General features: G+C 40.0%; 4 protein-coding genes across 4 annotated transcripts; 3 read left to right on the top strand and 1 right to left on the bottom strand.

Annotated features, from left to right (window-relative positions):
• The first annotated feature begins 7,851 nt into the window (after window positions 1-7,851).
• LOC123642376 (olfactory receptor 2D3-like) lies at window positions 7,852-8,775 on the top strand. The gene has a single exon (XM_045557406.1). The coding sequence runs from the start codon at window positions 7,852-7,854 to the stop codon at window positions 8,773-8,775; it is 924 nt and encodes a 307-aa protein (XP_045413362.1).
• Window positions 8,776-20,925: 12,150 nt separating this feature from the next.
• LOC123642374 (olfactory receptor 2D3-like) lies at window positions 20,926-21,849 on the top strand. Its single transcript, XM_045557405.1, has one exon. It carries the CDS (start codon window positions 20,926-20,928, stop codon window positions 21,847-21,849), a length of 924 nt encoding a protein of 307 aa, XP_045413361.1.
• A 5,997-nt stretch (window positions 21,850-27,846) lies between these two features.
• On the bottom strand, window positions 27,847-28,858 carry LOC123642373 (olfactory receptor 2AG2). The gene has a single exon (XM_045557404.1). It carries the CDS (start codon window positions 28,805-28,807, stop codon window positions 27,857-27,859), a length of 951 nt encoding a protein of 316 aa, XP_045413360.1. The 5' UTR covers window positions 28,808-28,858; the 3' UTR covers window positions 27,847-27,856.
• An 8,920-nt stretch (window positions 28,859-37,778) lies between these two features.
• LOC123642372 (olfactory receptor 2AG1-like) lies at window positions 37,779-38,752 on the top strand. Its single transcript, XM_045557403.1, has one exon. The coding sequence runs from the start codon at window positions 37,789-37,791 to the stop codon at window positions 38,737-38,739; it is 951 nt and encodes a 316-aa protein (XP_045413359.1). The 5' UTR covers window positions 37,779-37,788; the 3' UTR covers window positions 38,740-38,752.
• The last annotated feature ends 15,330 nt before the right edge of the window (window positions 38,753-54,082 follow it).

Genomic DNA, 54,082 nt, shown 5'->3' with positions numbered 1-54,082 from the left:
TTCGTTTAAAAATTCTCTCTCTGTTGGGAGAGGTGCACAAAGAGGTTTTTCTGTAGACAACGTCATGCTATGACCTATTTATTGCTTTCAAGAGGGTTAAGAGATTGGCTCCTTTTATAATCAATTGACCTTGATTATATATCACTTTAATTATTTTTAAAATTTAGGAATATGAGAGATAAACTTCCCACAGGCTGTAACAGAAACACTATAGAGACGTGCATTACTTGATAATGCATGATAAAAGCGAAAATGGCTTTTCTCAAAGAGTCTCAAAACAACAAATGCTGGCATGGATGGGTAGGGGAGGAAGCATCTGAGTGGAAGAAAGCTGGCTCTCTGGCCTCTTGTGACACTCTCCTTGGAGAAGAGCCCCACACAGAATGACCAAGCTCTGGGATCATGCAAGTTCTCCCCACTATTTCTTGTTTGCTGCTGTACCTGGGCTCTTGAGGGTGGAAAAGCTTCCAAGAAATTGGTAGCCTTCTGGTCACCAAAGGCTCATGGAAGGGAGAGAGGGATCACCCTGACCCTTTCACTGGGCTCTAAGCCTCTCTGGGTTTGATCTTTGTCGATCTGTTTTTTCCTTTATCTTCTGTCCTTGCTTCACAATTTTCCTCTCTGAGGTCCCTGGCAGGCTCCAGCACCTCTCTCTATGATCTACACCTGATATGCGTTTCCTCTCCCCTCTCCTTTATCTGAAATCCTATCTTCTTTCTGGGGCGGTGTCAAGCAATATCCCTCTTGGGCCATCTTGTCCTCTCCCTCCTTCAAGGTTTTACTTTTTATGGAGTGAATAGAGTGTGTGGTCATGTATCAAGATGGTATAATTCTGCTTGATCAGTTTCATTTGAGCAGAAGCTTTGAATTCTAACTGTACGCTGTCAGATTAGGTAACTTTACAACTTACCTGCATTTCACCACAGTGAAATTATCTCTCTAATCAGATCCACTGAATGTGGGGAATGTAATGGAGATCTTGAAATCAACCACTTTACTGCAACTGTATTGCATCTGGACTCCTTCAAGCTGCTATTCAATGTCAACAGAACCCCTTCTTATATGCTGAAATTTTATTTTCCTATGTGGCAGTTACCACTTTGATTGATATGTCCTTTGATGATTCACTGATGGCCAGTAGGCTAAATCCCACTCCCCATCACTAATAAAGACACTTCGACAGGCTCTCCCACATGCTCCCAACCAACTTTAATCTGGATTCAGCAGACTTTGAGTGACAACCGTGGGTGTATTTCATCCATTCCTGAGGTAAGATCCATCTGTTTAGAAATCAGTTATTTAAATAGTAATCCTCGGGATATTTGTCATATTCTTTCCAAACATCTATTTTAACCCTATAGAGATGTAGCCATGGGTCTTTCCATGAGACTAGCTTGGTTCTTCCATAATGCCTCTGAGAAAAGAAAATAAGAAAGATACAAATAAATTATTTACAAAGGTTCAAAGATAGTCAAATTTACATTTATTTTTTGAGTTCCTAAATCTTAGTACAGATGTGACTCCAGAGATGTACTATAACTTGGTTGGACTGTGTGGTTAAGAAATCAAGTAATTTCCTCAAATAATTAGTGTAGTTCAGCTACATTATACTTCTATATATATCCATCCTACTTTGTAGAAAAATATAAATTTCTCTCCAGCCATAGAAACTAAAAAACAAAACAAAACACACACACACAAAAAAAAAAAAAACAAAGTAGGATCTAACAGAATCGGGTCTATCACATTCCAGGTCCCAAATGTTCATAAATACAGAAGACAGGAAAAACATTCAGCAAGCTATAACAAAAATATAGTCATGAAATTATAAAATCAGGACCACCTGAACTAATACTATCAGAGTAAATAAAGAGAAAATAATGGATTTCAAAATGATTTAAAAAGTAGACATGATAAAAGTTGGTATCAGTTTTGCTAGAGCTTGAGGAAAAGGATTTAATGCTATCATGATTATTATATTACTGGTATATATGAATTATGAACAGTCAACTAGGGTTGTCCAAATCCTACCACTATTCAGAATGGGAGACAGTGAGCAGTTCCTTCTTTGATGTCTGAGTTCTGTACCAGTAATATGTGAGGAGATGTGGTTGAAGTGCTCTTTCCTTTAGATTTTCTAATCCGTCACGTACTTTTTGTTTCCCCAGAGGATTTGACAGACAAACATGTAGTCAAATAGAAGTAGGTTTCTCCTTTGATGGGGGCAAGAACAGTGTATCAAGCAAATTTGGCTTCTACTTTTATAGGCCACAGACACATTAGCAATCGTTGATTTTTATGTGGTTCTGGAGCCAGTCAGATGGGCAGTGTTGGGGGAGATAGAATATTTCCTTTCTGTCATTGAATTTCTTCCTTGGCCTAAATGGAAAGAAAAAAACTTTTCTACTCCCAGTTTCTGCCCACAAGAGCCCAGAGGCTTCTGCTGCCAGTAAGTTGGGAACTTCTTGTGGACAGGGCACCAGGCTCCCAGCCCCTCTAGGGCACTTCCCACCCCAATTTCCCTGATTTGATCATTACCCATTATACACCTGTATCAAAACATCACATGTATGCCACAAATATATACAACTGTTATGTACCCAAAATAATTAAAAATAAAATTTTAAAAATATTGTATATACAAATGAGATTATATCAAACTAAAAAGCTTCTGCACAGCAAAGGAAACAATTAACAAAGTTAAGAAACAACCTGAATAATGGAAGAAAATATTTGCAAACTATCCATCCAACAAGAGATTAATACCCAGAATATATAAGGAACTCAAACAACTCAATAGTAAGGAAAAAAAAAATCTGATTTAAAAATGGGTAAAAGACCTAAATAAACATTTCTAAAAGAAGACATACAAATGGCCAAGAGGTATATGCAAAGTAGTCAACAAATTTCATATACCATAATGTGATCATTATGTTCATAACGTAATCATCTGGGAAATGCAAGTCAAAGCCATAATGAAACATCATCTCATCCCAGTTATAATGGCTATGATCAAAAAGAAATAATAACAAATGCTGGCAAGGATGCGTTGGAAAGGAAATGCTCATGTACTGATGGTGAAAATGTAAAGAAGTACAACCATATGTGACAGTATGAAGATTTCTCAAAAAACTAAAAACACAACTGCCATGTGATCCAGCTATCTCACTGCTGAGTATATACCCAAAAGAAAGGAAATCAAAATGTTGAAGAGATAATCTGTACTCCCATGTTTATTGCAGCATTATTCACAATATGGAATCAACTTGAGTGTCCATCAATGGATGAATGGATAAAAAAAAATGTTGTATATATACATAATGAAATATTTTTCAGCCATAAAAACCATAAAATTATATCATTTGCAGAAATATGGATGGAACTGGAGTTTATTATGCTAAGTGAAATAAACCTGGCACAGAAAGACAAATATTGCGTGTTCTCACTCCTATGTGGGAGCTAAAAAAGTGGATCTCATGGAGCTAGAGAATAGAATGGTGGTTACCAGTGCCTGGGAAGGGAAGGGAGCAAGGAGAAATTAAGACAATTTGATTAATGAATACAAAAATACAGTTAGATAGAAGGAATAAGTTCTAGTATTAAATAGTACAGTAGGGAAATTACAGTTAACAATAATTTATTGCACATTTCAAAACAGCTAGAAAAGAAGAATTGTAATTTCCCAACACAAAGAAAAGATAAATGTTTAAGGTGATGGATATCCCAATTACCTTGACTTGATCATTACACATTGTATACATATATCAAAATATCACATGTACCCCAAATATATGTATAACCATTAATATATTATGTCAATAAAAATACAGAAAATATAAAGTAAATAATGCAAACATGGCTGTCTGCTTACACTTTACAATCTTGACTTGGCTGCCAAGCACAGACAAGGGACAGGTATGAGCAGCTTCTTGGCTACTTTTGAGGCTTAGAGGATACAAATTTTTTTATGTTTAATTAAGAAATTGATATTAGAAGAGATTCACAGAATTGAATCTATGATTACTAAAAAATCCCAAGGTATCTCATTGTGTGAAAAGGTAATAAAGCAAGATTTTCCCAAGGAAAACCCTAGGGAATAGCTTATTTGCATCACCTCTCAGGACCTCAATCTTTTAAGAATTCCTCATAGAAAAAGACTCAGTTCAGTGTTGGTGCTTGAAAAATAATTGTTTACTTCAGCCAAGAATACAGCAGAAATCTGAAATGAAATCTACTGCAAAGCCCAATTTGTGCTCAGCTGTCAGGGGAGATGGTTGACAGTCACTGGGACTGAACACCTGACTCCAAATCTACAGCTTAGATCTCTGGATCTCTACTGTACTTAGTACGAGTCCCCTCACCTCTAGTTCCACATCTGGAGAACAAATTCATCCTACACCTCCAGGTAGAAAGGAAGACGCTAAAGTGACCAAGGAGGAAAATCTTGAAGAGAACAAAACCTTCCAAAACCAGAAATCTTGAGTCTGTGCTAGGAGAAACCAAAATCTTTACTTTTATAACCCATAGTCTATTTCAGAGAGGATATTTTTCTTTTCCTCTTCTGTAAAATTCTCAGCCTTAGGAAACTTGCTGTCAGACTCTTTGTGAGGGGGTGAGTTTAGTTGCTGAGAGTCCCAAGAACCTGAAAGTATCATTATCACTCAAACTAGCTATCCCTTTTCAGCTACAGAATCTCCTTGTCTTCTGATCATTGGCTCTTTTCACCATTTGTGTTTTCTTCCTCTTTTACTTTTCTTATATTCTCTTGCTAGTGATATCCACTGGACTCACAGGGCACTGTCTAAGATGCAAGACAGAGCATCCTGCAACTGGCAACCCATTATCTGGGAAGTAGGAGGAAGCCAGAGCTCGGTGAGTACTAATGTTGAGTGTGTGTGTGCTATAAGCACCAGAATTATAGTCTTCAGAGGTATTGATACACTCTCTCCAGGGGTAATAATGAGAAAGACAAGGACTGCAAATTGAGGTTCTGTTCCTACTTCTACTAGAAGAAGAACAGCTACTAATGATGCCCTCTCTTCTATACAAGTAGCCCAGGTAATCATACCTTGTGTTTCTCCTTGTCACAGGATGTCCCCATTCCAAAGAGATCACCTAGCATGGCCAGCATCAGCTGTGCCTTCCAAATTTATACTGTGCTTTAGATAGAATGAGTAGTGCAAGTGTGTGACAGTGCCTGTGTATGGGGAGGAGTCCATTCATTCCTGAATGCCTTCAGCTATTTATTTATTAACTCATTCAGTGAAAATTTCTTGAAAATGTACTACATGCCTGGAGACTCAGACATATAGAGTGAAATAAGGTTACCACTCTGAAGAAACTTAGAACCATGGCAGGGAGACACGCTTGTAAACAAATAATCATGTATACTTTAATGAGTACCTTTAAAAAGCATTTTCTTATACACATATATCAAAACTTATCAGATTCTACACATGAAATATGCACATTTCATTGCATAAAAATTTACCATAATAAAACAGTAAAAAAATGCACTTATCAAAACTTATTGGAAATCAGGTCAGTAATGGATTATTTTATTGATGTCCTTAAGAACATTTGACTTATAGTAGTAGTATTAATATTTTTAAAGCTCATGGTAATAACCTTTGATAAGGAACACAGTTTATGTTGTAACCCAGTACACACTTACACACACAAATAAAATTGAAACCAATATTTTCTTATAACTATGCTTATATTATCACAAGAGATAGTATTTTCTTTTCTTCTTCAATTTTAATAAATACCAGTGGTAACCCACTAATTCTATCTCATTGCTCATGAATGTGTTATAAATGAGTTTCCAAAGCACTAACTTAAGCAAGAAATTATTATGGTTGTGGATGTCACAGACTTTATCCCTGATACTCTTGTGTCATCTCTTTATACTAAAGCTAAAAGAAAGATTTTTCACATTTGATTTTGCCAGTCCCTCAATGTGTTTCCTGACTATGTCATCCTGGTCCCTGAAAGCCAGTGGAGCCTCCTGTAGATTTAGGCTAGACCCAATTCAGATCCAATCTGGGTAGATATTCATGAATAGAAACTTCACTGTCACCCATCGGTCTTGAAATCAAGTTATACGTGGCAGCTTATGAGGCAGGGATCAGCCACAATGGTTCTGTTTACATTTCTCCTATACTGACACCTAGACATGGGGACTTATGTGTGAAAACAAACTCTTACTTGTTTGCAGTCTTTGACTTTTCCCTATCTCAAGATGATCCTGCCTATTCTAGCTTGCTTTTGATTAAAGAGAAAAGAAGAAAAGATAATCCTGCCACAGGGACTGAATTTCTGCTGTGACACCTCCTTTATTCTAAGGGGTAGTTCTGTGCCTAGTACTTCAATCCTTCCCAGGGTTATCAGACTCCAGCTGTGAGTCCCAGCCATTTGCCCATGACCCTTCCCATGCTACCTTCCCTAACTCTTTCGGATTTATTTACCCATTATATTGGGTCCAGCCGTCTTATTCCTTGTTTGTTGCTGATGTATAGCAAAGTATAGACTTTTTTTTTTCAGAGTATTACAGGAGTACAAACGCTTTGGTTACATAAATCGCCTTTGCACTGCCCGAGTCAGAGCTACAAGCATGCCCACCCCACAGATAGTGAACGTCGCATCCGTTAGGTGTGAATTTACCTATTCCCTCCTAACCTCTCCACCCGCCCGATAGCCTATGAATGTTACTTCCCATGTGTGCACATTAGAGTTGATCAGTTAGTACCAATTTAATGGTGAGTACATGTGGTTGTTTGTTTTTCCATTCTTGTGATACTTCACTTAGAAGAATGAGCTCCAGCTCCAACCAGGATAATACAGTAAGTAGTTCACCATTTTTTATGGCTGAGTAGTACTCCACGGTATACATATGTCACATTTTATTAATCCACTCATTTGAATAGTGTTTCCTGGCTGGCTTCAGAGCGTGGGAACAATGCCCGTTTTCCTACTGATGCACTCATTTAACTGATTGGATATTCTAAATCAAATTGCAGCATGAATGAGGTCAAACGCTGTTATGCCAGATTAGACATTGCAACTATGCAGACAGCTGTTGAGCCTGCATTTGGTCTCCATGAAGAGCCATGCCTACCACAGTGTGTTGTGCTGCCTGTCTGGCCATCTCTTCACTGTCTTGGATCCATGACAACGAGGTCCCTTTATGCCTTACTCTTGAGCACTGCCATCACCATCAAGATTTGTTTCTCTGCCCTATAAAGAATTTAGGGAAGTACCAGGACCATAGATTATAACATGATCGAAAATTGCCTCTTAAAAATTCCCTTTATGGCATGGAAGACTGATAGAAAATCCACTGGAAACAAAATAGAAAAGTTGACTATTGGCCTCTGCTGTTTGGTGAAATTAAAGTGAAAATTGGCTGTGTGGTAAGTAAACTAGAAAATAAAAGACAACCTGGACTTTCTAGTAAAGGGAGAATTCTTTATATTTTTTCAAATACATATGATATATTTATATCCTTTTTCTTTAGTTCAGACAAATAACTTGTAATGTTCTATGAAGACTTTTTGACATTATCCACACAATTTTTGAACAATGGCTCTTTGGTTGATAGCACTCTGCCAGCAAGAATCACCATGAAGTCATATTCCTGATTTTTCTGTACCTACCAACCAAACTGCTTCAGTGGGAATATAGGGATGGAAAAATTATAAAATCAAGTGTCTTAGATGTTTACAAAAATTTTTTAAATCAAATACATTTGTTCTTCCAATGAGACCTTCATTTTCTTATTTGGTGCTTCAACAGAGTCAACATTTGATTGCTCTATTTATGCCAATCTGTAGGCAGTAGTAAACATCAATGGGCAGAGAAAACCAAACATATGTGACTGAATTTATCTTGCTGGGCCTTTCTTCAGATCATCAGACCCAGATCCTACTGTTTGTGATATTTCTCATCATCTATCTGCTGACTGTGCTTGGGAATCTGCTCATCATACTCCTAATTCATGTTGACACTCAACTTCATACACCAATGTACTTCTTACTTAAAAATCTGTCATTTACTGATCTCTGCTTCTCAACAACTATTGTTCCCCAATTGCTATTCCATTTGCTGGTCATGAGAAAGACCATTTCTTTTACTAGGTGCTTTATTCAGATGGTTTTTTTCCTAATAATGGGGTGTACAGAGAGCTCACTTCTAGCAGCGATGTCCTATGACCGCTATGTGGCTGTCTGCAAGCCCCTGCACTATTCCACCCTCATGACCCAGAGCATTTGTATTCAGCTAGTCATAGGGTCCTGGGCCAGTGGAGCATTTGTGTCTTTAGTAGATACCACATTCACTTTATTTCTTCCTTACCAGGGACAGAATATAATTAATCATTATTTTTGTGAGCCTCCTGCCCTCCTGAAGCTGGCTTCTGCAGACACCTACAGCACAGAAATGGCCATCTTTGCAATGGGTGTGGTAATCCTCCTGGGTCCTGTCTCTCTTATCCTTTTCTCTTACTGGAATATCATCTCCACTGTGATTCAAATACAGTCAGGGAAGGGGAGACTCAAGGTCATCTCTACCTGTGGTTCCCATTTCATTGTTGTTTTCTTCTTCTATGGGTCAACAATATTTACCTACATGCAACCTAATTCAAAGAAAATGAATGAAGGGGACAAGGTGATCTCAGTGTTCTACTCAGTCATAACATCCATGATGAACCCTTTCATTTATAGCCTAAGAAACAAGGATGTGAAGGAGGCATTTAGAAAAGCATTTGGAAGATAGAGCCTCTCAGAAGCAGAAATACTTATGTTGGTATGTAATCAGGGGGATGGAGATATTCCAAAGTGGTTTAAATCTTTAACGGCATTTTTCCCAAGCCATCTCTAGTGTGAGACATCAGCAAGGTCATACAGGTACCCTTGCACCTCCAGGAATGTTTTCAGGTTTGTCTAACACAGTCTTGCTCAAGCTTATTCTCTGTGGTTGCAGCCTGCTTGACTTATAACAGCTTAATAGTAGTATACTAAAGAATATTTTTAATAATAAGCAGCGTCTTTATTTATACTGCCATTAGTGCACCAATCCACTTTCAACCAGGGACATGATATTTCCTTTTGGTTCTAAAGTCCACAGCAGCTTGCTAGACTTACCTCATGCCAATATCATCCATAACTATCCGCGGATCTTGAAATCCTAGCAGATGTTAATGCAGCAGATTCCCCAATTTCCAGTGAGAAGATGTCAATAATTTTTTTCCCCATGAACCTCTGATACCACAAACATTTCTTGTAGTTCCAATTTTACCACACATGGGGAAACCCTTGGCCTAAACAGCAAGATGTAGGCTCTCACACTCCAGCAAACATCTTTGGTATCTCACACACTGCCTCCTTCCAAGGATAATTACTGGCATGAGGAAACTGGACTTGAGAAGCAAACTTCTTACTTCAGGACTGTCATGTCATTAGCCAGGCGTGGTGGGGCACACTGGTACTCTCAGCTACTAAGGAGGCAAAGGTGGAAAGATTGCTTGACGCCAGGAGTTTGAGGCTGCTGTGAGCTATGATCACACCACTGCACTCTTGCCCGTGCAACAGAAGATGGTCCCATCTCTTTAAGAAAAAATAAAATAAAATAAAAAGAACGATCATGTCAGAAACCCCTGTGACACCAATACTCCACAGCTGCTCCCCTCAGACATGCTCTCCTCTCCTCTGCAGGTCTGATTTTGCCAGTATCCATTAAGTTCTCCTCTGTGGGAAGTGGAAAAAAAATGACTGACAGTTGAGAAGCAGTCCTCGAGTTTTCTCTGTGGGCTGAGTTGGCCCCTTTAGTCTTTTCTATCTACTGCCATAAACTTCTGTTAAGGCAGAAGCACCATCAGTGACATATCTGTAGCTTTTCACTGATGTTCAGCATGTGCACTGCCCCTCCATGAGAAGAAAACCCACTATTGTCCTGCTCCCCACCCTTAACTAAAAGTCTAACTCTAGGTATTGGGTGGAATGGACCCAACATTTCATTGGTATGTAGGAATACTACCAGTTACCACCCCTGATTGCCCAAGGACTGCATTCTTTGTGGCCCAACTGTTTTACAAATTTATTCCAGGCCCCTTTTTGTCAGCCACTGGTGGGGCTAGTCAGAACTCAGGTTTCAGGGTAGAGGATTTCCTTCTGGCTATGCTAGTCTAAATATTCCCTCCATGGATGCAGCAGAATTCTGTCCTGTGCTGTGTTCCGCTGTGACAGGATGGCACTGAGTTTCAATGCTAAGTTCAGCAGTCACTTCACCGTCCCTCCGCCAGACACAGATTCTCTCTCCACTCAGCGTGCTGACATGGCACTGCCAGGGAATGGAGAAGAGTGGCATAGGCAATGCAACACTATCCTTTCTGCCCTCATCAGTGCCTTTCTTTGATGTAATTTTAAAACCAAGTACCGTGATCACGCACCTGATTTTCAGTTTTTCTGAGGGTGCTTGCTTGCATGTATAGTTGTTGAATTTGGTGTTCATGCCAAGGGATGATTTCTGTAGGTTTCCATTTGGCCATCTTGCTTCATCACCTCTCTTTCCTCTATTCTTATAAAAACACCAGACATTGGCTGTAGGGCCCTCCCTGATCCATAATGCTCTCATCTCAAGATATTACTTAATTACACTTACAAAGATCTTTATTCCAAAGATGATCACATTCAGAGTTTCAAGGTGGACGTATTTTTTACAGGTGACATAATTTAAACCATTGCAGACTTGAAAGTCTTGCAAAAGTGATTGATTTTATTTCATGTTCAATAGAAAGCCAACCTGATATTATTGTAAGGTTTCTTTGAAGTAGCCGGCGCCAGAGAAAGAAAGACGAGCAGAGTTGAAAGGGATAAGTAAAGAGGCTTTATTGGAGTGCTCCCGGGTGGGGGTAACGAGTCCTGAGAGAGGGACCCGGGCGGGCCTCACGGGACCCACGGAGTGGTACCAGAGAGGCCGCCCCACCCAGCAGTCTGAGTGGGTTTACGTAGGTTCTTAGGACTGGGGGATGGGAGTTTCTTTGGCCAGGAGATGTCAGTGCCAGGAGTGAGGAATTTCTTTGTTTCAGCTTTGGGGCAGGTATTGAGGGATAGGAAGGACTTCTTCTTTTTTCCATTAGGGAAGGGAGGGGTACTTGTCACCAGCCTTACAATGATGTTTTGAAAGGTTGCTTTGAGTGTTGCAATGGATTGTAAAGGACAAGCATCAAAGTGAGAAAAGCAATCAGTAAGATTGATCTCTATGGCAGGAAGGCATACAAGAGGTGACGGGCTGAAACTAGGATTGTAGCAATGGAGAGGCAGAGGAGATGGTAAGATGTGAAGAGATAGAATGTGCAAGTTGAGAAAAGAGGGGAAAGAAATATCCTTGCTGAGCCTTTGGCCTGAGCAGTGCTGTGGATGCTGGGCAAGACTCAAAAGGGGGGAGTTTGGGGGGAAATCAGGAATTCTCCTTTGGACTTAATTATGTGGCCCTGTGTTATATACTGACAGTTCTAACACCTTTCTTCTGTATTTCAATAACTACAATAAAGCTTTCATTTAAATAGTCATGACATCTCGGACTGCACCATGTACCCCTAGTGTGTTTCTCACCTATTAGTGTTAAGACAATTAGAGCATTTTGAGTACAAGTGTTCTGATATTCCCTGGTAGTTCTTAGTTTGGTGGGCATCATCCTGATGATTCAGAATACACCTGTGTCAGCTGCCTTTTACATTATCATCGTTATGAAGATCTTTCTTTTTCAATTATGACAAAGAACTTTGAGACCCCAGAGGTCCATAGAGTGGTTTGAGAAACATTAGCGTAGTACCCAATGTCAGATGAGATTCAGGTATTTCAGTTTAAGATTACAATAAAAAAGGCCTCTGGGTATCTCTTATTGTAGAAAGGTTAAAAAAGTTAACAGCACTTATTGCTCCAGGGAATACCCTGATTATAACAGCTCTTAGGACCTGAGATTTGAAGACTTCCTTTAGGAAAACCCTCCAGGGTTATTCCTAGGTGAATTTGGCATTGTGTCCTTTAATACAATGGTGCTCCTTAGTTGGGATAGAATAAGATACACAGCCCAGATGTTGTCCCAACCTCAGCATCTTTGGTAAACTGCAGAGGAGCTTGCCTACTAGGATATGGATTAGCAGGCTGCAGAAACCACACCTTTCTTCATTCGTTACTTATTTCTTCATCACTGCACTGTGTCCTGTTCTTATCTCCTGCCAGCGCTCCAGGTGAGAGTGGGTAGGACGCTGATGAGAAATTAATCCTTTCAAGTATGAAATCTTGATTCTGTTCATGGCGGGGGAGAAGGGTAGGGCTTTGCCTTTCACTCTCTTCATCCTCTCTCTTTTCTATCTGGCTTCTAGAAAGAATATGTGTTCCTCTTTTTTGTAGCTTCCCCTGAGTAATATCCTCATGAATCCTCTTCTGAAGCTCATCTGGGGAGGGTTAAGCTTTTGACCAAAGATTCCATGGTGACTGCAAAGGCTGTGGATACCCACTGCTGCTCCTTTTGCACTAAAAGCAAATCTGCCACATTCTCCTCTCCCTCTTGCTATCTCAGTGCACCCCCTTCAGGGCTTCTGTCCTCATCTTAGCCAACAGGTGTGGGCATTGGGAGCAGGCAGGACCAGGATAGAACCTGAGCCTCCTGCCATAGAGACACAGACAGAAGCTCCTTGTGGTCAGACACCCCTGGATGGCCACACAAGGTTGTGTGAATATGCTAGTTTACGTGTGTAGGCATAGAGCCCTCTTCCCTGTCCTTAGTTCCCTGTCACACTAAACCCACCCGTCTTCATGTCAATATGGCTGACAGTGAGTTCATAACCTGGTGATCAATGCTCAGAGTTTCTAAGTCAAGATCTTCCCACTCCCAGGTCATAGCTCAAGGTCTCGACAGCCAACATAGCCCCCTCTGCTCACTCACGCTTCTCTTAAGGGAGCGAATGTGTTGGTGTGGGAGTCTAGGCATGAGTCTATTTATTCATTCATTCAACTAACTTTTATTAAACCCCTGCTATGTGTCAAGTCATATTGAAATACAGATGATAGAAATAAATGATGTATGTTACACTATCTTGAAGCAGCAACTCTGCCCAGAGAGACAAATATGTAAACAAATAATTAAAAGACAATGCAACAACTGCATGAAAGGAAGTATGTACAAATATTTTTCTGGATATTGTTGAAGATAAAGTTCAGCTCTGCCTTGAAGACTGAGTAAAGAACTTTAGAAAGTAGTTACATTAAAGCTGACTCTAGACAATCAAAGAGTAAAGTCAAAGAAACCAGAATGTTCCCATGGAAACAATATGAAGCTTAGGGGAACTATAAAGTATTTTTGGTGAAAGATCTGGATAAAAGGTGAGGGAAAAGGTAAAAATTTACACTGTGTATATTGGCAGAAGGTGTACCCCTCAGAGAATTGGAAGAGAATTAAAAGAATGTTATAAAGTGGGGGAAGGGGGAAATGGAGAGATACTGATCAAAGGGTACAAAATTTCAGTTATGAAATATGAGTGAGTTCTTGAGATCTCATGTACATCCTGGTGACAACAGTTAATTATAATGTGTTATATACTTGGAATCTGCTAAAAGGGTAGATCTTAAATCAAGCATTTTCATCACAGAGGTTGAAAAGGAAATGGTTACTCTGTGAAAGTGATGAATATGTTAATTGGCTTGATTGTGGTGATCATTTACAATGTATACATATCAAAACATCAAGTTATACACCTTAAACATATGCAATGTTTATATGTCAATTATACCTCAATAAAGGTGTTTAAAATAAAAAGAAACTGAGATAAGGATTCACAATTTTCTAGCAGTGTCATTTGATTTTTTTTGTTGTTGTTATTTGTTGTTCCACATGAGATGTAGACAATCATAAGAAATAACAGAATTATCAACTTGGGGTGGAGTTTAGAGAAAATGATTAAGTTGTAGTAGAGTACTAGAAGAAAAGCAGTAAGATACAGTGTCCTACAATCACAGAAAGGTGAGGTTTTGAGGACTGTTTATGGTCAAATTATACCAAATATTGTAAAGACTGATGAGGATATGGAATGAGAAAAGACCATTGCTTTGATGAAATCACGGTCACAATGGAATCATGGAAATAAAAATGAGATTGAAAGGATTTGAAGGGTCAAGATTATGATACAAAGTAGAAGCAGCAAGTGCTAAACATGTATTTGATAACTTAAGTACAAAAACGTAAACAAATTAGATAATAGAAACGAGGAATAATAAGATCAAGGGAGATTGTGCTTTTTCTCTTTTTTCCAAAGGAAAAAAACATTTAAAAAAAATTGTGGTAAAAAGACAAAACGTATCATCTTTACTCATTCTAAGTATACCCAGTTATGCACCTATATTCCCATTGTTGTGTAACAGATCTCTAGAACTTTTTAATCTTGCAAAACTGAAACTGTATACCCATTGAACAACTCTCCAATTTCCCCTGCCACTAGCTGCTGCAAACTGCCATTTTACTTTCTGTTTCTATGAGTTTAACTACTCTAAATACCTCATAGAAGTGGAATCATACAGTATTTTATGTTTTACAATAAGTTTATTTCACTTAGCATATTGTCCTCAAGATTCATCCTTGTTGTAGTATACTACTGGATTTCCTTCTTTTTAAAAGGCAAATAATATTCCATTGTATGTACGTCCAAATTTGGCTTATCTATTTAGTCATTCATGAACATTTAAGTTGCTTCCACCTCTTGGCTCTTCTGACTTGTGCTGTTTTCTTCTCTTTAAGTAAAAGATATTGAGAATGTTTAATAATGGAATTTAAAAAAACAAAAGGAAAATCAAGAAAAACAAAGACAACAAAAAAGAATGTTTTAAAAAGGCAACTGGTATTGATGTTAACGTACAGTAACATGAGAGTGGGTTGATTTCACCGTTGCTCTGCTTTACCTTACTAGTATTTCTTTCTTTATCTTTAATTTTTATTTTGAATTATTATAGCTACATTATAGTTGTACATATTTGTGGAGTACATGTGCATGTGATATTTTGATATAAGCATACAACGTATATTAATCAAATCAGGGTAATTGGGGTGTCCATCTCCTCAAGCATTTATCATTTATGTTAGGAACACTCTAATTCCACTCTTTTAGTTATTTTGAAATATATAATAAATTATTGGGCCAGGCACAGTGGCTCAAGCCTGTAATCCTAGCACTCTGGGAGGCCGAGGCGGGTGGATTGCTCGAGGTCAGGAGTTCGAGACCAGTCTGAGCAAGAGCGAGACCCCGTCTCTACTAAAAATAGAAAGAAATTATATGGCCAACTAAAAATCTATACAGAAAAAATTAGCCGGGCGTGGTGGCACATGCCTGTAGTCCCAGCTACTCGGGAGGCTGAGGCAGTAGGATCGCTTAAGCCGAGGGGTCTGAGGTTGCTGTGAGCTAGGCTGACGCCATGGCACTCACTCTAGCCTGGGCAACAAAGCGAGACTCTGTCTCAAAAAAAAAAAAAAAAAAATTATTGTTAACTATAGTCTCCCTATTGTCTAACCAAACACTAGATCTTATTCCTTCTAACTGTACTTTTGTACCTATTAACTGTACCACCTTTCTCTCCCCACCCCACCACTATCCTTCTCAGCTTCTGGTAACCACCATTCTATTATACTCTCTATGTCTATGAGTTCAATTAACTCCCACGTATTAGTAAGAACATGTGATATTTGTTTTTCTGTCTGGTTTGTTTCACTTAACATAATGTCCTCCAGTTCTATCCATGTTGTTGCAAATCACAGGGTTTTGATTCCTTTTATGGTTACAAAATATTCCACTGTGTATATGTTACATGTTTTCTTTATCCATTCATGAATTTATGGACACTTAGATTGAGTCCATGTCTTGGCTATTGTGAATAGTGCTGCAGTAAACACGAGAGTGCAGATATCTCTTTGATATACTGATATCCTTTCTTTTGGGTATATACCCAGCAGTGGGATTGTGGGGTCATAAGGTAGTTCTATTTTTAGTTTTTGGAGGAACATCCATTCTGTTCTCCAGAGTGGCTGTACTAATTTACATTCCCGCCAACAGTGTATGAGTGTTCCCCTTTCTCCACATCCTCGCCAGTAACTGTTATTGCCTGTCTTTTTGACAAAAGCTATTTTAACTGAGGTGAGATGATATCTTATTGTAGTTTTAATTTGCATTTCAACATGATTAGGTTTTCGAAAAGAGGTAGTAAGTGTAGTAATTAAGAGCATGGGACTTGGATTTGGGGATCTGGGGTCCAATCCAGCTATTAAACCCTAAAAATTTTACTTTATCTCCTTAAGGTTCAGTTTCATTATCTACATAAAATGGACACAAAATAAGATCATTCTGAAGATTAAGTAAGATAATGCCTACAAAGGGCCTAATGCAGAGACTCTGTAAATAGTAGCTTTAGGAAAGTATCTTTATAAATTCTAGTATATAAAGATGGAGGCTAGAAAGAGGGAAGATGTGTGGGTGAAGAAGTAATGAGGGTTCAGATTATAAAGGATCTAGTGAAAAATTAATTATTTTCTGATTACAAACAATATGTTTTTGTGTAGAGCATTTGGAGAGTATAAAATTACAAAAAGATGAAAAGAGAAAATCACTTGTAGTCCCATCGCTAAAGAAAACACCCACATGCACACCTTGAAGAGACATTTAAAATGAGAATTATAGCATAAAATATTTTTATAACCCACTTTTTTATGTTGAATATTTTGCAAATATTTTTGATGTCATAAAATATTTGACTTTCTAAGTGGCTGTGTAGTATTTCATTGCTTATTTAATGGAATAATTTTGTATTTATAAGGAAAATTTATAAGGATATTTGTCTTTTTTCAAAGCATTATAATTATAGTTAATATAGTAAATATCTTCACAGATTCATTTTGCCCATAGTTTTTGACAAAATATTTTTATTACAAAATATTATGATTGTGTTTACTTTACCAAAGTATATTGCTCATTTTAGTACATTTTCTATATGTTGACAATTTACCCTCATGTAAATTTTAATAATATTTATTACCAGTAAGACAAGAACATCACTACCACTGAATATTATAAATTTTAAAATATCCCGTCAATCTGATGAGCACAAAAAGCATCTAATTTTAATTTGCATTTGTTTAAATTGTACTGAAATTGAAATTTATTATGAAATTGTCAATTTGTGTTTATACTTTTTCTCATAGTATTTATCATTTGTTTCCTTATTACTTTATCATTTTACTTTCTTTTTTCACATTTAAAACAATGAGATATCACTAACTCCATTGGGAGTGGCTTTTATCAAAAAGTCTCGAAACAACAAATGGTGTGAGTACAGAGAGATAGGAACACTTATATACTGCTGGTGGGACTGCAAACTAGTACAACCTCTATGGAAAGTAGTATGGAGATACCTCAAAGAACTCAAAGTAGAACTACTATTTGATCCAGGAATCCTACTACCAGGTATTTACTCAAAGGAAAAAAAGACATTCTATAATAAAGACACCTGCACTCGAATGTTTATAGCAGCACAAGTCACAATTGCAAAGATGTGGAAACAACCCAAGTGCCCATCAATACATGAGTGGATTAATAAAATGTGGTACATGTATACCATGGAGTACTATTCAGCCACAAAAAAACAATGGTGAACTAACACCTCTTGTATTATCCTGGATGGAGCTTAGAGCCCAATCCTCATAGTGAAGTATCACAAGAATGGAAAAACAAGCACCACATGTAATCACCATTAAATTGGCACTAACTGATCAACATTTATACGCACATATGGAAGTAATATTCACTGAGTGTCGGGCAGGTGGGAGGGGGAAGAGGGAAAGAGTAAAATCACACTTAACGGGTGCAGTGCATACATTCTGGGGGATGAGCACACTTGTAGCTCTGACTCGAGCAGTGCAAAGGCAATATATGTAACCGAAGTGTCTTTACCCCAGCAATCTGAAATTGAAAATTAAAAAACAAAAAAACATGATGCAATATAGCTTAACACACGTAAAGGTGACCATAATCAAAATGGCAGACAATAACAAGTGCTGGCAAGGATGTAGAGAAATTAGGACCCTCATACAATGCTAACGGGAAAGTAAAATGGTGCAGTTACTTTATAAAACACTCTCTAGCAGTTCCTCAAAAGGTTAAACACATAGAATTATCATATGGCCCAGCAATTCCATTCCTATGTATCTACCCAAGAGCAATAGAAACATATGTCCACAAAAAAACTTATACACTAATGTTTATAGCAGCATTATTCATAACAGCCAAAAAGTAGAAGAAACCCAAATGCTCATCAACTAATGAATGGTTAAATTAGATATTGTATATCCATAAAATGAAATATTAATATTATTAGGCAATAAAAAGGAACAAAGTACTGATATATGCTACAACATGGAGGAACCTTGAAAGCCTTAAGCTAAGTGAAAGAAGCCAGTCACATAGGACCACATATTGTATGATTTCATTTATATGAAATTTCCAGAATAGGTAAAGATGTAGAAACAAAAATTAGATTGGTAGTTGTCTAGGGCTGGGTGGGTGAGAGTTGGGGAGAAATGAGAAATGACTGCTAAAGAGTATGGGGTTTTGCTTTGGAGTAATAAAAATTTTCTAAATTGATTGTGATAATGGTTGCATAATTGTGAATGTACTAAAAACTATTGACTTGTATACTTTAAGTGAGTGAACTGTTTAATATGTGAATTTTATCTCAAGAAAGCTCTCACTATAAAAAAAAAGAGAGAGAGTAGCTTTTCCTCTGGTTTTAAGCCAGCAGAATAAAAACCTGAAACTGAAAAAAAAATTATTTGTAAACTATCTCAAGCTTTCAGAAAAGCTACAAGTACCATACAAACCTTTTTCCTGAACCATTTGAAAATGAGTTGCTGATGTTGTGCTCCATTACCCAGACTATTTTACTGTTTATTTTCTTAAACAGGGATGGTCTCCTACATAACCATAAGATTATCAAAATCAGGAAATTAACATTGTTCTCATCTACTCCTCAGATCCCATTCAAGTTTTGTCAGTTGTCCCAAGATTGTGTACTTTATAGCAAAAGGATTCAGTTTAGAATCATGCATTGCATCGGTTGTCATGTCTCATTTTCAACCTGGAAGAGTTACTCAGTTCTTTTTTAACTTTCATGACCTGGACAATTTTGAGGATGAACAGTTAAGATGGTGAATTTTATGTTATATGTATTATACCACACTTAAAAATTAAAAATATTTCAATGTGATCATGAAATAAACTTTCTAAATAATAAATAATAATAATAAAGGAGTTTTAAAATTGTTTTAAATGTATTTTTATTATAATCAAACCCTAATCAACTAAATAATCAAAATTGATCAACACATTTGAATCTTATTGTTAGGTACTTGAGATTTTATTTTACTTTTCTTTCTACTTTTATATATGTTTGGAAATTTCAATAATAGAAATAGTTTCCCCAAAAGAGAATAACCTGATTAAATCTAACCAATGCCTATTTTTGCCCTTTATTCTATAGGCTTAGAAGCCTCTCATTCTGCCTTCTCACATTTGGTCTTGACTTTGAATTTTGCTAGAAATACAGTTTAAATCTGAAAGGATAAACAAAGAAAGAAAATGCTAAGGGTAAAAATTATTGACAATACTCATCTTCGTCAATCAAAGACAACAACCATTGTTACTATGCTTTGTCCTTAATGACTATTTTCCTAATCTTTTAGCTACTTCTGGATCACAATCCCATTATTATAATGGAATAGTAAATAATATTATGAGCTAGACTTATTTACTGTCCTAAATTCTTTTTTGTTTGTTTGTTTTTATTTCAAAATATTAAGGGGGTACAAATGTTTTTGTTACATGAATACCTTATATAATGCTTCAGTCAGGGCTTTTAGTGTGCCCGTCACCAGAATAGTGTTCATTATACCCAATAAGTAAGTTTTTTATCCCTCAACCCCTCCCATGCTCCTCCCTTCTTGGTTTCCAATGTCCTTTATATCTCTGTGCCTATATGTGCCCATCCTTTAGCTCCCACTTAGTAAGAAAATGTGGTGTTTGGTTTTCCTTTCCTGAAAAACTTCACTTAGGATAATGGTCTTTACATGGTTTATATTTTATTTAATCTTTACATAAAACAGTATTAGGTATGTATTATTATACCACCATTTTATAGATGAGGAAAGCAAAGTACAGGAAAGCTAAGTAATTTACTGTTGGTCACACATCAACTAGAGCAGCCAGGATTCAAACCCAGCAGCATAGCATCAGAGCCCCAGTGCTACTCAGGGAGCTATGCTGCCTCCTTACAGCTGACAGCAGCCTGTGAGCTGTGGACTCTCTCTGCAGGAGAAATGACTATGGAGATATAAAGGTACCATAAATACAAATATATACACATTCCCTGCACAGAATGTCTAAACTCTGGGATCACGCAGGTCCTCCTACTATTCTGCTTGCTGCAGTGTTTGGGCTCATGGGGGTGGAAAAGCTTTCAAAAAACTTGGTAGCCTTCCAGTCACCAAAGGAGTGTGGAAGAGAGAAAGGGACCCACCACTTACCTCTACACTGGGCTCTGAACCTCTCTGGGTTTGATCCTCGCCAGTATCTTTTTTTCCTTTTTTGCTCTTCCTTCTCTGCTTCGCACTTTTCCTCTGTGAGATCCCCGGCAGGCTCCCCTACTTCCTCTGACCTACACCTGGGCTGTGTCCTTCCTCCCCTCTCCTTTACCTGAAACCCTCTCTTCCGTCGGGGACAGTCCAATGAGTGATGTCTCTAGTCAGCCATGTCCTATCTTGTCAGAATGTTTTATAACTGATCAGTATGTGCTTCTTTTCTTGTTGCCAACCTATAAACAGGAGTAAACATTCATGGGAGAAGAGAACCAAACCTATGTGAATGAATTTATCTTCCTGGGGCTTTCACGGGACCCACAGATGCAAGTCCTGCTCTTCTTCCTTTTCCTGATCATCTACCTGCTGACTGTGCTGGGAAACCTGCTGATCATTGTACTCATTCACATTGACTCCAGACTCCACACACCCATGTACTTTTTCCTTAGAAACTTGTCTTTTGCTGATCTCTGTTTTTCTACTACCACAGTCCCCCAGGTGCTAGTCCACTTCCTGGTGAAGAGGAAAACCATTTCCTTTGCTGGATGCTCAACACAGATAGTAGTTTTACTTCTGGTTGGATGTACAGAGTGTGCGATTCTGGCGGTGATGTCCTATGACCGGTATGTGGCTGTTTGCAAGCCCCTGCACTACTCCACCATCATGACACATTGGGCATGTGTCCGGCTGGCCATAGGGTCCTGGGCCAGTGGAGCATTTGTGTCTCTGGTGGACACCACATTCACATTGCATCTGCCTTACCGAGGAAACAATATCATTAACCATTTTTTTTGTGAACCTCCTGCCCTCCTGAAGCTGGCTTCAGCGGACACATACAGCACAGAAATGGCCATCTTTGCAATGGGTGTGGTAATCCTCCTGGGTCCTGTCTCCCTCATCCTTGTCTCCTACTGGAATATTATCTACACTGTGATCCAGATGCAGTCTGGGGAGGGGAGGCTCAAGGTCTTCTCCACCTGTGGTTCCCACCTCCTTGTCGTCGTTCTCTTCTATGGCTCAGCAATATTTGCCTACATGAGGCCAAACTCCAAGATAATGAATGAAAAGGATAAAACGATCTCTGTATTCTACTCAGCAGTGACACCCATGCTGAACCCCATCATTTATAGTCTGAGGAACAAGGATGTCAAAGGGGCTCTCAGGAGAGTAACTGCAAAATAGTGTTTTTGGAAGTAGTGATCTCTCATCATGATGACCATTTTAGGGAAGCAGGGAGAAGAGATTTTCCTATAAAATTTTCTTCATTTTCATCTCATTCCTCTACTTATTCTTCTCTTTTCTTATATCTCTTCTCAGATGAGGTCAATAAATTTCTATTCAAAGCAAGGCACCCTGGTGGACACAGGAAAGAAAGTAAATTAAAAGAAAGAAAAGGAAACAGAAAGGAAAGAACAAAAAGAGAAGAGGAGAGGGAGCAAGGAAAGAAGGAAGAAAGGAAGGAAGGAAGGAAGGAAGATAGGGGAGCAAACAATCAATTATTTCCTAGCCCATACAAGCTAATAAGGAAATTAAAACAAGTAGGCATATAACTATATGTCAAAAAATAAAGAACCAAGAAATGACAAAAATAACTATCACAAATATGAGAATATGTTTCTGGCAAATGGAGTCATTTCCTCTATTCTTGCATGAATTTACTAAACATCTTTTGAACTCATATTATATATCCTAGGCAAAATTATGGAGCTGGGTATATACATATAAAAAATAAAGTCTTCATGATATCATATATCTAGCATGGCCTTCAGTTCTAAATTTAACAATTTCTGAAATTGAAAAGGGAGCACACTTAGGGAATAAGTAGATGGTAGAATTTTTCTAAGGGTATGTGCAAAGTTAGGAAAATAGTGAAATTCAAGGTTGAAACGTAAGACAAATGGCCCAGATTGAGAAATGCCTTGATTTCAATACTAAAGAATTTGCCCACCATGTAATTCTGAAAAAGACAAAGATTGGAGAATTTATCAATGATGGAAAATGATGATAAAGGTAAGAAAAAGAGGTCTGAGACGCTGTTTTAGGCCTTACTGAGGCATTTGAACTTCATAATGTAATCCATAGTGTTGCATAACATGACCTGAAATGGTTCCTGGGTTGCTTGTTAAAAGTAATGTTTCTCAGTACAGGGTGGGGTTTGGCAGTTGACCTCAGGAATTTCCATTTATAACAAACCCCAGGTGATTCTTAACACACTTAAAAAAAAAGCTATGTGCTTTTTAGGTAATAGGATAGCTTTTGACATAACTGAGGTGTGTAATTATTTGCTTAAGTTTGACTCCTCCATTAGATTGTAAGCTCCATGGCAGTAAAGAACGTGACTGTTTTGTTGATCTCTGTCATACCACTGCAGCGAAGTACCCAGCCACTGTTGTTGCTCAAAGAACAAGCTTTTGAAGTAATGAATAAAGCTCGAGTTCAGAAAAGAGATGTGGACTAGAGAAATAAATTTAGATGTTAACACAAATAAATGCAAGTGGAATTTGACACACCTAAGGATGTATGACAAATTTTAACCAGAAAACCAAGTGCATGAGTGGTTTCATTAAAATGCAGGTGCCTGGCCCTACAGCAGATCATAAGAGTAATGAAGATGGTCTCTCTTTCTCTGTGTGTGTATACACACACACACACACACACACACACACACACACAGATATATACATACATAATATATATACACAACATATATACACAATATATATGTTGTGTATATATGCACACAATATATATATATATATATTTTTATATATAATGTAATTCTGTAATTAAACCCTGGTTGAGACTTGATGTTACAGAAAGATAGTAAAAAATAATCCAGGACAGAACCCTGGAGTTGCCAACATTTCACGGTGGATGACAAGTAGCCAATCAAGGCTGGAGCACCAAGAGTCAGAGACTCAGAAGAAAAACTCAAATAAAGATGTGCCAGAAGCAACAAGAGGAGACGCCTTTTAGAAAAGATTTCTAAATGTCTCAGAGCTTTATGTACTGATAAAAGGCTACCAAATTTGTCAATTATGTCATTATTGACCTTGCAAAACAATATTGTAACAGAATAGTGGAATCACAAAGTTTTAGACGTTCAGAAAGGGTACAGAATGCATTTCTGAAAAGGCAACTTTTAAGTTGAAAACTCGATGATGGAAGAGTAAACCAGGTAAAAGTGTGGTGTAGGGGTGAAAGACAAAGAATAAATTTTTTTACACAATTTTATTGATTATTCATACCTTTCTACTTTTCAGCTTGTCGACACCCGTTTTTTAAAATGCCATGAGAATTTTGATGGTTATTACATTGAATTTATAAGTTAATTATCAAAAATATTAATAACAAAAACAGGAAATCTTTTTACCTAGGAACATGGCATATTCCTCTATTTCTTCAGTGAAGACACACACACTCTCATATAATTTTCACATTGTTATTGAAGAGATTATGTTATAGTTTAGAGACTTTTTGACCAACTGTAGTAGAAACCTGACAGCATTAAAATTGTCCAGGCAATGGCATCAGACTCTCCATTTATGTATAATAAGACTTAAAAAAAAAAAAAAAAAAAAGCTTTCCATTAAACCAAAGCATTTGGTTTAGATTATCAATTTAAAAAAAGTTATAGACCCTGACCTCCAAATTAAAGAAGATCTCAGTTATAAGAAGAGTTAGGATTATTTAAATTTAAGCAACAGGGAAGGATTTTTTTTTAATTACTTATTTTCATGGTTAATTCAAATACTATCTGTTAATATTAAAATGATGTATGGTTAACATGTTGTATAGGCTTATATTTTAACTTTGTTTTGTAACATGTTTGTAAATTTTTTGTATTGTAATTACATTAAATATTTAGCTTCATAGTTTAAAAATTCTTATTCATATTTTGCACTGTAACAAAATAAACCAGTATTTTTATTGCATTCTGTTTTGTGCAAAATAAAAAAAACTATTACTATAAAAGTGTTAATTTTGGAAAAATTGTTGAAAACCTCACTATTTTCCACACAAGATAAATTAGAAATTTATTAGAAAACATAAAAGACCCCTGTAATATTCTGAAATTTAAAAAAAGGAAGAAGTAAGCTGTAAAGGATATGTAAATTGTGATGCCACTTATAAAAACTTTCAACACACATGGAGCAATATATTTTGTTTATAGATATAATTATATGTAATAGTAAAAATATGCACAGGAAGGATGTACACCAAGGTTATCTCTGGGCAAGGAGGGCTTTGAGTATGTATGTACTGTTTTATTTCTTCATAAAAATATTAGAGTCAAATATTAACAAAAATTAACATATAAGTATCTCATTTTTTTTCATTTTTCTGTATATTAAAATATCAAGAAAAAAGACAAGTAGTTATGCAGGATGCATAAATTCTGGAATTCTAATGTAAATGTGGAGAATATAGTTAATGATAATGTATTGTATATTTGAAATTTACTAAGAGAGTAGATCTTAAATGTATGTTCATTAGCTTGAGTGTGATAATTTCAGAATGTATATGGGATCAAAACATCACATTGTACACCTTAAGCATATACAATTTTTATTGTCAACATACATCAGTAAAGCTGGGGGGAAAGATGAAGAAAATGGAAGAAAAAAGATATCTTTCACTATACAAATATTTTTAAGATTTCTCTGTCTAAAAATCCCTGCCATGGAGATATTAGAAGTCAAATAACAAATTGAGAAGAAGTTATTGCCATGATCATATAGTGGTTAGTATTCGGCATTGTGAAAAACAGTTATTATTACAAACGTAACACTCAAAGTATTTGTGTCCTTAATCTGTAAAGAACTTCAACAAATCAATAAGAAAAATGTGAATGAATTATTTAAGAAAATTAAAATAATAGACAAATATTATACATTATCAGTTAGTAAAGACTGTAAAATTTAACATGGAAAAAGATGTGGTGGGTTAAGTACACTTATATTGCTGGTAAGAATACAAAATGTTTGAAATTTTTTAAAAATCAATTTGTCTTTTCATATGAAGAATATTAAATAAACTTTAACCTTGGTTTCAGTAATTTCACTCATAAGCATTTTTCTAAGAAAAAAAATAGTCACACACCCAAGAGATTGACATTACTGATTTAGTACATACAAACACATACACGTACTAACACAACAGTGTTAAATATGTAACAATGATAAAATAGTTAATAATATTACAAAACATTCATATGATGTATATTACGCCCCCACTTAGTATTTTCAAGGCCACTAATTCTGAAAGAGTTAAAATTTATTAAATTCTCATTATATACCAGACGCTGCCCTACATGTCTTATATTTGTATTTGCTAATTTATTTAATCTCCACAATACTATGAAGTAGGTCTTATTGCTAATGTCCATTAACACTTTGCAGACCTGACGACTTAGTTACAACAGATTATGTAACATGTCAAAGTTATATAAATAAGTGGTGTGTATTGAATTCTAACCTCTGTACTCTGATAACTGACCCCAGACTCAATGCAGTGCTCTATATTGCCACTATATAACACAGGAGAAAAACATCATTATATGCTAATACGGGAAAAAAAATCTCTTGTTTTACATGCACAGATCAACTCAGTAAAATGCATGCCTGTATTCAAATGAAAGGAAATTCATCTAAATACATGTAAGAATGATCTCTGGATAAGGAGATTTTAGGTGGTTTTTGCCAATTTCTAGTGTTCTGAATTTCGTTAATTTTTTTTTTTTTTTTTTTGAGACAGAGTCTCGCTGTGTTGCCCAGGCTAGAGTGAGTGCCGTGGCGTCAGCCTTGCTCACAGCAACCTCAAACTCCTGGGCTTAAGCGATCCTACTGCCTCAGCCTCCCGAGTAGCTGGGACTACAGGCATGCGCCACCATGCCCGGCTAATTTTTTCTATATATATATTTTAGTTGGCCAGATAATTTGTTTCTATTTTTAGTAGAGACGGGGTCTCGCTCTTGCTGAGGCTGGTCTGGAACTCCTGACCTCGAGCAATCCACCCGCCTCGGCCTCCCAGAGTGCTAGGATTACAGGCGTGAGCCACTGCGCCCGGCCTGAATTTCGTTAATTTTAAAAGGGAACTTCTCTCAGGGGTATATATGAAACCCTATTGTATATTATTTAAAAAAAAAAAGAAAAAGAAAGAGTTAGCCAATTTTTACAAACTGCAATATCACCCAAAATAATGTCAACCAACCATATTATTTCATATTATATTTAAGTTTCAAAAACTCAAGCATACGTTCACATCTTTTATTCTAAATATTCTCAGATTTAAACTGATAGTACAGTGTAATTAAGCTAGTAGGAAAATGTGTTATGGTGTCCTCGCCTTCTTCAGAACAAACACACGGACACACTGACTCACGTATACACATTGACAAAGGATATGAACCTTTTGCAATTGTTGGGATGTTTCAAGAAAGCCTTGGGTAATGGAAAACCACTGTTTTGTTTTGCTTGTTTCCTTGTTATTAGCAAGAAATAAGCATAGCTGTTTATCATGGATCTTGCTTATGGAATGCCTTCACCTTCTATTTTATTCATTTCATTAATAATTGGATTTTAGGCACTATAAAATATTTCCATGTCAAAAACCAACAAACAAAAATAAAAACAAGCGAGCAAAGATATCTGTTAGAGTCTCCATATTGCTGATGTTTGGGAGGAGGAAAAAGAGTGAGTATAATGGAAATACATACAAATTACTACCAGTTGGGGCATTAGATAAGACATTATAAGATTTTTGATAAGGTCAATTGGTCTAAAATTTGTGCAAATCGCAAGACATCTCCCCCTTTGACATCTGGGTCTTCTCGGGCCACCCACTTGAAACTTTCATTTCTCTGTCTCTTATGTTGGTCCAATATCAGCTCCCCAGCTGTCTCAAGTTGCTGATAACCTCTAGACCCGTTTAACTAAGTAGCTACTTGGGAAATTAGAGAGTAAATTTTAAGTAGAGTGAAGAGTAATTTTAAATAGTGTAAATCATATCCTATAAATTATTTCCTGAAGAGAAGATTTAAGGAGCATTTGACAAGGCCAGTTTTATTCCTTCACTTTTGTATTAAAAGACACACTCTGCATCATATTTGTTTTGCACTATGTATTTGATTCATAGCAGAAATATTCTGGCTTTGAGGAGAATGAATTTTGGAAACCATGAGTCCTCCCTAGAGGGTGGATCGTGTTGGTGATATGTGCTTTCCCAGGACTCTTCTCAAGGCCCCCATGACCTCCTTATTCCTCAGGCTGTAGATGAGGGGATTCAGGGCTGGAGTGACAATTGTGTAGAAAACAGAGATGATGTTGTCTTGTTTGGGGCTGTGGAAGGAACTGGGCAGGACATACATGAATGTGGCTGCTCCATAGAACATCCCCACCACAGTTAGGTGGGAAGAGCAGGTGATAAGGGCTTTCTTCCTCCCCTCATTGGAGGGCATATGGAGCACAGTGACTAGGATTAGTGTGTAGGAGGAAACAATGGCAGAAAGGGGGAGCAAGAGGAAAGTCACACCTGTCACATACACCATGAGCTCATATCTGGAGGTATCAGCACAGGCCAACTTCAGCACGGATGGGATCTCACACAGCAGGTGCCTGATTTCCCAGGACATGCAGAAAGGGAAGTGCATGGTGTACATGGTATGTCCTAGAGCACTCAGAGATGCCAGGATCCAAGATGTGGCCACCATGAGCCAGCAGACCCTTGGCCTCATGAGGAACATGTAGTTCAGAGGATGACAAATGGCCACATATCTGTCATAGGCCATGAAGGCCAGTAGGAGGTCCTCTGCACCACCCAGTGTCAGTGCCAGGAACATCTGAAGGGCACAGCCTTCAAAGCTGATGATGTTTTCTCTGCACAGAAAATCAGTGAGAGTCTTGGGAGTGACAACAGATGTGAAGAGGAGGTCCATGAGAGAGAGCTGCCCAAGCAGGAGGTACATGGGCACATGGAGCCGGGTGTCCATTGTGATGACCAGGAGCAGCAGGCCATTGCTGGTCAGGGCCAACGTGTACAGGACTGCAAGTGCAGCACAGAGCAGTTCAGGAGAACCGCTGTCATTCAGAATCCCCACCAAGATGAAGCCCCTTCCCAAGGTGGAGTTCCAGAGCTCCATTCTGTGTGGTTTCTTTAGTTGCCTAGAACCAGAGGGATTCTTAGTAAATTTTGCTAAGATGAACCCTAGTTTTGTAACATCAGAAGCCCCTTAGGATACACAACTTGGATCCAATGAAGTGACACTTTTTCCACTGGTAACATATTTTGCCTCTTGATTTTTAATCTAAATTTATGACTCTTTAAATTCTATCTTGATTAAAAATGCATCTAAATAGAGAACAGACATTGCAGTAATAGCTAAACATTAAGAAATCTCTACATGAAACTATTATTCAAGACATTAAACCTGAACATGTGTCTATCCAGAAAGATTAAATTGTCTCTCTCTTAAGATTAAAGAAATATTGCTCCACATGCTCTTGATTATCCTTGTACCTATGCGTTAGTATAATGTTTGAGTAATGACTTAAATATCCAGTTAGTTTTCTGCATAAACCTGTTTTGATAAGAAATTCCAAACAGGTACACAGACTGGATTTCAATAAATCATTTCCATTTCTTTTTCCATAGAACTTATATCCACATTTGTTTGCAGCACTCATGGCTGTAGACACAAGCCTCATTGAAAGACTAAAACTTGTGCACCTTAGTTATCTCTCTCACATTCTCCAGGAGTTTGAGAGAGAGGGGATTCTGGCCTGTCAGAGACTAGGGAATGTTGTGTTTATTTGAAAAGGTGTTGCATTTAGAACTAAATCTTTAGGATCAATGCAAACATATGTGTGTTTTGTAAAAACAGATTATGACATAATGTGAGCCTGGGAGGACTCAGAAATATAATAGATGAGGTCCTTCCCAGGAATAACAGAGTGTTCGTATTTGGGGAAAAGAGTGAAAGACGATAAAAGAGCATCTGTTGTATGTTGTAATTGGGCTCAATAACATTATCCCCTCCCCTGCCTTTGACCCAGATGTCCACTCTCTCTTCTGCAAGGTCAGAGCATCTATGCATCTACACTGGATGGAAGGGCCACAGAGATAGGGAGGAAGAATTCCCTTTCTGAAAAGCTGGTGTTAGCATGTGGTACCCAATCCCATAGAGAAGCCGACAGAGACAGAGGCCCAAGATTGGCAGAAGTCGGTGTGTGCATGATGCAATGGGCCAGATAAAGCCAAATCTAAATGTGCAGTTAAAGATTTGGAAGTGAAACATCCTTTTGTAAATCATTTCTCCATATAACGGCATATATATTTAAACATTTCATTGCCTTCTTATGGGTCCATTAATACCGTATGGTTAACAAGTATGAGAGCATGCATCAGTCATATCATCAGTTATTAGATAGTCCTTTGAGGATGTTCATCATCTGATGGGTGCAAAAATGCATTACCAGAGGCCAGCACATCCCACAGGATCTTAAGATAGGTGCCAAGATTTCCACCAGGTAGCAGATACCCAGACCTGGGCTGTAGCATGGAGTCTTTATCAGTCCTAATTGGTTCTCTCTGCATGTTCAGAAAATCAACAATAAAGGGATTGAGATGTGCCATGGAACCCAAAGCACTAAGCAGTCGGTCAGGGAGAGTAGTTTAAGTTCTTAGGATCTGCTTTGGACTCTATTTTTCCTACTCAATATGCCTAGAGGCTACACATTTCCCTGAAAGAGAGACAAAGTCCTTACCTCAGGTGGTGAGAAGCCTAGCTGCCCAGCACCCAGACTTCCCTGGGGGTTGTTTCAAGGTCCAGTGTTTTCCAGTAGAAGTGGAGATGGAGGATGTAGCTTTATTCAGGAGTATTCACTTGGTTTAATTTTTGCTAAACTGGGTTAAATGTCTGAGGAGTCCAAACGAGGTCGGCTGACAAGACCCCTCTGTTCCTTCCACTTATCTGCCAGTCTTCTCTGGAGATGGCAGTGGATACAGACAGACAGCTAATACAGGATGTGAGCAGCTTCCTATGGGGAGAGAAGATGACTTCCCTGCAGATTCCAAGGGAGGGAGCTCCTCTAGCCCTGGAGCAGTTGTCAGACTGAGTTCTTGGGTCCAGATACTCAGACTTTTGTTTGTTCCTGCTAGGGTCTGGGAGCAAAGATGAAAGCTGCAGAATTCTGGAGGAAGATATTAAAGAGCTGCCCAAAGGAGATGCAGCCACTCACTGTCCCAGGGGCCAACAGTGGGCCAGGGCCTTGTCCTGGGGGAGGCTTCCCTGTTTTCTCATTCCATGGTTTCTTCCCTCTACTCTATTCTACCCTTATCTTCAGAGGGACTTGTCCTCTCAGCTGAAATGGCCTTCCCTGGAAATGCTGAGCCAGGATCAGGATGGTAATGAATCCTCTTGGGTGTGTTTCCTGGCCTGGTATCCTCATACTCCTTTCTTGCTAAATGAGCTGTGAGGCCTTATGTTTTTATTCACCACAAGGGAAGCACTGATGCCCATTTCTAAATTAACTGAATAGACCAGGAAGCAAGGGCTTCTTGTGTGCTAGCCTTCTGCCCCAGAGCATAAGGTGGGTTTCCTGGCTTCTGTGGGCTGCTGCTTCCTTCTTTATGGTGTTTTAGCCTGTATTGTTTCTTATTCAATAGGAAGTCTATAAATGTGAGAGTCTGTAAATGTGAGATCTTTTCTTCACTGACTTTTTGCAAGCCAATGCAGCTTTCATGCGTTCACGTGTCTTGTTACTGTTGTCTGCCACCAATGATGCTTGAAGAGAGAGTGGACAATTTTTTAAGTATTATGCAGGAAAATAAAAAGAAATCCACACACAAAGCAATACTGAGGTACCACAACACAGTACAGAAATTATGTAATGTCAATATTAATGCCCCCAGAGATAAAAGACAGGTTCCCCACTAAGTAAAGACAATTAGATGACAGTAGACTCTCAATGGCAGTAATGGGGCAAGGGAGAGATAGCTTCATAAGTGCTGAGGGAATATAACTGCAAACCTGGAAGTCTATGCACAGCTGAACCGTCATTAACAAATGAGGACAAATCAAAAACAAAAAGGAAAAGAATTTACCCTCAAAGGCTCCCAATAAAATAATTTCAGCAAGAAGGAAAGTGACTCCAAGGGAATATATACAATACAGGAGTCAATAGTGAGCTCATAAATTGAGTCTATAAATGAATTGGTAAGCTTAATTCTTGAAAAATAATGAATACATTTATATTTTTAAGAGTAAAACTAAAATTCTTCACAAAAATGACAACATGGAAGTGGGATTTTCCTGTAGGTTACTTAAAAAAGGATGTAGAAGTAGAATATTAAAAGCCTCATATTCATATTTTAAAAATATCATTTCCTTTTTTTGTTTTCATATTCTATTAAAGTACAATTTACATACAGTAAGAAACACCTTTTTTGGTATACGGTTCTGCAAGTTTTGATAAACGTATATAGTCATGTAACCACCAACAGAATCAAGATATAGAAATTTCAGCAACCCTCAACAGTTCTCTGGTACCGTTTGTAATCATCCCCTCCCCACACCAAAACTCCTGCCAACAGTCTGATCTGTTTACCGTCACTATTATTATATTTTGCCTTTTCCAGAATGTCACATAAATGGCATCATACGTTTTGAGTCCAGCTTTTTCGCTTAGCCTGATATGTTTGAGATTCATCCATTTTCTTGTGTCTATTAGTAGTCCGTTCCCATTTATTGCTGAATAGCATCCAACTGTATGGATCTATCATAGTTTGTTTATCTATTCACCAGTTGCAGGACATTTGTGTTGCTTCCCATTTTGTTGATTACTGAAAAAGCCATTATAAACACTCATGTACAGGGGAATGTGATTTCAAGGGAAGGATTCCCTAAGATGGGAGATACTAGAGCATGTGTGTAATCTGTAGTAATGTTCTAGGAGAGAAAGAGGGGGTAGAGAAAGAGATGTAGAGGAGAATCAGGTAATTACAAGATCATTTCATTTGAGTATTAAGAGAACTATGTATGAAGAGCATTAGTGGAAGGTTTGGCCTGTGATAGACACTTTCAAAAGACCAAAAGCTCTTTGAAGATGTTTGGTAAATTGGTAGTGGAAGATGACAAAATCCCTTCTAGTTTCTCAGTGATGCATGATAAACATCCATAAACTGAGAGTAAAGGTCTAAAGTAGTATTTTCAGAGAATAAGACAGTGATTGTATTAGCATCATGTAGTAAGAGACCATGTTCCTGATACAGAAGACTGAATATTGCAAAAAGCCAAAATTTCCAAATTAATTTATGAGTTAAATATAACCACAGTGAATATAACAATGGGATTTTTTGACAACTGGTAGATGACTTAAAAGTTCATCAGAAAGAATAAATACATGACAAAATTTAAGAAAAGGTTAGCAATAAAAAATGAAAAAGGGGAGTCTTGATAGACCATGGCAACTAGCGAGCTAGCCCAGAAAAACTCTATATTAAAAGTCAGTCTATGGTCAAGAAATTGTAAAAATAAAAATAAATTTTTTAAATGATTATTAAAAATGCTAACAGGAAAATCACCTAGTTGAAAAGACAATAACTTAAGGACGTATATCATATACCTAAATAATTTATGGATTAATTTTAAAATTAAATGTGATTCACCACATAAACAGAATTAAAAACAAAAACCATATGATCAATATTAACTGACTTCAAAGTATATTAATACTACAAGGTTATAGTAACCAAAATAGCATGGTATTGTTATAAGAGTAGAGATATAGACCAATGGAACAGAATAGAGAGCCCAGAAATAAAGACACCTGCCTACAATCAATTGATCTTTGACAAAGCAGAGAAAAGCATACACTGGGGAAAGACTCCCTATGCAATAAATGCTGCTGGAAAAATTGAGTAGCCTCATGCAGAAGAATGAAACTTGATCCTTATCTCTCACCATATACAAAAATTAACTCAAGGTAGTAAAAGACTTAAATGTATTAAAAATTCTAGAAGAAAAGAGGAAAAACTAACCTCAACATTGGCCTAAGTAAAGAATTTATGACTAAGGCCCCAAAAGCAAATAAAACGAAAATAAAAATAAATACATGAAACTTAATTAAACTGAAAAAGATTCTGCACAGCAAAAGAAATAACAGAGTAAACAGACAACGTACAGAGTGGGAGAAAACATTTTCAAGCTATACATATGGAAAACCAAGAGATTATTTTTTTGAACAGAGAAGTCTTGATCATAGTTGGAAGCTAATTAGAGGCTTGAGAGAGGGCTTAAGATACAAGAAGAATGTGTAAATAAAGGAGTAAAGAGAGAGAGCAGGTAGTGAAGATGAGAAAGGATTTCAGTAGTATTTGCAGAAGTCAACCTAAAGTGGAAAAGGAGCATTTATTCTTCTGATATAAAAGCTCAAGGAGTAAAACTAGTTCCTAAATAAGACAATAAAGAAGTGAAAGAAAGTATACATCTGAGAAACTTAATCATCTGTCATCTTTATTTCACCTACAAAATATAAAGAAAAGTTGAAAGTCAGGTATGTAGGGACTAAATTATTACCATAAACTCACTACCCAAAATACAAGTAGGACCTTGACAATATCCTCATCTCCCGACAAAGTCATCAGCAATCCATCTCCCTGTCTCTTTTCATTGTAATATCCCAAATCCTGTGTCCATCATTCTTTCTTCATTTTTATATAGTTTCATTAAATGTACATGTATTTATAAAAAGTTTATTTTCATTTAAGTTCTTAACTCTCTAAAAGGAGTACTATGATGTATATAATCCTTGGGACTCTCTTTTTCCCCTTAATATTAGTTTGTTGAGTTATTCCTTTTGTTGTGTGTCATCCTGGTCCTTTTGTTTTGATCCCTGTATAGTAATTCTTTGTGTAAATATTTATCTATTCCATAGATAAATGGTGGGCATAAACGCTGCTTCCAAATTTTGTTCTACTGTGAACAGTGCTGCTCTTACATTTTACATATGCAAAACCTTCTTTTCAGTACATTCCTTTTATAAGGAGGCAAATAAAAAACATTTTATATTATTCTTTTCTACTTCTGCAATAATTTCCTCAGGTATTTTTTTTTATAATCAGAAAATGTTATTTTTAATTTTCTTTTATTTTTTTTTCTTTTTTTTTTTTTTGAGACAGAGTCTCACTCTGTTGCCTGGGCTAGAGTGCCATGGCATCAGCCTAGCTCACAGCAACCTCAAACTCCTGGGCTCAAGCAATCCTCCTGCCTCAGCCTCCCGAGTAGCTGGGACTACAGGCATGCGCCACCATGCCCGGCTAATTTTTTCTATATATATTTTTAGTTGGCCAGATCATTTCTTTCTATTTTTAGTTGAGATGGGGTCTCACTCTTGCTCAGGCTGGTCTCAAACTCCTGACCTTGAGCGATCCACCTGCCTCTGCCTCCCAGAAAGCTAGGATTACAGGTGTGAGCCACTGCGCCTGGCCTATTTTTAATTTTCTTACATTTGAAAAACAAAAGATATAATGCCAGTAGCAATTTTCAGCTTTTACGGGTAAAATGAGTGATTACAGAGAGATTGATGGATGAAGAAGATATGGCAAAGAATTGGATGAGAGACCAGAAAGGTCTGAATTAAATCAGTGATGGGAGGAGGCAGGTGCTGTGTCACCACCCCAGAGCTCTGAGCAGCTGAACCCACTGGTCACAGAATACATAGGCACATGCGCATGCATGAGAGGGAGTAGAAAAGGAGAAACAAAGAACTGATAAAGCACAGAAAGGTCCAATAAATCAGGGCAGGATGCTAATTAAATGTCAATGAAGGAAGATCTGATATTAACAGAAGCACCGTATAGGTAACTCCCTCTAGCTGGGAATAGCCCAGGCAGCATTTCAGAACCCATGAGATATACTTTATAATTTCGACAGAGGGCTGGACGGGAGCCCCTTGCTTCTGGGTCAGTCACTGACACTATTTGGCCAGAAATAGCCTCAACAGGTCCATATGGGGCAGAACAAATCTTCAGGCTTCCAAGCTCATTTGGTGGATAAAGTTTGCAGAAAGGTCAATCCAGGAGACACACCCAGGGGATTCATTAAAATCACATTTCCAGGAGCTACACTTTCAAGGGAGGTCATGTCAGCTGGGAGGATGAGACCGCAAAGCCTCCCCCAGGACAGGGCCCTGGCTCACTGTTTCACCAGGGACAGTGAGGCAGGAAACTGGTGGGTCTCCTTTGAAAAACTCCTCCCATACCTCTCTCTGCAAATTCCTGCTGTGCTCATCTTTTATCATGGACCCTAGCAGGAGAGAAATAGATGAAAACATATGAGGACTTAGACTCAAGAACTGATCCAAAATCACTCCAAGGCTGTGAGCCTTTCTCACAAGGACAGTGGATGAGAGAAGTTTGGGGAGATCCAGCTACTTGCTTTCCCAGGATTCCGCCCTAGGTTCTCAGCTGCCTGTCTGCATCCATCTCTATCCCCAGAGAGGACTTGAAACTCCAGTGACTGGAGGAGTTTTGACCTCTGATCCCAGGTACCGCCATACACATACCTATATCCAACCCCACCAGAAGAACCACCTAGTTCCTCTTTCTTTAGCTTCTTGAACATCTTCATCCCTCAAATGAATTCCAAGGCAGTTGGTGTGGTTTGGCAGCCATGCCCCTCCCCATCTGAGGTACGGGCTCTGTCTCTGTTTCAAGATAATGTGTGGGATCCAGAAGTCCCGAGAAATGGGGTCAAGACCTTACACTGTTCTGCTTCTCAGATTCTCTAGTTCCTTGGGCTTTTAGCTCACTCACACCTATCTATACGCTAGCCACCTTGTACATGTGGGGACACCCGTAATCATTCTGTACCGCTCACTGGCCAGACCTGAGTTCCTAGAATTCCTGATGCTGGCCTTTTGGTAAAAATACTTACATTTGGTACACCTACATTTTCCTGGCCTGCAGCAGTCTGATTTGGGCACCCAAATGAATAGTACCTCAAAAGGGAACTATTTAAAATCAGTTGAAGTGCCTCTCCCCTACATGCCTGCTTGACACTAAGTCCAGTGCTACAGAAAAAGCCAATTGAAGTGAATAAAAAATTGTAAATAAAGTGAGCAATGACACTGGGTAAAAATTCATTTGAAAAAAAAGGAGCTTCCAAAATTTTAGCTCCATCTTGTTAACAGACTCTGACCATTCACGAATTACAACAATGCCTCACTGTTAGTCTTAGCCTCTGCTGACTTCTGTTGGTTTGACGTCTCTACACACCACCAGCAGTTTTCCAAAAAGAGGTGCTTTCTCTGTAGGTCCAGTGTATATTCTCTGGCCTTTCTCCTTAGAGGAGAGGCTTGAGTCTGAGGGATGAGGAAGGTAGGTAGGATTCCTGAGTCCTGGTTACATCAACTTAGCCAAGCCCTGATTTTTCTCCTCTTTGAAATCCCATTCTGCGCTCCTAGTGCAGAAATCTGGGGGAATGTGCCCAGATAATTATTTTCTTCCCTTTATTCCCCTGTACATTCATCTTTTTATTCAACAAAACAAAAGCATTTCAAGTCTAAAATCTACCTTTTTACCTATTGACAACAAAAAGACAAGTTCAAAAAAATTCTGAGTACTGTTCTTGGTAGATATTTATGGAAATGTAGTCTCTATACCTGTTTGGAATTTCATATCAAAACAGGTTTATGCAGAAAACTAACTGGATATTTAAGTCATTACTCAAACATTATACTAACGCATAGGTACAAGGATAATCAAGAATATGTTGGAAGACTATTTTGTTAGTCTTAAGAGAGAGACAAATTAATCTTTCTGGAAAGATACATGTTCAGGTTTAATGTCTTGAATAATAGTTTCCTGTAGAGATTTCTTAATGTTTAGCTATTACTGCAATGTCTGTTCTCTATTTAGATGCATCTTTTATCAAGATACAATGAAAAGAGGCATAAATTTAGAAACCAAGAAGCAAAGTCTGTTACCAGTGGAAAAAGTGTCACCTCATTGGATTCATGTTGGGTATTGAAAAGGGCTTCTGATGTTACAAAACTAGGGTTCATCTTAGCAAAAATTCACTAAGAATCCCCTGGTTCTAGGCAACTAAAGAAACCACACAGAATGGAGCTCTGGAACTCCACCTTGGGAAGGGGCTTCATCTTGGTGGGGATTCTGAATGACAGCGGTTCTCCTGAACTGCTCTGTGCTACACTTGCAGTCCTGTACACGTTGGCCCTGACCAGCAATGGCCTGCTGCTCCTGGTCATCACAATGGACACCCGGCTCCATGTGCCCATGTACCTCCTGCTTGGGCAGCTCTCTCTCATGGACCTCCTCTTCACATCTGTTGTCACTCCCAAGACTCTCATTGATTTTCTGTGTGGAAAAAACATCATCAGCTTTGAAGGCTGTGCCCTTCAGATGTTCCTGGCACTGACACTGGGTGGTGCAGAGGACCTCCTACTGGCCTTCATGGCCTATGACAGATATGTGGCCATTTGTCATCCTCTGAACTACATGTTCCTCATGAGGCCAAGGGTCTGCTGGCTCATGGTGGCCACATCTTGGATCCTGGCATCCCTGAGTGCTCTAGGATATACCATATATACTATGCACTATCCCTTCTGCAAAGCCCAGAAGATCAGGCACCTGCTCTGTGAGATCCTGCCTTTGTTGAGGTTGGCCTGTGCAGATACCTTTAGATATGAGCTCATGGTATATGTGATGGGTGTGACCTTCCTGATCCCCCCTCTTGCTGCTCTACTGGCCTCCTACATGCTAATCCTGTTCACTGTGCTCCATATGCCCTCCAATGAGGGGAGGAAGAAAGCCCTTATCACCTGCTCTTCCCACCTAACTGTGGTGGGGATGTTCTATGGAGCGGCCACATTCATGTATGTCCTGCCCAGTTCCTTCCACAGCCCCAAACAGGACAACATCGTCTCTGTGTTCTACACAATTGTCACTCCAGTCCTGAATCCCCTCATCTACAGCCTGAGAAATAGGGAGGTCATGGGGGCCTTGAGAAGGGTCCTGAGAAAGCACATATCACCAACACGATCCACCCCCTAGGGAGGGCTCTTGAGCTGCCTCTCACCATTCCTCCTGCAAATCAAACTTCTACATTCATCCATTCTTTAACATTACACTCCGAGATGACACATACACTTTTCAAAATTTTCCTTTATTTTCTCCTGTGCAGCTAGTGTGTATATTGATCTTAAGCTGAACCCACCTGGCACATGTCACACTGACCTTGGAAACCCATGTTATAAAAGGGATTAGAAGGGGAAAAAAATACTTAAATGGGTGCCTTAGAACAGCGGTCCCCAGCCTTTTTGGCACCAGGGACTGGTTTCATGGAAGACAACTTTTCCACAGATCATGGGGCTGTGGGGGGTGAGAGGGGAGTGTGCTGGGTGGGAGGAAGGTTTCAGGATGATCCGAGCACATTACATTTGTTGCGCACTTTATTTCTATTATTATTATATTGTAATATATAATGAAATAAGTATACAATTCACCATAATGCAGAATCAGTGGGAGCCTTGAGCTTGTTTTCCTGCAACTAAGGCCACAGCTAATCTGACAAAAGGCGGAGCTCAGGTGATGATGCAAGCGATGGAGTGCAGCTGTAAATACAGGTGAAGCTTGGCTTGCTGCCGCTCACCTCCTGCTATGTGGCCCGGTTCCCAACACCCAAGGAACCTGTACTGGTCCTCGGCCCAGGGCTCAGAACACCCACTCTTTGGTAGGGCATTGTCCTGACACATTCTGAAGTAGACATGGTAGGAAATTAGCTTTCCGTTTTAACATCACGTAGCGGTGAGGAACAGCAGTAGTTTTGGACTGACCAAACTAAACAGATTCTTAAACTATAAGAAGGGAGAAGAAATTCCAGAAGATATATTAGACTTCCTGTTTATTAAGTAGATGGTTGTTTCAGCAATAGCAGAAATGAATAATAGGTATCTGACTGCATTTGTATTCGAGATGTGAAGAGAAGTTCATACTGATTACATGAATAATGATAAATATCTATGTCAAAATAGTGGAAGAGGACGAAGAAAGGGAGCCTAGCATTTCTACTTGGAAACTTTGACAGAGTCTTTATGAAAAGGGGCATTTTTTACATTGCCTAAAACTAAAATTAAAACAAACAAATGAATAAAACAGAATTGTAAATACCCAGGCTTAAAGTGAGCAGTAAAGATACAATAACAGAGATACTTTGTGCAAGTTGTTTGAATTTTTAAAATATGCGGCCTTACAGATATTCAGATGTGTTTTGACATCAAAACAATTGTGAGGAGCTTATATTCTTGAAGTTACCATATGTATATGTCTGTGTCCACAAGAAAGGAAGTATAAAATACATGATTCACTTTCTAGGTAGCCTAAATATGCTTTATTTTATCATTTCATTTATCAGTGGGGAAAGATTTATAACAAAAGCTGGGAACTTAAAATTCATTGAGTGCAGAAGCTCCAAAATACCTTGATTTATGTAGGTGTCATTATTGTTGAGAATGGTGCCTTGTGAAAACACAGAAATTCCTTTTATTCTTTACAGAAATAACCTTTAATTGTTTAATCTATAAAGCTAAGCTACAATATAAAAGCTAAAGCAAATCTATAAAGTTAAACCAAGCTTATTATAAAAGCTGAGAAAGTTCAGAAATTCAGAAAGAAGCAACAATCACCTATAAAGTTTTTCCTTCATTTTTTCTTACACATTCATGTATTTTACTGAATTTATATATATATGATGATTAAGGTCCTGGTTTTTGTCATTTAAAATTTGGTGAATATTTTTCCTTGTTATGAGGGTATATTTTAGAGTAGTAGTGTGGAGCAAGGGGGCCAGAGGGTCTGACTTTGAATCCCTCTCTCCCCTTTAATCATCTGTGCATCTTTGAATGCTACATTAAACACTTTGTACCTCAGTCTGCTCATGTTAAAAGTGATGATAATTACAGGCCTGATTTGATGGTGGTGTTGAGTGGAAGTAAGATAATAAATACCAGGCACTCAGACCACAGCCTGGTAAATTGTGCTTACCATAGATTGTTAATTATATGGATTAATAGTAAAAAGCCTTGAAAAATGTAATATTATTTTATTGTTTTATTTTATAAATAAAAACATCTGTTTATTTTACTTATTTTTTTGAAAAATAGTGTATCTATTAATGGGGTACAAAATGATGTTTTGATATATGTGTACATTATGGAATTGCTAAATTAAGCTAATTAACATATGCTTTACCTCACATATTTATCATTTTTTTGTGGTGAGAACAGTTAAAATTTACTTTCTTAGCAATTTTCAAGTATACAATATAGTCTTATTAATTATAATCATCATGATGTACAATAGGTCTCCTGCATTAATTTGTCCCTTCTAACTGAAATTTTGTGTCCTTTGACCAAAATCTTCCAAACCCTCCGACCCCCAAATCTAGTAACCACCATACTCTCTATTTCTGGAGTCAGATGCGCTACCATTGCACCACGAGGTCACGATACTCTCTATTTCTGTGAATTTGACTTATTTATATTGTACATATAAGTGAGATCATGTAGTATTTTTTGCTATGCCTAGTTTATTTCTCTTAATATAATGTCCCCAGGTTCATCCATGTTGTTATAAATGACAGGATTTCCTTCTTTTTTTAGCCTGAAGAGTTTTCATTGTGTATATTAAATTCCATTGGTCTATTTGTCTGTTTTTATGCCAGTACCATGTTGTTTTGATTACTATAGATTTGTAAGCATATTTTGAAATCAGGTAGTATGATGACTCCAGCTTTGTCCTTTTTGTTCAAGATTGCTTTGGCTATCTAAAGTTTTCTGTGGTTCTATACAAATGTTAGGATTTTTTTATTTCTGTAAAAAATGTCACTGGAATCTTGATAAGGATTGTAGTGAATCTATATATTGCATTGGGTAGTATGAATATTTAAATGACATTAATTCTTCCAATCAGTGAACACAGGATATCTTTTCAATTTTTGTGTCTTCAATATCTTTCTTCGATGCTTTATAATTTCAGCATGTAGATTTTTCACATATACAACCTACAGAATGGGAGAAAATATTTACATGTTATACATCCGACAAAGAGCTAATAACTAGAATCTATATAGAACTCAGGAAAATCAGCAAGAAAAAATCAAACGACCCCATAAAAAGTGGGCAAAGGACATGAACAGAAAGTTTTATAAAGAAGATAGACTTATGGCCAAGAAACATATTTAAAAAATGCTTAACATCTCTAATCATCAGGGAAATGCAAATCAAAACCACAATGAGATATCACTTAAGTCCAGTGAGAATGGCTTTTACCAAAAAGTCTCAAAAAAAACAAATATTGGCATGGATGCAGAGAGATAGAAACAATTATACACAGCTAGTTCCACAGCAAACTAGAACAATCTCTATGGAAAGTAACATAGAAATACCTCAAAGAACTAAAGTAGAACTACAATTTGATCCAGCAATCCCCCTAATGGGTATCTACCCAAAGGAAAAAAAGACATTCTATAATAAAGACATCTACATTCTAATGTTTATAGCAGCACAACTCACAATTGCAAAGATGGGGAAACAACCCAAGTGCCCATCAATACATAAGTGGACTAACAAAATGTGGTATGTGTATCCATGGAGTTCTACTCAGCCACAAAAAACAATGGTGAACTAGCACCTTTTGTATTATCCTGGATGGAACTGGAGCCCATTCTACTAAGTGACGTATCACAAGAATGGAAAAACAAGCACCACATGTAAATATCATCAAATTGATACAAACTGATCAACACTTATATGCACATATGGAAGTAACATTCATCAGGTGTCTAGCAAGTGGGAGATGTGAGGAGGGAATGGATATATTCACACCCAATGGATGAGGTGCACACCATCTGGGGGATGGGCACACTTGTAGCTCTGACTTGGTTGGTGCAAAGGCAATATATGTAGTCTAAACATTTGTACCCCCCATAATATTCTGAAATAAAAATAAATAAATATATAAACACAATTTGTTGTAGTTTTGTCTTTTGACAAATCCGGTGATTAATTAAGGGACATGAAGGAGACTGTGGATGCTCTTGAGATCCCTTGAGTGAGAAACACAGGAAAAGCACAGTAACTTCCTTTTGGTGGGGGGCGGGGGGCGGTCTTCTGTCTTCCTCCCAGAGCCTCAAGAGTCTTATGTCCCTCTCAGGTCTGACCTCTGCTATTTTTTGCATTTGAGCTCCACAATCTCTTTGGCTTTTGGGGATACCAAGGATTAGTTTGTGCTTTGAGAGAGTCATTAATTGTGAGGCATGGGTTAGTTTGTGATGTGGCACAGTACATGACCTTGGAAAAACAAACACCACGTGTGGGGAGTTAGCTAATCTCCCAGCAAAGAATAGGGTCCCTCAGGCAGGGGTCGTTGCAAAGGATGAAAAAATAGTAGAAAATAAAAATAAAACAATCCACATAGGCAAAAATATAGTTTATAAAGAATAGATTTATGAATATAGAAAAAACGAGGTGCTTGGGGGTCCCCACAATATCCCCGTAAATTGTGGAGCTAAGACTGAAGTTTCACATTATTATTTATAGGTACAGTGATTGATTGCCAAAGGTAACAGATTTACATAATAACAGGTAGTTCCTTTTAGGTTCAAAGTCTCCCAAAAGGTTTTTATACATCCCTTAATTAACTCTATCTATGTGAACAAATGGTTACAAAATCTTTTTAGGACAAACTTCTATGTTTTAAGATGAAACTATCACTTCAGCAAAACAGAGACATAGTTTCTTCATATTTTATCTAGTTGTTGTGTATTGGGACAGATTCTTTAGAAGTCAAGCAAGAGCTGTCCCTTAGTCTAATTACCTTAGCCATATGTGTCTGTCTCAGGCAGCACGTCTTTTTTGATCAGCTCCCCATCCTGTGGCTCCATGCAAACCTGCTTTGTCGTTCTAAGCAGGCCAGAACCACAGGCTTGAGACTGCAGCATCATCTTGGAATGCAGCTGCTACTGACCACTGAGAGGCTCTCCTGAGGCAAGACAGCTTTTGATGTGCGAACCAACACATTCACATAGTCCTTCAGGGCAAAGCCTTGCAAAACTACTGAAATCATTTCTGTCTCTAATATCGTAGGGGGCATTTCCATAAATCAGTATTTCCACTTGTACTCAATACTAAATTGGAACTATTTGATCAATGCTTATGTGCATATATGGATGTTAAATTTAAGGGAAATCTAGTAGGTGGGAGGCGGAGGAGAGGATGGATAAATTCACATCAAATGGGTATAATGCACACTAACTAGCTGAACGGCACACTTATAACTTTTATTCCTACTATACAAAAGCAAATTATGTAACCAAAATGTATGTACCCTGTAATATTCTGAAATACAAATAATAATAAAACTATAAATCTAACTGAATAGTAAGAAATTAATAAACTCCTATTTTCTTTTCCTCAAATCACTTGTCCTTGTTATTCTTTTATTATTATTATTATTTCAGCATATTGTGGGGGTACAAAAGTTTAGGTTACGTATATTCCCTCTGCCCCTTCACCGCCCCCCCCCCGTCATAGCTTCTAACGTGTCCATCTCCTAGACAGTGTGCATCGCACTCATTATGTACGTATACACCCATCCCCTCCCCCCACATCTGTCCTTCTTATTCTGATGCAGCCTCATGGAGAATTGCAGAGCTTTCAGTAACATAATGAGCAATTCAAGCATGATTGTTCAGAATGAGTAAATTAGGTGAATGTAAATGGCATAAAAGTTTATAAGTGAACTTTTCATTGTTTCAAAAATCTTTTTCAGTAACATAGTCTTAAAACTGTATTTGTGAAATGTTTCAGTCATTTCTAAGATATAATGATGAAACATTAATTGTGGAACATAAGTTAAATTTTATTTCTGAATTCTTAAATTTTACAGAAAGACAAAATAAACTGTGAATTATTTGATTCTGAACAGTTAATTTTGTGGAGATTGCTGTTAAGGAGTGTACTTCAGTTTCTTGGTAATTTTTAAATCCAGGCATCATGATAAAACATAAACATGATAGGGTGGAAAAGCCTAGTGGGTTCTCATGGCATGGGTGGAGAAAGATTTCTCGCACAGAGTTTAAGATATGAAAGGAAAAATGTTTGCTTTATCTAATTAGAAGGACAGAGAGCCATGGGGGTGGGGTGGGAAGAGAGCAGGGAGAGGGCGTGGCATCCCAAAGAAAGACAAGGGAGATGCTAGCTGCTAGGCCAAATGGCTTGATTCTTTTATGAGGACAAAAAAAATTGTTGCCTTTCTTGTTTCTTCTGTTCCTGGAGACTTAGTTATCTCTGAAACTTATAGCAGGGAATGTGTTTTGCCCCTGAGATATGCTTTGGGCAGCAAACAAAGGCCTAGAGTATAACCCCCCTGCTGTCTGTCCAGGAGCTTCTCAGAAATACCTGGGAAGCTATAGAAACAAATGCTAAAGGCTGTGAGCTGGCAAATGTAAAGAGAAAGATTTACATTTTCTTTAGGCTCTTCTGTGAAAACAGAGTGCCAGCAGGTTGCCTGCTGGCAGAGAGAGCAGAGAGCTCATAGGATTGATCTTTACTATTATTTGTAATTATGGGATTAGATAATTTCTTGTTATGTCAGCAAGGCTGTCCTTACAAAACAGGCTTCCTTTTTGTAAAGTTTTTTGGATTGGCCAGCGCCAGAGAAAGAAAGACGAGCAGAGTTGAAAGGAGTAAGCAACGAGGCTTTATTAGGGGTCTCCTGGGCAAGGTTCATGGGCAGAGAGAGAGAGAGAGAGAGGAGGGAGAGGGAGGGAGAGAGAGAGAGAGAGAGAGAGAAGCCTGGGAAGTCGCATTGCCCAGAAGTTTTGAGTGGGCTTATATATGTTTTTAGGGCTGGGGGATGGGGGTTTCTTTGGCAGGAAGTTTTTAGCACGAAGAGTGAGGAATTTCTTTGTTGCAGTTTTAGGGTGGGTATTGAGAAATAGGAGGGGCTGGTGGTATGTGTGGACTCCAGGAACTGTTGACTCTTATCAGGGTAACCATCCAGGTGTGGTCATCCTTTAACTTAGCTGTGTCTTGCAGGCATTGTTCTCGGCAGGTCTTGTGGGCTTCTTCTCTTTCCACTAGGGAGGGGAGGGGTGCCTGCCACCAGCTTTACATTCCAGCCTTTTAGTGATAATGGGGCACCGTGATCTTTCTGGCTACTTCCTGCTTTTGAGGGGCATAGTGGGGGCTATGGGCCGGAGTCGGCTGATGGAGGGGTGACTGGAAGGGGAGAGTAGGGATGAAGAAGCATCTGATTTACTGCCACTCTGGATAATTCCTGCAGGTGGCGTTGGAGAAACTGTAAAAGACAGGGGGCAAAGAGAAAGATTAGGCAAATGATGACAATGGGTCCTATTAAGGGTAACAGCCAGGTGGCTAGTGGGGACTGTATCCATCCAAGAGGGAATGTATTCTGCCAGTGGCAGTTGTGCAGTTCTTTGCTGAGGGTGTCGAGTTTGTCTATGTTTTGCTCTATAAGGCCCACTCGTTGACGTAGTAGCAGCATTCCTCGAGGAGAAAAATGTGGGTTCCTCCTTTTTCAGCCATTAATAGGTCCAAGGCCCTCTGGTTTTGGAGAGCTACCTGAGCCAGAGAAGTCAATTGTCTCTGCAGGGAAGCTAGTGACGCGGACATGGTTTCCAGGGATAGCTATAGGCGATCTGCAAAGTCTTGGGCAGAAATGACACTGTGGCCCAGGGCGCCTCCCGCAGGCCCTGAGGCTGTGATGGAGGAGACCAAGTTGAGACCCACCATGACTGGAAGAAGATGGCTCGTTTTGAGCGGGTCCCGGGAAAAGCCACTCGAATTCAGACTCACCATATAGAGTTAATTGAGGGACCACCATGACAGGGAAACAAGGACCCAGGGTGGATGTATTGATGCAGCAGGTAAGTGTTCCATTGCACCAGAAGAACTGTCCCGGAGCAGAAGAGGTGGTCGTGGCCACAGTATGGTTACTAAGGCAGCATCGATGAAGTTGTAGGTTGGGGTCAGTGTGGGAGTAAGGTTGGCCTGTGGGCTCAGATTCCCAAAGGGGAACGTGAGTGAGCGGAGTGGAGCATGAGGGAGCCAATGAGGGAGTTGTCTGGGGGTTAGAAAAGTTTAGGGGGACAGTGGCCAGTAGAGGTCGCTGAAGGGAGGTGCAGAGGAAACAGTGGGAGACATTAGAGATTATTTCAGAGGAGTTTAGGAAGGCGAGGGTATGTTGAATAATATTTAGCCAGGAGGTAAGAAGGGGATGTTTAGGGCGGGAGGAAAGTTGTCCTGCTAGAGTTTGTTCTGCCTCCAGAATATCGATAGATATTTGAACCTGTGTCTGGTGGGCCAGGATATAGTCACAGCTGATGTGAATAGTCACTGAAGGGTAATAGTCGTGCATTTTCCAGTATACTTTGCCTGTGACTCCAATTTCCCAGCAATAGTCCCAAGGGTCAAGGATATCTAGTTGAAGTTTATTTTTGTCTGAGAAATAGAATGTGTTAGGCCCCCATCCGTATGTCTTATAATTATAACACTGCCATCCCTTTGGATTTTTAGTATCATGGAAGTGGCATGACAATTTAGGGCACCCCCCCAAATACGTCCGCCTGCTCCTGACAATAGTCAAAAGTTTGGTCATATAGGTAGCGAAGAACTGGGAGTGAGGCACCATCAACGGATGTCAGGGACAGGGGAGGATGTCAGGGACAGGGGAATGGTGAGGGCTGATTGACAGCCTTTTGGAGAGCAGTCAGCAGAGCTGGCCACATGGGTGTCTCCTGAGGGAAGGGTTTCACGTACCTTAAATCTCCAGACATATATTGAATCAGGAGGAGCTTTTGGAAGTGCCAGGAGATGTAGATGCCTGTGTAAAATGGAGTTTAGTGGGACCCACCTGGTGTCAGGAGTAGGACGGGGAAGCATCTTGAAGGGAGGACCTATTGATGCGTGAGATGTGACGCCAACAACCAGTAGGGTCGTTTAGGAGTTTTACAGCTGTAGGTGTCAAAACTGTGTGGGGCCCCATCCACCAGGGCTCAAGGGGCTTAGGGTGAAGAGTTTTAAGAAGTATCGAGTCGCCGGGCTGTATACCCGTGTGAGAGATATCAGAGTTGGTTTCCAGAGGCTGAAGCAGATATCTGTCTGCGTGAGCATGGAGAAGTTGCCTGAGGAGAGAGAGACATGGGGGATAGGAGGCCAAAGGTGGGGGCTCGGCTGGGAGATGGTGGTTAATGAGAAAAGGCCGGCCATACATGAGTTCAAAAGGACTAAGGTAGGTAGGATACTGAGGGGCTGCCCTGATCTGGGTGAGGTAAGGGCAAAAGGTCAAGCCATGATTGTCAGGTCTTAATAATGAGTTTGGTGAGGTGATCTTTGATTAATCTGTTAGCCCTTTCAACCTTTCCTGAGGACTGGGGCCTGTAGGGAACATGAAGTTTCCACTCTATATTGAGCGCCTCACAGACATGGTGAACAACTTCAGAAATGAAAGCAGGGCCATTATCAGACTGAATGGAGGAAGGAAGGCCAAAGCGAGGAATAATTTCCTTGATGAGAGTGGAGGCCACAACTCCAGCAGTTTCGTTGGCAGTGGGGAAAGCTTCAACCCAACCCGTGAGTGTATCTACCAGTGTTAAAAGATATTTAAAGCATTTGTGAGGTGGCATGTGAGTGAAATCGACCTGCCAGTCTTGTCCGGGAAGGTGACCACGCATCTGGGGGTGGACACAGGGGGTTTGAGGCCCCCTTGAGGGTTAACAGAGGGACAAATGTCACAGTCCAAGCAAACAGTTTTGATGAGAGAATATAGGGTAGGGTGTGAAAATAGAGGCTGTAAGAAGTGGGAGAGGCCCTTAGTACTGATATGAGTGAGAAGTGGTCCTGGCCAACGAGTTCCAGGGCCTGTGCCTTAGGGAGAGCCAGCTTGCCATCCTTAAGAAGGACCCACCCTTTCGTGGTGGTTGATCCCCCTTAGGCGAGAAGGCTGTCACACTCCTCTGGAGTGTAGCGAGGTTGGAGGGAAGGAATGGAAAGAAAAAGAAGAGGAGCTGGACTAGGGTGTTTTGGGGATGTTAGGTTGTAGGAGACAGTATTAGCATAGTTGTTTCCCTTAGTGACAGGGGACCTGTCCATCTGGTGTCCCTTGCAGTGTATGACAGCTAATTGGGTAGGTAAATGAACGGCCACAAGGAGACGGGAGATAGGGGTGGCGTTAATAACAGGGGAGCCCTTGGGGGAAAGAAGGCCCCGTTCTCTCCATATGGCAGCATGGCAATGAGCTATCATAAACACATACTTGGAGTCCATGTAAATATTTACAATCCTGCCTTTGGCTAGGTGTAAGGCTCGGGTGAGAGCAATGAGTTCTGCCTTTTGGGAGGTGGTGCCCTCTGGAAGATGGGAGGCTTCTATTACCTGAGAGGCAGCAACAATGGCATAGGCTGCCCGGCATTTGCCGTCCTCACCTGTGACTGAGCTGCCATCAACAAAGAAAGTTAAGTCTGCTATAGGAAGTGGCTTGTCTGACAGATTGGGTCTAGGAGTAGTGGAGGCTTCAACCATTTCTGAGCAGGAGTGTGAGGACAGGGTTAGGCAGGGAATGGGGAGCAGAGTGGCAGGGTTTAGAGTTGGGGATTGAGATAAAGTAATGGTGGGATTTTCTATAAACAAGAGATGGAATTCCTGTAGTCTAGACGGAGTGACGAGGGACAAAGAGCAGTAAGTTAGAAGGTCCTGTAAACGGAGGGTGGAGAAGTCATGTAAGTCCTGTCCCAGGGAGAGTTTAAGGGCCTCCCTGGTGAGAGTAGTGGCCACGGCTAAGGCGCAGAGATAGGGTGGCCAGCCACGGACCGTGGTGTCTGGCTGTTTGGATAAGCAGGCCACTGGGGTGGAAATGGGAGTAGGTCCAAGAGGTTGGGTGAGGACGTTGAGGGCCAGGCCCTGGTGCTCATCCGTGTAGAGATAAAAGGGTTTTTCAGGATGAGGGAGTCTTAGAGGGGGTGCTTGTAAAAGAGAGTCGCAAAGTTTTAGGAACGCGTGGCAGACAGCCTGAGGGTTTAACAGAGGGCCAGAGGAGGCATCACATGCTGCCTCATAGAAGGGTTTGGCAAGGAGAGAAAAACTGGGGATCCAGTGTCGGAAGAAACCAATGAACCCGAGGAAGGATAGAATTTGTTTAGCAGTGGTGGGAGGCTGGAGGTCGTGAAGGGCCTGCTGGTGGTCAACAGTAAGATGATGGGAAGTGGGGGTGAGACTAAGTCCAAGGTAAGTGACAGTAGGCTTAGACAGTTGAACTTTGGAGGGGGCTTGTCATTGACATAGTAGCAGCATTCCTCCTGAAGGAAGATGCAGGTCCCTCCTTTTTCGGCTGTCAGTAGATCTAGAATCAAAACACTTTTGCGGTCTTGTAAAGAGCAAACCAGGATTTTAAGATTACCTTGTGATTTTAACCAAACCTTTTCTCCTTTAATTATAGCTGACTCAACCATATACAAAATTTTTTTGTGAATTCCCTCCACGAATTCCATCACAACCTACACAGACCATCTACAACATACTTGGGCTTTCTTTTTGTCCTAAATTTCCTCTTTTCCAAATAACCAACCATTCTGTTCTAGGGCAAGGAGTCACTACACAAGATCCTTGTCCACCCAAATCATTCCCTCGCTGATCTTTCTTCACAAAAATACATTTCCATGTTCATAGTCTTTCTACATCTTTTTCTCCATCTTACCAGTTACCTTCTATCTTGGTTTTATTTTTCCTCCAAATCCATGCTTTGAATCAATTTTTAAACAACTTCTGAATTAGACAAAATTACACACATAATTTCTTTAATGTGAACTCGAGGGTCTACCAGTTCAGATGGGAGAGGGTACGTAGGGCTTGGCAAGGCAGGAGAGGCTGTGGGTGGAGCTGAGGAATCTGGAGAGAGAGACAGAGGAAGAAGGGCAGAAGCCCCAGAGGAGAAGTGGAGGGTGGTGTCCAGTTTGGTTAATGGGTCCTTTCCCAATAGCGGAGCAGGACAGGAGGGCATGATAAGGAAGGAGTGGGTGATGGGACGGTCATGTATCAGGCAGGTTAGGGGACTGGTGGGGGGGCCTAAGAGGGATTGCCGTCAACACCCATGACCGACACCTGGGAAGGATAAGCAGGGCCTGAAAAGGAAGGCAGGACAGAGTAGGTAGCCCCCGTGTTAACCAGAAAGGACACTGCCTTACCCGCTACCTTGATTGTTACCCTGGGCTCGGCGAGGGTGATCGGGGTCGCCGAGTCGGGGCCTCTTCAGTCTTCAGCAGCCAGACCCAAAACTGCCATCGGCAGGTCCAGGGATGAAAGGACTGACTCTCTGGACTTCTGTCCTGAGGGGCAGTCACTTTTCCCGTGTCCCTCTTGACCACATGCGGGGCAAGGCATGGTGGGTGGATGTGGCTGTGGGCACCGGTTGGCCCAGTGGCCTTCCTTACTGCACTTGAAGCAGGTGCCTGGTGGAGTGCGGCTGGTCGCCTTAGATGAGGTCTATGGCTTTGCGGGTCCCACCGGCCACAGGGCTGCAAACAAGGCTTGGGCCTGCAAGTGTGCCTTTTGGTGGACACAGGCCTCCTCCTGGGCCTCTGCCTGCTCATCTCAGGAATTGAAGACTTTAAATGCCATATTCACCAGGTCTCGGATAGGGGTCTGAGGGCCCTCCTCTGCCTTTTTGAGTTTCTTTCTGATGTCATGGGAGGACTGAGTAATAAAGTGTGTTGCAAGGACAGCAGTCCCTGCGGAGGACGTAGGATCTAGGCGGGTACATTGGATAAGGGCGTCTGTAAGGCAGCTAAGAAAGGCCGCAGGGTTTTCTTCTGCCCTTTGAGTGATTTCCCTGAGTTTATCATAATTTACAGTGTGATGCGCCGCAGCCTGGAGGCCGGCAAGGGCACACTGCAACATGCAGCCCCGCCGTTTCCTGCCCTCCTGGCCAGCCGGGGTGTTGAGTTGGTATTCCCACTCTGGCTCTTTGCGAGGGACAGCCTCAGCCCCCACTGGCGTAGAGCGGTCCGTAAGATGGACTTGGTCAGCATGGCCCTGAGCCGCTGCCCAGATGCGCTCTTTTTCATCAGTAGTAAAGGTAGAGGATAGTATAACAAAAATATCATGCCAGGTAAGATCCTATGCCTGTGTTAGGTAGCGGAACTCCTTGGTGTATGCAGAAGGATCATTAGAAAAGGAGCCCAGGCGCTTTTTAATCTGGGAGAGGTCGGAAAGGGAGAAGGGAACATACTGGTACGATCCCCTCAGTGCCTGCCACCCCCCATAATGGACAGAGGAGAGACTGATCTGAGGGGTTTACGCAAGAGTGAGTGTAATGGCTGACAGGAGACGTCGGCGGCAAGCGGCTGGGTGGCACGGAAGGGTGAGGGGGTGCATCCAGGTATGGTGGAGGTTGAGTGGGAGAAGAGCTGAGAGAGTCAGGTGGATTGGAGAAAGCAGAAGGGGCATCTGAGGAGATGCCTGGTGGAGAGTTAGAGGGAGAAGAGGCAGAGGGCGGTGGGGGACCCCACACAAGGAGGACCTGTGCGGGGTGGCAGGTCAGACAGAGAGAAGGACGAGAGTGCAAACAGAAAAAGTCTTGGACATATGGGATTTCCGACCATTTGCCATTCCTGTGACAAAAATTATCAAGGTCTTGTACAATATTGAAATCGAAAGTCCCATTCTCAGGCCATTGGGACCCATTGTCCAATTTATACATCCACCAGGCCATATTGCAGTAGAGGCACTTGGGCTGGATGTCTAAATCCAGGGTTTTCAGATTGGCCAGCAGATACCCTAGGGGTGTCTCACCGGGAATTTAGAAGATTGGCTACCTATGTCGCCCCAACCCAGATGGGGAAACAGCCAGGAACAGTTTCCTGGCTATGGAGGCAGCAAAAGTCTGGGGGGTACATCTCCGCCCAAGACTAGTCTGCCGGTATGGAAACGAGTGAGAGGAATTCAGGCGTTCCCCAAATAGCCTCAGCCCCTGGAATAGGAGAGCCTCCGACGTGGAATGGACAGGGAACAGCTTCCTGGAAGGAACAGAGGCTCTTGGGGAATCTGGGCTGGGACGACACGGAGTGACTCACCCAGGCCGAGGTAGTGAATCAGAGACTCGAAGACAGTCAGTGGAGGTCCCGGTCCAGAATGCGAGAGTTTGCAGAAGGGGGTGACGGAGCCAAGGCCCCAGAACAGGCCGGCTCAGCCGAATGCCCCTCCGGGGTTTCAGCACCAAATGTAAGGTTTAAGACTGGAGTCTACAAGAGGGGCGGCACAGCCGAAAGTCAAAGCACCCTCCCAGGTTTTGGGACCAAATGTAAGGTTTTTTGGATTGGCCCGCACCAGAGAAAGAAAGACCAGCAGAGTTGAAAGGGGTAAGCAACGAGGCTTTATTGGGGCGCTCCTGAGCAAGGTTCACGGGCCTTGAGAGAGAGAGGCCCGAGAAGTCGCATCGCCTGGAAGTTTTGAGTGGGCTTATATATGTTTTTAGGGCTGGGCGATGGGGGTTTCTTTGGTGGGAAGATTTCAGCACAAAGAGTGAGGAATTTCTTTTTTTTTTTTTTTTTTTTTTTGAGACAGAGTCTCACTTTGTTGCCCTGGCTAGAGTGAGTGCCGTGGCGTCAGCCTAGCTCACAGCAACCTCAAACTCCTGGGCTTAAGCGATCCTACTGCCTCAGCCTCCCGAGTAGCTGGGACTACAGGCATGCATCACCATGCCCGGCTAATTTTTTCTATATATATTTTTAGTTGTCCAGATAATTTCTTTCTATTTTTAGTAGAGTCGGGGTCTCGCTCAGGCTGGTCTCGAACTCCCAACCTTGAGCGATCCACCAGCCTCGGCCTCCCTGAGGGCCAGGATTACAGGCGTGAGCCACTGCGCCCGGCCAGAATTTCTTTGTGGCAGTTTTAGGGTGGGTATTGAGAAATAGCAGGGGCCGGTGGTATGTGTGGACTCCAGGAACTGTTGACTCTTATCAGGGTAACCATCCAGGTGTGGTCATCCTTTAACTTAGCTGTGTCTTGCAGGCATTGTTCTCGGCAGGTCTTGTGGGCTTCTTCTTTTTCCATAGAGAAGGGAGGGGTGCCTGCCACCAGCCTTATACTTTTAATCACCTGATTTTTTTAAAAAGGAGAAAAAATAAAAACAAAGATGAAAGTGAAACCAGTTTTGTGCTTCCTGCTTTGACTGCAAATTCAGTTCTCTCTCACACTTACCAAGCCAAAGCCTGGGCTGGAGCTGCCAGTAAGCAGTTGACCAGTCTCAGGGAACGAACCTACTTTCCATGCACATCTCTCAGCAGCAATCTGAAGACAGGAACTTAGCCTTTGGACACAAGTAG

Source organism: Lemur catta, chromosome 7 (genome assembly GCF_020740605.2).
Source record: "Lemur catta isolate mLemCat1 chromosome 7, mLemCat1.pri, whole genome shotgun sequence".
Lineage (NCBI taxonomy): Eukaryota > Metazoa > Chordata > Mammalia > Primates > Lemuridae > Lemur > Lemur catta.
The sequence above is the reverse complement of the archived record's forward strand: the minus strand, read 5'-3'. Positions and strand labels throughout refer to the sequence as shown.

Excerpts from the sequence above, each read along its gene's own strand:
- LOC123642376 (XM_045557406.1), top strand. The coding sequence starts at position 7,852 with ATGGGCAGAGAAAACCAAACATATGTGACTGAATTTATCTTGCTGGGC.
- LOC123642374 (XM_045557405.1), top strand. The coding sequence starts at position 20,926 with ATGGGAGAAGAGAACCAAACCTATGTGAATGAATTTATCTTCCTGGGG.
- LOC123642373 (XM_045557404.1), bottom strand. The coding sequence starts at position 28,807 with ATGGAGCTCTGGAACTCCACCTTGGGAAGGGGCTTCATCTTGGTGGGG.
- LOC123642372 (XM_045557403.1), top strand. The coding sequence starts at position 37,789 with ATGGAGCTCTGGAACTCCACCTTGGGAAGGGGCTTCATCTTGGTGGGG.